General features: G+C 35.7%; 1 long non-coding RNA gene across 1 annotated transcript; it reads right to left on the bottom strand.

Moving 5' to 3' along the window:
- Nucleotides 1–26,052: 26,052 nt before the first annotated feature.
- LOC121063492 lies at nucleotides 26,053–54,016 on the bottom strand. The gene is made up of 3 exons (XR_005816029.1): nucleotides 53,936–54,016; nucleotides 42,926–42,932; nucleotides 26,053–26,109 (listed from the first exon to the last, which is right to left on the bottom strand). It is a non-coding gene; the product is annotated as an uncharacterized LOC121063492 (long non-coding RNA).
- Nucleotides 54,017–72,089: the final 18,073 nt, after the last annotated feature.

Genomic DNA, 72,089 nt, shown 5'->3' with positions numbered 1-72,089 from the left:
TTTTTAATTGACCTATTACCCTCTCAAATAACCTGTTTACAAATACTATGGAGACAGTTCCATGAAATCAGCTTCTATAGGATAAAATTAACTTCTGTGAATCCATCCTTTATCTCTGCTCTGCTGACTTCACCCGTAGTTTTGAATTTTTTTTTTTTTTTTTTTTTTTCCTATGAGCTCCTTTAACCTAACCTTAGGTTAGCTTAAATTCCATCTGCCCTTTAAAAGACGTTTGAAACTTTTGGTATCCTCCCCAGCTGCTTGTAAAACTTAAAATGAAGGAAAGCAAAAGAGTATTTCAATGACCCTCTTCTTTCTGTCTGTACTTGTAGAGATGTGGGAGAACTGAAATTACTTCCTGCTGCTCTGCTTCTGCATCAATATAATCAAGTCTTTCATTAGGAAATCTAGAAGGTCACTGTCTGTCAGTCTTTTTACTGATATAATGAGAAATGTTGGATTTCTAATTTACTCAGACTAAATTATTTTCTTAGCAGGTAACTTTGTTTGAACCTCTTTCCTTTGGTCCTGGGTCTCCTAAATCATTAACCTTTGTCCTCTGGTATTCTCTACAAAGTTCTTGACCCTATTCATTGTTTCTTTTTCTTTTTTTTTTTTTTTTCCTTATTTGTCTAGTTTCAAAAAATATCACAGAAAATATTATATGTTTGAGTAGGGGGAGAAAACAGGAGCTGAAAATACAAGTATGTAGATGTTTTGGATATTTTTATTAACTTCCAGTTTACATTCACTGATCTCAAGGACAGTTGGTACAAAATGACTAAGCTTGTAATCAGATCAGTCACAGTTAGCTCCTTCTCAGATAGGTTAGATGTGTCCAAACCACTTGGCTCTGAGTATCTTTGAGTCTGTGTCTCAAAAAAAAAAAAAAAAAAAAAGTTTGTTTCTCTATTTCACAGTATCTGAAATAATAGGATTTTGTCACCAGTGTGGAGCAGTGTTTCTCTAACTTGAGAATAACACCATAAGATGTAATAACATATGGGAGAATTTGATGTTTCAAAGTCTGCTGTAAATATTTACTCTGAGTAGGTTGGAGAGGGCCAACTAAGGACCATCCATACAATGTGAGCAGACTAGGTAGACTATTTGCAGAACCAAGTATATAAATCAGAGAGAAAATGGCTGACCAACTTCAAAAGTCAGTCAACTAGCATTCAAACAGCATTTAAGAATAAAGCATAAGCATAAAGGATGAGTCTACCAAAACCAAAGAATAAACTAACTAGGGAGCTCTTAATTAACAGTGTGAAATACCTACTGAAAAGGAGAAAAAATATATCTTTTTACAATAAGTAGGATAAAAGGTACAAATAGAGCAATTGACACCTTGACCTCAGAAGAGTTTTGAAAGCAATGGAAAATTTAAAAGAAATTACACAAAAAATAAATAATAAGTAGTCAAGTGTATACCACATGCTTTTTTTTAATTCCATGTAATTAATCTCATAACAGACTGAAAACCTTCGATAATCATTCTTCACATATATTTTAGGAACATTTGGGAAAGAGAAACCTAGGAAGATATATTTATCTGTAACCTCATAAGAATTCTAAAGAAATTTCATTCTGTGAATTTCTGTAACTGTGTTCTTTATCCTATCCTTTTGGTTATTGTAAACATTTTTTTTTTTTTGTATATACTTTATAATTCATATTGATACTTTTATTTCCTGAAAATTCACGTGTAAAACAGTAGGGTTATTTATTTATTTATTTATTAAAAATTCAAAGACTTATTTTTACTACATAATTTGGACCCAATTTTGCCTGACTATAGTCAATAAAAGTCTTTTGTATTAATTGAAAAAGACCATAAGTAGTAACAGGAATTACTTTTATTAATTTAGTTCAAAAGACTTTTCAATAACTAAAACTTCCTTTTTACTGCAAAAGAATTGATGCATGTTTTGTAAATTCTGAAGTTCAGCTGTATTTATTAAAGGTTCTATCATAGAACAAAAACAAACAAACAAACAACACAAAGAGGCTATATCAAGTCAAATTTATTTTCTTAGGATAATGCTTCTTTTTCTTCCTTTCAGAATTGCTAATTCTTCTGAGATATGGAGAATTTCAGCCATCCAGTTTCACATCATTTTCCTGAAAATTATTTTATTTGACTTTTATCAATTTCCTTCGCTTTCTTGTCACAGAAATCACAGAAATCACAGAAATCACAGAATTGTCTAGGTTGGAAGAGACCTCCAAGATCATCTAGTTCAACCTCTGTCCTAACACTAACAAAACCTCCACTAAACCATATCACTAAGGACTACATCTAAACGTCTCTTAAAGACCTCCAGGGATGGTGACTCAACCACTTCCCTGGGCAGCCCATTCCAATGCCTAACAACCCTTTCAGTAAAGAAGTTCTTCCTAATATCCAACCTAAACCTCCCCTGGCGCAACTTTAGCCCATTCCCCCTCGTCCTGTCACCAGGCACATGGGAGAATAGACCAATCCCCACCTCTCTACAGCCTCCTTTAAGGTAACTGTAGAGAGCGATGAGGTCTCCCCTGAGCCTCCTCTTCTCCAGGCTAAACAATCCCAGCTCCCTCAGCCGCTCCTCATAAGACTTGTTCTCCAGACCACTCACCAGCTTTGTCGCCCTTCTCTGGACTCTCTCGAGCACCTTGATGTCCTTCTTGTAGCGAGGGGCCCAAAACTGAACACAGTACTCGAGGTGCGGCCTCACCAGAGCCGAGTACAGGGGGACAATCACTTCCCTAGACGGGCTGGCCACACTGCTTCTTATACAGGCCAGGATGCTGTTGGCCTTCTTGGCCACCTGAGCACACTGCTGGCTCATATTCAGCTGCCTATCAACCAGTACTCCCAGGTCCTTCTCGGCCAGGCAGCTTTCCAACCACTCATCTCCCAGCCTGTAGCGCTGCTTGGGGTTGTTGCGCCACAGGTGCAGGACCCGGCACTTGGCCTTGTTGAACTTCATACAGTTGACCTCAGTATGACACTTGTCACAGTATGACACTTGACACAGTATGACAGTATGACACTTCATACAGTTGACCTCAGCCCATCGGTCCAGCCTATCCAGATCGTGATATGTATATCATATATATGTATATGTATATGCATATCCAGATTGTGATATGTATCATCTTTCTGTCTTCACATGATGGACATTTAATGCAAGTGGAAAATCATTTATGTAAAATAAGAGAATGGAATTTCTGCTTCTAGTTTTTCATGCATAATCACACACAATGGTGACAACATAAACACACACTAACATGTTTAAATCACAATGGATATGTGTGTATATGCATGTATATAAAATTCCCACCACCAATGAAATCTAATACAGACCAAATGTTTACTGGATATAGTACTGCCCTCTTTGTTGTACACCAAGCTGCCACATATGGGTAATAACATTACTACATAAAACCTAACATCTTGTCCTAAAAACTTCGTTTTCTTCAAAATTTAAACAAATTAGAAAAAAATATATAGAGAGAGAGAACTTTAGGAATGGGGTGTTTGTTCAGTTCATTGGTAGCCTTTTCAGATTTCTAAAGTTCCAGTCTATCTGAATGTTGCTTCTACTATTTTCCATTAACTTTAGCCACTAAATACTGTTAGCGAAAGCCAATGTGTGAGGGTTGGATCTACATATGGGTTTTAGCTTCCCATAAAGCTGATTTAGTCAAAATATTTTTTTAAAAAGTGGTGACATCAGCTGATGTATACTCTTTACTGTCCCTCCATTTAAGCATCTAGACCCTGGGGGATGGTGTCTCTTGTGAATCACATTGAAACTATCTGGTTCTTCTGTAGATCCTTCAGAACACAAAAGAAAATGTACATCTTTCAAGCTCCTGTTTGATGGTCAGGTTTAGAACTAATTACAATATGGAAACAATTTAAAACTCCAGATGACATCTTGTGACCCATTATCCTCAAAGTTCTGCAGAAGAAAGCAAAAGATTAAGTGAAAACTATGGGTTTTAATGTTACTTGTACAGGTATTTGCAGTTGGTGCAATTCTAAAGGGAGTCCATGCGTATTGCCATACAAAATCTTAGACGTTAGTCAATGTACGTCTAAATGTGGGTGCCTGCATGTGAGCTGCATGTCTAGGCTCCTTCTACAGCTAGTACAAACCCTGCTGAGCTTAGTTCAGTTGTCCAAACAGTTACATTATTGAACAATAAAGTACAAAGATGTCTATGTGGAACTGGCATGTAAGACCCCAAATTTTGGAGACGCTCATGCTCTCTGTAACAGTAGATGACAGTGTCAAAGGTCACTGGGCACTTATGTTCAGACTCAAGTCCTTAGGCATTATAGTCAATGTAGATGCATAAATATAATTGTCCACATATGGACCAAATACCACTGCATATTTCCTCTTGATTTTAAAGTCTGTTCTTATCATTAATTTCTATACATATACATAGACTGAGTTGTCGGTGGGTGGGACAACGAAATCCACACTTTGTAAGGGGCACTAAGAATTACAATTAGCCTAGTTACAGTCTTAACAGTCTAATCAAAATACAACAAGGATTTGGTAAATCATTTACAATAACTTAAGTTTGGAAGGAGAAGCAGCTGGCAGAGGCAGTAATGCTCTTTAACAAACCTTAACAAACAGTACTAGGATAAACTGCCAAGGTTAATAAAAGGAGGTCTTACTAACACATTTAAAACCATTATAAAGAAAATCCTTTCAATTTCTACAAGTTTTCTTTGGTGTTACAGTCATTCAATGTCCCTCTGAATCCAAAGGTCAACAGGTACCAAGGTCAAGCAAAATTAGGTTGTGTCAGGTTACAGTGGAGTCACACTGGCACACTGAAGTCGTTACCAGGTGAACTGTAGTGCTCACAGAAGGTCCTGGCCTCTCATCCCAGAAGACTACTTGAGGCTCCCCATGTGTGTTCAAAAAAATATATATATATATTACAATTCTGTATCATCACAATATGACACTGAAAAAGAAGAACTAAAATGGCAAAAGCAACATATTAAGTAACACTTACTACTACTACGTCTTAGACTGGAAATCCATTATAGTCATTATGAGATGAGATGTGACAGATTAGACAGCTAAAAAACACAGCAAAGTAACTTGGAAATAAATCATGATTCAAGATAGTGTTTGTCTCTCTAGAGGAAGAAATGCACTATCTTCAATATAAAGCATGAAAAAACAATAAACAATTAAATATTAAGCATATAATTTAAATGTAAGGAACTGTTTCAGGTGAGAGTCCTGCAACAACACAGGCAGAATGTATATTTTAGTAAAACAGACTAATTCAGGCAGTCACTTTTTACAAGTGCATAGCTTTAATAACATTAATCACTTTTACAATAGTTTCATTTCGTTTCTCAAGTAGTATACCTATTGTTTTCTTCATATTCATTTTTCCATTATACTCAAGTTACTCTGTATATCTGTATAATAAAATCCCCCAGGATCATATAAAAAAGATTGGCTAGCAATTTTAATACAGTGTTTCTGCAAAATACATTTTTCTGGTTTATTTTTCCTTAAAAAAAAAAAAAAAAAAAAAAAAGCTGAAGAGAACACCATTTATAATTTGACCTTTATCATCTGAAGAAGTTAAAGTTATAATGAGGTTTCCATGCTATTTTTAGGAAATGTCATGAACTTGGTGAGGTATATGCATCAGAATTTCAGTGACATCATGTTATGTTGGATTCTGATATGGCATTGTAAGAGAAATCTTTCCTCATGAGTTGCTTAGTTACTAAAGACTTCATTCCATTTTGAATTCTATATGTATAATTTAAAGAGAACCAAGTGATACTTTGTGGGTAAGAATAATTTTGGCTCAAACTGTATTCTAGATTGGATGCTATAACCTAAAGAAAGTCTTTTGAATTGCTTTTATTGGTAGCATTGGCCTTTTCCACAGATTGAAACAGGTTGCTCTACTCCAGCATTCTGGTCAAGACAGGGAAACTGAAGTTTTGTATCAGGGTTATGGTCTTAACAACATTTAAAACAGCTTGCTTTGCTACTCCAGTAAGAGTGAAAGCCCTTAACACATTTTGGTCCCCCAGGGGATTGTCACATTTTGATCTGTTGTGCTGTCTCCCTGCCAACTGAAGAACCAGATCTCAAAGTCACGTCAGGTTCTCACAACTGACACTCACACAAAGTGTCCTTTGACTAGTGAAGATATTCTGCTATTTTTTATGACTGTATAATCTTTCCTGCTGTACTGCCTGTGCAATAAATGCATTTTCAAAAGATCTGTACCATTATACTTTTCTTACAGAAATATCAATCAGCTGTGAACAAATCAGTAAAGAAAAATACTAATGCACAGCAAAAAAAGATCACTGAAAAAAAAGCTTCCTATTTTAATTTATCATCTTATAAAATTCTCTGTATTCTATTTCAAGTCTGTGAATTCTCACTGACAGATATGCAGCTGTTACAGAGATTAATCGGAGTATTATGCTGAAAATGAATACTGTGTATTTGTTAGTTGTCAAATTTATTTTGAAAATACATTTTTAAAAATATCTGACCAAGACAGTGATGGAAAGAGGGGTCTTTTAAAATGTACTATTTAGGCATCCCAATAGTAAGTATATTTAACTTCTTGATATGGATGTAATTTTATGGCCCAATCAACAAATATCAGTAAAAGTCTTGGATGAAGACTTGTCACAGCAGGAAGAAGAACAGGTCACTGGTATTCCAGAACAATAAGCATCCTGCTTCAAGAAGGTAAACTTTTTGTGAATTTTGTTTAGAAAATTTTGCCTTGAAGATATTTCAAAGCTAGATTAATATAAAAGAACACCTCAGAGACTCAGGACTACACAACAGGGCAGCGTTAAGCATAACCCATAGATGAATACCTATGCACAGATAGTACACAATTGTCAAGTCATGCAACAATTTCATATAAGACGATGCACAGCAGTCACAAGTAAGCAGATGTTTTAATAAGAAATATATATATATATGATTTAAAAATTGTCTACCCAAATTGAGTAAAGTTGATGAGCCACCAGAAAATTCTGTTGCAGACTTTAAATAGAAAGATATGCTGTCTGTGAAACAATGATTATAAAATATTCTCTGCTTAAAATATCATTCAATTGTAAATTAATGTTACTTGTATTTTTGCTGACCAAACATTAACACATATTACTGGGAAATGTAATTCGCTACCATCTTTTTTACACATTGTGTTTTAATTTTAATCTTCTCTTACAAACATCAGGTGAGTAACTCTGACTTACGGAGAATCTGGTTTTGTATTGCTTTAACCTATCATTTTATTATGAAAGTAGTATTACTTAACCATATACATATATATGAAAAATATTAATGAGGGAACAGAATAATTCATCTTTCAGTCTTGTAGTTTTGGGACTACAGTACTCTAAAAGCATTCAAATGTACTGAGATTTACAGTCTGTCTGGAATTGGAATATGGATATTCTTCCAAATATCACTCTTCCACTAAAAGCCACCATACAATTCAGTATAACTGGTGTGTTTTGTTTAGGTAAGACCTGGAATACAGAAAGAAGCATTTTACTGTGCAAGAACAGAGTAATTTGATAGAATGTGACAGAAAGATTTCAGAATAGCTTCCCGAATATTTGCTTTTTACCTGAGGCCCAAGCTTGTGGGAAAATAAGGATATTAACAACATTACTCATAGAGGTTACTTACATAATCCTCTTTTTAGGATTGAATCTTCTTTTTTTTTTTTTTTTTTCTTTTCCCTGTGAATACTCATAAATAGTTGGATAAAAATAAGGGACAAAGTTATTAAAGGACTTGATAGGCAGAGCTATAAAAATATATTATTACTACAAGTCACTCTCTCTAACAACTGCCCTTCCACTCCTAATTACTAGCTTAAAGAAAAATCATCTTATCTACCTGTTATCCTTGCAGGTTCCTGGCTGTTTTATTCCTGCTCAGTGGCCCACTTTCTATTTATAGACTTGGCTGTTCTCCTTTCTCTTTCATTCTCTCCCAGTATAACCCATCCTTCCTCTCCATAGGAGTAGTTAGTCATGCATACACTCAGAAGACCATATGGACAATATGATATGGACTGATGCTTGAGATATTCATCACAATCATGGGAAACATGTGAGCTAAAGAAAGATGGAAACCTGAACTGAAGTCAGATATTTGTGGGTGAATGATGAAATGACTGATCTCTATGTAGAAAGAAGGATGTTTCTCCTTACTTTTTCTTTTCTTTTCTATTTTTTTTCCATTGTCTTTACTGTATATTATCTATCTCCACAAAAGATCTAAAAGAAAACACAGCTAACCTTCAATTTTATTTATTTATTTATTTTGCCAAGTTAAGGTGTAAGTCATATCTACTTCCTTAGGTCTGTGCAAATGCCTGAGAATGTGATTAGATGACCTATTGATATGATACTGAAGACAGTGGCCCTTATAACCCCTCACAACCATACATTGCTGTTCCCACCCTCACATCAGTATTGCTGATACCTTGACATCTCTGTATTCAGATGATACAGTATTCATGGAAGTAAAGACATAAAATTGCTTTTTCTTAGCTATTTTGTTGATTATCTGCCTGAACTGGCTTCTTGGATCAGCTGTATCACAGAGTCAATAGGAATGTGCACATGGGGTGCACATGGCTGAGCGGTTCGGAAAGGGAGACCAGGATAATCCCTGTGACTGGCAGCTAACCGTAGGACTATTTATGTTATACTGTCAAACCTGAGCCATATTTTAGGGAAAGGGAACATTGTGATCTCAGTTGCAGATGTCCCACTTTATATAAGATAAGAATCATTGGCCCATTCTATAATTACTGTGAATTTTTAGTTCTAAATGAGGAAAAGGATCTTGCTTGGATTCTGCTTCCAAATTTTTTACTATTAGCTTTCTATATCCACTTGATCTAGTAGTAGAGTGATCAGAGTGATTTCTTTTTTCCTCCACAACTTTGTTACAGTGATATTCATGTCCCAGTGAGGATATTGGAGTTTTTCTAGCATAGTTTAAAACATATTTTAGCCCAGTGCATTCATTAATAATTTATTTCTGTTTTCCCTGCATTGTTACTTTTAAAGCTCTAATCTTATCTTAAGTTTTAAAGAAATTGGAGATAATTATGGGAATAATACAAACTTTAGTTTGTTAGAACATTTAAAACAACAAACTAATGTAAAATAGACACAAAGCTCAACAGTTCAATAAAATCTAGATTACTGCTCTTAATTTTGGTATGAAACAGCTCAAGATATTAAATTCTTATGACTTAAATAGTATTTCCAAGGAGTAAGTTAGAAAAGACAAGGGTGTGTCTCTTCAGCTTCTCCTGGGATTGTCTCCAAGTTTTGCAACATTTAAAACAGACTTTCACATTTGACCTACCAGATGTTCATTCTTGATTGAGCCACAAAAGACTCTGTACAGGTAATACATGCTGGTGTCCTTGTATCCATTGTCTGGTTGCATGATCAGGATTAATCAACATAAATAAATAATTCAGAAGGAAATAGAAAATCCAGAGAAGCTACTAGGAATTATTTCTGGGTATTTTATAGGTTTATTATATTGCTAGTGCATTGGTCTTTAAATTTATATGTTATACAAATGAAATGTTGCTAGCAAAATTTTTGACCCTCCAAAAAGTAGAAATACTACTTTTTTTTTTTTTTTTTAATTGGAGCATATTTCAGAAAAAGTCTGAGACAATTCTGGATGGAATGTGAAAGCTGTGACAAACCCCTGGTTTTGCACAAATGCACAAAACTTAGAGAAAAAAAATGTACAGGCTTTATTGTAAACAACAGACTCAGTGGACAGCCATAAAAATCCCAGCAAGTCAGAATTAAAACTAAAACAAAAGCAAGAAAGCAAACAAACAAAACACCCAGGCTCATCTTAGTTATCCTCATTTATTCCATCCAAAGATACTTACTACTTAAAAGACAGTGTGCATGGACAAAATATTTACCTGGAAAAATATTTCATACACTTATGAAAGTGGATGACAATTCTTTAGTTCTTTGTGAACCTACTGACTATTTTCCCTACTTGTCATTTTTTCAGATGATCTCCAGAGGTTCCCTCTAGTTCCTCTAAAACAAGCAAATGAGAAACAGTCCTCCTCCAAATACTAGTGTGATTTTTTTTTTTTAAGGATTTATTTTTTTTAACAGGAAATTTTCAGCTTTTCCTTTTTTCATCTTTTGTCTCCAAGAAAATACCTACTTGAGGAAAGCTAGTTAAGCAAAAGTAAATAATGCAGTCAGAAAACTATCTTTCAAAAGCCAGAAGAGATTGAAGACATTTCTCCAAGCTGAGTAGACATTTTTGGTAATAGTGTGCACCCCTTTCACCCTTACTTAGATGCAGTCCTTCCTGGCCACTGAACTTTTAGAAAGGATGTAAAATATTATTGCCAAAAGCATATGATAAGCAAGAAATTGTCAGCCCACCTGATGGTCATCATGGTTTTACCTTCAAGAACTTGGAAGAAAAGAATTAAGTTCACCAGAGGAAACAGTTACACACTACTAAAATCTTTTTTGTTCTCTGGATATTTCAGGAGAACTGAGATGAGTTTTGCATTCACAAATGAAACATGACACAATCTTGTTTTGCATGGGCTTGGTTAATGCAATGAAAGTTTTACACTGCTTGACTTCACGAAGTAATATGTTGATTGAAAATATTTTTGACAGTTGTATGTAGTTAACAAAGTTGCTATTATGGTACTTGAATAAGATGTAGCTATTTTTTTTTTTTTAAAATACTAGGTACAAAGCTGGTTGCAGTATACAACAGCATTTGCTGAGATTATACAGTCTATGTGTGAGCTCATGTTCCATTAAATGAATTACTTTTCCTGACTTCTCCACTTGTTTGGTAGAAATGATGGACTTACTGGATGAAAAATAAAGCCAAAAGCAGACTTGTTTCCTTTTTCAAAGAACTATTTAACCTGTTAGAATCTGTGGAGTATGAAAAAGCCATTTAAAATTCATTAACTCTTGTGAAAATTAGTAATCAAGAAGAGTTACTTTCTAAATGTAGAAAAATATTGCTACAATATTTTCGTGAAAGTTATAGATATGACAATGATTTTTAAAACTGTAAATTATAACAGTTACTGGACATATATCACAGTAATATTTCCTGGTTGGGTGGTTGTTGTTTTTTGTTCATTTGTTTTCCCCTTGTCTTTACTTATATATATATATATATATATATATATTTATAATTGTTAGAGCTTCTTTCTTTCTCAGTATCTGTGGTTGTGGTAAGCCTGTGTTTACAACAGGACAAGTCAAATAAAAATTATATATATATATTTGAACACAATAAATCAACAAAGTCATCTATAAAATTATTTTCACAGGCTTTATTATAGATTTCTCCTGAAAAAAGTTTGCACTAAGAAAGTATCCCTAATTCAATCATACACATTGTGTGAGAGAAAAAAAAGTAAATTAGGAGAGCGATCTGTTACATAAACATATCTCCAATAGACAACTGGAATTCTATTGGAAAGGAAACTTTTTTCTTTTTATCATCGAGGCTCTTAAGGAAACCAAAGAATAAAAAACTACAGCTGGATAAAAAGGACAACATTAAAAATTCTGTCTGGGCTTCAGTTAAAAGCAGTTTTAATATTCTTGTATGTTAAATGTATATAACTGATGTGACAGCGTTACAGACTGCATTACCATAGACTATGTATATTAGATGTAGACTGGGAGATCATGATTTTGAATCTATGTCATGAAGTATATAGACATTCTAGGAAACTGTTCAGAAAATGCACACACACAAAATTATAAATTTTTTGTTACAAAATTTGAGTTAAAAAAAACAAAAACAACTATGAATCCAATTAGATTTTTTTTCTTCCACTCTCACAGTTACTTCAAAAATAAACATATATAATATATAAAATGAAATTAAAAGCTACTTGCCCTGAAATCAGAAGGTATTTACTATGTCATACAAATGCAAAATGAAGATTGAAGTTCCAGTTTATATTCATTTTGCAGACCTGATAAATACACTGGTTCAGAGACACTGGGACTCCAAGGTTCAGTGTCATATAAAAGTTCCTTTTCAAGTTAATGGAAGACATTTCAAACTAATGATTCATCCAGTTTTAAATTAGATATTATGAAGTCAATTGGCCCCAGAATATAGCTTTACTGATTATAGAAAATTACTAGAATGTAAGCTTTACCTATATACTTACTTATTAGATGCAATAGTTAGGTGAGGTGAATCCTACTTTTAGTTTTTTCTTTTCCACATTTCTCCTGTAACATAAAATTGGCTTTTATAAAGACAATTTAAGATTAATATTTCATTGAGAAATTTAGGTCTTAATATTTCATATTCATCTAGCAAATTTTAAACTTTAACTATGGAAAGATCCAAATATTTCTATACTATGAAAAGTCGAGTGGGTTTTTGCAAGCTGCTTCATATACTCTATTTTTATAGCATTTCTTTCTGGTTTACTTGCACCAAACAAAATATAAGCTGAACATACCTCACAAAAAAATCATAGGTAGAAGAAAAAGGAAAAAAAGAAAAATCTCACAGAAAAAGATTATGAACACAACACTTTAATACTGATAAAAGAATAATTTTCTTGTGACATGTCATGAAAACAAAACACATAGTATGTCTTTATTGTATTAAATATACTTCATGCATCAACATTATCACATTATCCATAGTTCTAATAAAGTTTGTTTTATATGCTTGGCATTAAAAGCCTTTAAATTAGGTATCAAAGATAACTGAAATTCGAAACATATTACATATTTCAATTGTTTGAAACAAATTTCATTAAATCAGTGTTCCATGTAGAAAAAAACATATAACAGACGAAGTATTGTAATTGTAAGACTGGACTACAGTGTTACAATGACTGAAGTATGTGCATAAAATCCTCTGTTTGTGAAATGGAATGCTTCATTTCAGCATTAAATAACCCTTTGCAATAGCTGTCTCAGTCAGGCAGGAAAAAAAAAAAAAAAAAGTGACATATCAAACAAAGATGAGATTTTAAGGTGACAAAACTGAACAACACTGTGATTTGCTGGTATAAACCATGTTTCTTCAGGGTGGGTAATTTGTCTCCTGACTCGTCTTCTCTATTTCTACTGGTGCTATACATCAGAAGTAGTGTATGAACTAGCATCCTCCAAAGTCCTCCTTTAATTATTGAGTATCTATTGACACTGTTTTTATGTAAACTTTTGTTTCATCTGAGATCACAGAATATCTTGGTCACCCAGAGTCACACTAGTAGGTAATATTGTGGGTTAACATTAAATAGACCCTGTTTATGCATATTGTTTGGATGGGGGACATGGTTTAGTGGCTAATATTGGCGGTAGGGGGGTGGTTGGACCTGATGGTCTTGGAAGTCTTTTCCAACCTTTATGACTCTATGATTCTACGATTTTATAATCAGGGAATTTCACTTGTCTATTCATGCCTTTTCAGTTTATGACTTAATTAAAGTGTTAGTATTCCATTAATATTAATATTAATTATAGTGTAAATAAACCTCTCCTTTAATCAGCAATATTTTGTGTTTTTCTATTTAGTTTTTGATTTCTTGCACAACAGCTACACTTTCATTAATTTTACTTTTTAATTATTTATAGTACACTTTCAATTAATTGTTAAATATTGTGCAAAGATAAGTAGATCAATATGACTAACATACACAGTTGCATGTGTATGCATATGGCTTTGTGGTTTCTATTTGATAACTCAGCTGAGATTTGACAGATAATATCTTGGTCACTGTATCACAGAATCATAAAATGGTTTGGGTTGGAAGATGAGGTTAAAGGTGTTTACGTTAAAGATATCCGATTCCAACCCCACTGCCATGGGCAGGGACACCTTCCACTAGACCAGGTTTCTCAAAGCCCCATCCAACCTGGCCTTCAACACTTCCAGGGATGGGGCATCCACACCTTTGGGCAACCTGTTCTAGTGCTTCACCACCCTCTGAGTAAAAAATTTCCCTCATATCTAATCTAAATCTACCATTTTTAGTTTAAAGCCATTACTCCTTGTCCTATCACTGCATTCCCTGATTAAAAGTCCCCCTCCTGCTTTCTTGTAGGCCCTCTTTAGGTATTGGAAGGCTGCTATAACGTCTCTCTGGAGCCTTCTCTTCTCCAGGCTGAACAACCCCAACTCCCTCAGCCTGTATTCACAGGAGAGGTGCTCCATCCCCTTCATCATCTTTGAGTCCCTCCTCTGGACTCGTTCTAATACTTCCACGTCCTTCTTGTGCTGGGGGCCCCAGAGCTGAATGCAGTACTCTGGGTATATAAAATTGTTAGATAGAGCTAGTCTATCTGTTTTTGATGCCTGAAACATAAGGCAGATTCAGTGTCTCTAACTTTTTCAGAATAACCTACCTACTCTTTGCTACTTATACCAGGAGTGTAGGCACCCTCTGTGCAAGTTAGGCTATAGCTATTTTAGCCAATCTGATACTGACTGGAAATGTTCTTGGTCACTGGATATCACTCTTCTGTAACATTAAGACATTAAAATGCTCCCTGGACACAGCTCTGGCCCATGCCAGATAGTATTTACCCAGTAAGTTTCTGGATATGATTTAGGAGTTGGTCAAGTGCCAATTCCAACATAACATTTGCAAGCAGTACCTTCTTTTGGTGAATAGAAGTGCTTAATACCATGAATGTAGTCTGTTGTCTGTTTCTTTATGCAAATAGGATAACAGTCCCAGGTATATTTATTTTACTAGTATAAATGTTACTTTCTGTACCTAAAGAAGCACATTGTACATAACTATTTATTTATTTATTTATTATTTATTATTTATTTATTTCATGTTGATGTCTGATGTCTAGATCTCTTCTCCCATTTCAGGTTCTTTTGAGAGAATGGCATGTTCACACATACATATACACATATTCTTTACCTTGTTGATAACATTAAAAAAATATTACAATTGTCATCAAGGCCTGAGATGTGTCTGCAGAGAAGAGAAATTACAGAAGCAAAAGGATAAGACCAATAATAGTTGTTACTACACTTTTAAATTAAATTGTTTTAGAAATTTAGGTATAGGGAGGTGATGTACCTGGTTCTGGATTAAATGTATAGGTCTCTCTTGTCCTGCTTGACCTCTTTATGTTGATTTTTTTCCTCCGTGACAATTAGCAATCAGAACTGACAGCACCGTCACCTGTTTGGTATGTTCTGTCTCTGCAAATGTATTTTACTCACATAGATCGAATACTTGAAAATGTGTTTTGTAGAAAAATTTATTTCTTATTGTTCTAACTATGCTGGCCAATAGACTGTATTTAATTATTCAAAGAAAAAATGTGCATGAGCAATCTTTGTTCTCTGGAGTAAATTAAAAGAAGGAAAAATTGTTTGTATCAGCACAATTTTGATGTTAATTTAATAGCTTCTAGTGCAAATGATTTTCCTACTAAAATGAGCTGGGAATGATTTCCTTTGTTATTGATTTTAGATTCTGTGGCTTAGTGCCCTACGCATGTCCTGCTTAATGCAGCAGATCCGCATTTTTCAAGACCAGTGAATGCATGTTTCGAATTTTGCATACCTTTTGGACTATATTTTTGAATAGGGCAATATAGCATTTTGTGGATTTAATGTGTTGTTTTGTTTGGAGTGGTATTTAGAGACAGTGACATGCAAATCATAAATTCTATCACAGTATGTTTTTGTTGTTGGTGGTGGTGCTGTTTGTTTGTTTGTTTGTTTGTTTTTCTCCAGAAGTAGTTAATTCTCTTAAAATAGTTATTTCTTACCTATATGATTGTGACCTATTATGAGAAAATTTTAAACAGATTAACTTTATCAACAATTTAAGAAAAGAGAAAAGAAAAAAATCACTTAAATGTCAATGACCAAGCAGTCAAGATTAAAAAAAGTGAGAATGTCAGTACATTGTGATGAAGATATATCCTGTAGGAAAAGATTCATTTAAAAGTTGCCATTTTGAAGGTGTTATAACTGGTAACATTCCCTGAAGGTTTCTTCAGCTATTGCAAGTATGTCTTGATGATATGTTGATTTCCTTTCAGCATTTCATAAATACCGTATTCATTAAACTCTGTGAAAAGGCAGTAGGAGCTTTTCAGTACTGCCTGTAGTACAGATGACTCCCTGTATTAGCTTTCAAATGTGCAAAGGCAGAAAGTTTTCATCAAGTACACAGCAATGACATTCAAACAACTTTGAATAACTCAGACACTGTATCCTACTCTGTATACCAGCAGTTAGAATGAGACTTAGAGACAGGCCAAAGTCCCAGGCATGTTTCTGGAATCCTGTTTTATGCTACAGCAATAGCACACCGATGCGATAGGATTACAACCATTTTCCTGTTGGAAGCCTCTGACATTCATAAGGTTAAAGACCGTCACTTTTGTTCATATTCAAGCTCTTGATTATAAAACTGCTTAGACATAATATGTTGCTTTCTGAATATATAGACTCAAATAGACAATTTCATTTTCTAATGGTACCAGGCATTTTAAAGTCCTTCAAGTATTTCTTTTGATGGAGTTACCACATTTTCACAAGCTGATAGATTCAATCACCAGCTGTAAAATGTTCTGAATTTTTTACTACTGTATGTGTCAGTATGATAAAAGAGAGATAATGTTGTGATATACAGAAGATATGGAAAAAAATAAAAAAAAAAAAAGAAAGAAAAATACAGAGAACTGTTTCTAATTTTGCAACAGCAGGTAATAAGTCAAAAGAATAGCAAGAGGCTTTGACATAATGCTACAAATATTGCTTCTGAAACATTCTTATAGCAGACTTAATTTCACCCCATTTCCAGAGTTTTAGAATTAGAGTAACTTCCAAGGGTCTGCTCCTATTATGCCCATTCTAATTTTGTAGTATAAATGCATGTAAAAAGCTTGCATGATTAGAAATGTCTTTCTTTGGTTCACTACTACATTCCAGATAGCGTTTGAAGGTTATGCAGAATTTAGGTTACTGCAGATCCGGCTTCCCTTTTTTTTTTGCTTTAATTATGTTTTAGGGCAGAAGTCTTGTGCTTTCATATACAGGGAAAAATAAAATAAATTAATTAAAAGAAATAATCTGATATAGTCAAGATCTATTTTAGTACAAGTGGGAAATGTAACGGTATATTTTTAGGTGCCCCACCAGAATTTACTTTAAAGCTACAGAGGAAATTTTATTTGCAACACTATGCCAAATGTTAATACTCAGTTCGCTTTAGCTAAATATGCTCTTTGATGTGTAAAATCATCCACATAAAGTGGCTCCTAGAAAGAACTGTAAGGAGTGCTCTCTCTTGCCCTTTCTGAAAGAAATGTCTAGCATTTATGGCATACCTACATAAACATAAACATGAATAGTCTTTCTCATCTTTATTTCATGGAATATTTTTATTCATTCCAACATGAGCTTCCTTGACGTTTGCTTTTCATTTTTTTCCTATAGATCTGTGGAAAATGTTTTATCTGTGCATCCAATACCTTTCCACATCAAATATCCAAATATGCTTTTCCCCATATTAAAAAAATTACAAGTGTGGCTCTATTTAAATGATTGTGTATAAATAGCAAATGCTGAAGTTAAAGTGACTTTTAATACATCTATGTAAACTACTGGAGTTAGTTTACTGCTTTATAGGAAATATTTAATACTGATGTTTGAGATGATTATCTGAATAATACCTACAAAAACTGCAGTATTCATTTGTACAGCAACCTAAATATATCAACAATTTCCATCTTTATAGAGCCATAAGTAGAAAACAGTCCTTATCAGTATTTAAAATAAAGATTATATGTTATAATTCAGAGAGATATTCTTAAGTTCCTGATACATATTTTGAGACAGACTTTTTTGAGATTTATATCAAGAGATTGAACTACTTACTATAGAATAACTTGCTTTTAAATGTTGGTTCATAATCTACTTTAATAGATCTCTCTATCATGTAGAAGCTACTGTTTAGCCATGAATCTATCAATATCAATTTTGCTAATTATGCTTTCCCACAATATTAATTTAATTATTGAATAAAATAAGACTTATTTTCAAACATTTTTAAATCCAGAGGTGTGAGAAAATTAAAATTGACACATCTGTGTATTTAACTGTTAAATATATATAATACTGAGATGATAGTAAAGATTATGTTTCTGAAAGTATTAGGTATCATACCTCTAAACTATCAGCTTGTTGCGAAAATTATGACTGCCTTGCTTAAATGTCTGTTGCTCACATAGATCATATACTTGAGAATGCATGCCTCTGTGTGTGTTGTACACAAATTCAGGAATTCCTTCAATAAAATCCTTTTATGCCTTTTGGAAGAATAATGAACGTCTTGATAGCAGAGCAAATAGATTAATACTGTAGTAAGGAGTACCCCACAAGGAGCGAATACTTTCAGTATACTAACCTTGCATGAATCTGTCATTTGGATTCAGAGAAGCAATTATTTTTACTCTCGATGAAATAATATGTTGCTCTTGGTATCATGTTTAAGATACTTCTGAAACTAGTATAAATGTGACCCTTTGGAATTTTCTTATAAATACTTTGGTTCTTTGAGTGGTGAGCGTTTCAAAGTGGGGTTGAAAAACTGCTTTTTCTGGAAAAAAAATAAGCTTTATTTCTGGACAAAGTCTGGACAACTGTATATTAGAGATATTCTGTTTTGACATATCACTTGTAAGGTTCATTTATTAACATTATAACGGATAAGTGATGATATATACTTAACATAAATGTAAAGGAGTCCCTTGAAGAATCATTAGAAGTTAAATATTCATATGTTCTAACTAAGTATAGATTTGGAAAATGTGTGTTAAAAAGATACTTTAAGCTCTGACGTGTAACAATAAGCAGGTTCACTAGGACTTTTCTGGGACACTATTAGTATACTTCATTATCCCTTGATTCTTGTTGTGGTTTAACCCTGGATAGGCAGTTAAACCCCACACAGCCTGATCGGTCACTCACCCCGGAGTTTGATGCAGGAGAAAATTAGAAAGGTAAAAGTGAGAAAACTAATGGCTCAAAAGTTAAAGACATTTTAATAGGCAGAGAAAAAGTTGTGCATGCAAGCAATTAGCAATTCTTTCAGTACTTTACTTTGGCTTGGAGATGTTCATCCATTTCCAGGAAAGCAGGTCTTCACCATGAATAACAGTTACTTGAGAAGACAAACATCATAACTCCAAATGATACCCCCTTCCTCCATCTTTCCCTGGGCTTTTATTGATGAGCACAACATCATATTGTATGGAATATCCCTTTGGTCAGATGGGGTCAGCTGTCCTGGCTGTGTCCTCTCACAGTTTCTTGTGCACTCTCTCTTGTGCCTCTTCACCAACAGAGGGCATAGTGGCTTTGACCAGAGGACGTAGTGGCTTTGACACTGGGCAAACAGTGCTCAGCAGTAGCATTGGTGTGTTCTCAACACTGTTGAGAAATCCAAAACATATCACCATATGAGATATTAATGAGATATTATAAAGGAAATTAGTTCTATCCCAGCCACAACCTGTACGCTGCTGTAACAGTTATTCCTTCCTGTTCTGTTCTGAATCTATGTAGAAATACATAGCTTTGATTTTATAGGCACATTAACTTATTCTTTGCCTTTTTAAAAATATTTTTTATTTTTTCTTTCTCTGAGGAGACATACAAAGCCTTATAAAAATTTTAGGAGCACTTTTCAGTGAGCTGAACTTAGAAAAGTACTCTGCATTTTACTGAATTGATCTAAACTAATCCCAAACTGTAATACAGAAAGTTATTTTTTATATCAGCCAAAATAGCTGTTGATTAGATTAGATCTTTAATCTGAATACAACCCAATCTTCATCTCAGTTTGTCCTGCCAGAAGGTTAATTTTGTCGTTTAACTGATGAAGGTTAAAGTTGAATTTCATAGGTTCCAGATGATTTAATGTTTCTCATCATTCTTCTTGCTAAATATCAGTTAGCACCATTGCCATCAGAACTGGAGCATCCAAATACTTCGGCCCAGAACTGCTCACACACATCTAGGAGCTCAGTTATTGAAAACACTTTCCTATTAAGAAAAAGATTCAAAAGCCAAGGGGGAAATAATGTTTATTCTCCATTTTACTTATTTTCTGCTAATGAAAAAAAATAAAAATAAAAAAATCTTCACTCTTAAAAGAAAAAAGTATTTGTACCAATTACAGTTTTTGTTATGAAACACCACAAAAATTTTACTGACAGATCTACATGAAGGATTTTAAAAATCACATCATATTTATATAATATTGTATTTTTTTTTCTTCAAATTTACAAGTAGTGTTACAGAGGGATTTTTACTTCCTAATCTGTCTGAATAAATATGAAATGTTGAATATTTCAATATCTGAATGCTTTCTCTTGAGATAAGTTTTTCCTTAGTGAAGGTACCATACACTCCTTGTAAGAGCGATGCCTTGAGATTTTGTCTTGTTGTGATACAGAAAAAAAAAAAAAAAAAAAAAAAGTCAAAGATTTCACAGACCTAATATCTGAGTCTATTTTTATCTTTCTTATCACTTATTTGGGGAAAAATTTCTTTTGATAAATGATCTCAGAGTTGAAAATCAATGTGGAAAATAAAAACTACATATTTTTTTCTTGATAAAAGTTACACTTCTTTCTAGTTTCCAGAAAAGACAAACTTCTCTGAAAATAAATGGGCAGTGATAAAGATGAAAAACAATTCTTCCAGTCCTTAAGAAATAACATATTTTTATGGTTCTGAGTGAATTCAGTGTTCTGTTGTTGTTGTTTATTTGTTTGTTTCATTAGTGTGTTTTCCAGGAGATACAATCAGAAGTTTTGAGGCTTATATACAACAGGAAAGGAAATGTGTTCAGAGGAAGAAAAGCAGTTTATTTACTGCTGGTTTCCATATATGTGAAAAGTCACAGTAGTTCATAAAGATTCAACAGACTGTAAACTTTGCCATGAGATGGCTTTCAAAATAACGTTCATATTGCTGTATATGGTACAATACTAGAATGAAATTAATACTACCTGGAGCATTGCAAACTTCTCATAGAAAACATGTGAAAACTTAAGTGAGATGTTAAGTTTTGGTAGAGCATACAACCCCAAGATTTCAGTTGTGGCTTTTCATATTCTTCTTTCTTTCATATTTCCCCCACTCCACCCTACACAGCACTGTAGAGCCAATAGAGCCAAACTCCTACTCTACACAGCATTGTAGAGCCAATATATGTGGATGAGAACATGGCTTCTTTTTTGGTTCATGTGTCATGAAGTCGTATTAGAGTTCCAAATGTGAAACCTTTATTTCCAGTGATAATGCATGAACCAGAAAGAACAGAGAACTTTCATATTCAAAACTAATCTGCATTTTAAAAGATCTATCCTATTTTAAAAGCTCTATCCTAAGATCTATCTATCACACCTGGATCCATACAAGTCCATGGATTCAGATAGGATTCATCCCAGGGTACTGCTGTCAGCTGGCTGACATCATCACGGACCTCTTTCAATTATTTTTCAACAGTCTTGGGAATCTGGAGAGGTCCCAGTTGATTGGAAGCTGGCAAATGTTGTACCAATTTTCAAGAATGGCAAGAAATAAGACCCTGGCAACTATAGGCCTGTCAGTCTCACCTCAGTGTCTGGTAAAATTGTGGAGAAGATTATCCTGGGAGTTACTGAAGCACACCTGGGGGACAAAGCAGTCTTTGGTCCCAGCCAACATGGGTTCACAAGGGGTAGGTCCTGTTTAACAAATTTGATTTCCTTTTATGGTAAGATCACCCATCTAGCCGATCAAGGAAAAACAGCTGATGTAATCTTTTTGGATTTCAGTAAAGCTTTTGACACAGTTTCCCATAGGATCCTATTGGACAAAATGTCCAGCATACAGTTAGACAAAAACATCACATGGTGGGTGAACAGCTGGCTGACAGGTAGGTCTCAAAGGGTCATGGTGAATGGGGCCATATCAGGCTGGTTGCCAGTAACCAGTGGGGTCCCCCAAGGCTCCATTTCAGGGCCAGTTCTCTTCAATGTTCTTATAAATGATTTGGATGTGGGAATAGAAGGTGTTTTGAGCAAATTTGCTGACAATACTGAACTGGGAGGAGTTGTTTCCTCTGTTGAGGATGGAAAGGCCTTGCAGAGAGATCTGGACAGATTGGAGAGATGGACAATCACCAACTACATGAAGTTTAACAAGAGCAAGTGCCGGATTTGGCACCTGGGACAGGGCAACCCTGGCTGTACGTACAGACTGGGCGATGAGACGTTGGACAGCAGCCCTGCAGAGAGGGATCTGGGGGTTTTGGTTGACAGCAAGTTGAATATGAGCCAGCAGTGTGCCCTGGCAGCCAGGAGGGCCAACCGTATTCTGGGGTGCATCAAGCATGGCATTGCTAGTCGGTCGAGGGAAGTGATTGTCCCACTCTGCTCTGAGCTGGTGCAGCCTCACCGTGAGTACTGTGTGCAGTTCTGGGCACCACAGTACAAAAAGGATGTGAAACTATTGGAGAGTCTCCAGAAAAGGGCTACTAGGGTGGTGAAGGGCCTAGAGGGGAAGACGTATGAGGAGCGGCTGAGGTCACTTGGCCTGTTCAGCCTGGAAAATAGGAAGCTAAGGGGAGACCTCATTGCTGTCTACAGCTTCCTCAAGAGGGGGAGTGGAGGGGCAGGCACCAATCTCTTCTCTTTAGTGACCAGCGATAGGACCTGCGGGAATGGTGTCAAGCTGCGACAGGGGAGGTTCAGGCTGCATATCAGGAAAAAGTTCTTCACTGAGAGGGTTGTTGCACATTGGAACAAGCTCCCCAGGGACTTGGTCATGGCACCAAGGCTGTTGGAATTTAAGAAGCGTTCAGACTGTGCTCTTATTCATATTGTCTGAATTTTTGGGTAGACCTGTGTGGTTCCAGGAATTGGACTCGATGATCCTTTTGGGTCCCTTTCAACTCAGGATATTCTATGATTCTATCATTCTATATTTCATGTTTTCAATTCTATGTCAGAATTACAGAAGAATGTGATATTGTGTTACTATAAAACAAGGAAATTCTATTAAATTATGTATTAATGGACAGCAGAAAAAACTCTAGCATTTAGGCAATTATATGAGACTTGGAAAACCAACATTCAAACTCGTTCAAAACCAACTCTCAAACTTTTGAATAGTTAGGGCAATAACTCTTTACCTTCAAATTCTTTTATATATATATGTGTGTGTGTGCATGTATTTCCAGTATTTTAAGTATGTAAGACAGTAAAAAACATGACTGAAACAAAGTATAAATTTGTCCCAAGAGACAATAAGAAAACTTTTAAACTCACACTATTATAGGGAAGTACTTTTCTCTAACTGCAAACATTTCTTTATAATGTTACATATCACCATTTTGAACTTTATATCTTGTCTTGGTATTTAAATACATGCTCCTTTATCTGACCAAATATTGGACTTCCTATTATATTAGGGGGCAGAAAAGTCCTGACAGGTAGAAATTTGCAGATATTTGCAATTAATGATAGAATTAATATCACAAGAAATTATGATCAAACAAGAGAAAAAACGATTAAGGATGTTCTGATGAAATCTCTTTGTTATCCTAGTATAGTTTCTCAGACGCTGCCAAAATAAAGACTAGGTATTCTATGCCTACCTCAACCAAGGACTGGGGGAATATAATTCTGCCCTATTAGCTGCAATTTGGTTTATGAATTAAGAAAAAAATATATATTTCAGAAGTAAATGAAATGTAACAGTATACACTGAATTTTTACTAAATCCTATATTATATGACATCCATTTCTTTAGCATTTTTTATAAATGAATGTCCTTATTAAAAATAATAATAATAATGGTTTTGTACTTTAGGATAAAAAACAAAACAAACAAAACAAACAAATGAACAAACAAAAAATCTTTAAACAACAAGTGCCCACTGTTATTACTCAGAAAAGTTTTGTCTAGCTGTCATATATCTTTGTCAGGTCCTGACTTCTCTATAAAAAGTTGTCTGTCTCTGTTTATTTTCCTATCATGCTTGATAAATAACCTCTGAATTTATGAATAATGGTCCAGTTTTCTGAAACTAAGAATTTTTGTCCTCTCCCCTGAAGAGATTTTCTATGCCTTATGTTGTATGTTCTTAGCTTCTCCTCAGTACTGAGAAAACTTGCCTTTTTTTTTTTTTTTTCTGTCACATTTTAAGGTATTCCTTTTTGACTGTTCCTTTTTTTTTTTTTTTTTTTTTTTTTTTTTAAATGGTTAAAAATACACCCTGCAAAATTGTTTGAATAAACACACTGTTGCTGATTGGAAGAAAAGTTGTGACTCTTGATGTGCTGCTTAACTAGAAATTTCCTTTGTGATCCACTGATGTGATCCACTCCATGCTGGAGGGGAAAAAATCAATCAATCAAACAAACAAACAAACAGTAAATAAAAATATTCAGAAAATCCTAATAGTGCAAGCTTTTACTTATATATATATAGTGTTTCATGCCCTGTAAGTTAAACCTAGGCTAAGAACCACACAACCACAGTGGGAATGGGAAAAGAATTGGAATGGCAAAAGTGAGAAAACTTATGGGTTTAGATAAATACATTTTAATGGGTAAAGTCAAAGTTATGAGTGCAAGTAAAGCAAAATAAGGAATTCATCCACTACTTCATATCCAGGAAAGCAGAAATTAATGGTTACTTCGGAAGACAAACACAATAACTGTCCCCCTTCCTCCTTCTTTTTCACAGCTTTTATTTCTGAGCAAGACATCATATCATATGGAACATCCCTTTGGTCAGCTGGGATCAGCTGTCCTAGCTGTGTCTCGTCCCAACCTCCTGTGTACCCCCAGCCTCCTCACTGGTGAAGCAGTATTAGCGTGAGAAACAGAAAAGGCCTTGATGCTGCACAAGCACTGCTCAGCAACAACAAAAACACCAGTGTGTTATCAACATTTCATAGCAATGTATTTTCATGTGGGCTGGTATGAAGAAAATTGATTCCATCCCAGCTAAAAACAGTACAATATACGCATAGGTGCACATGGAGTAGTCCCAGAGGTATCCACCACTAGATTGCCCTGTATCTGGTTTGTGACCTGTATGAATGTGTTTAATATGAATTTTAACACTGCTCCTTCCAGAGTCAGTGATTCAACTGATTTTGGGGTATACCGATCTTTCTTGTTTGCCTAGGGAGGAAGACTAAGACATTCATCCAACTCTCTATTGCTTCTGGACAGTATTTGCTCTATACAAGTTCTGAACAGATGTTGGTCATAATAAACTAAATATTTGATCCAAGACACTAGATTGTCATTCCAGAAAGCATATTATGAGATCAGTATTTCAACAAATAACCTGTTAAAAACAGCTAATCACTAGAGCAGGTTATAAACTGAAGAAGCTAGAAATGAAAATTCCTATAAAATATATAGTCTTTTTAATAGTGTCTCCAGTTGTCATTTTATGTTGGCAGAATAAGAGCCTATAGCAACAGCTGTCCTCATACAGGACCATTGTTAAATGAATGACTGCAAATTAAATTTAAACCCTATTTCTTGCAAGATATTGATAAACCATTCCTGTTTTCTAATATATATATATATATATGTATATGTATATATATACATATATTTAATCATTTAGAAGTATTCCTCAGAAATTCTAGTTAATGTGTTGGAAATTTATTTGAAGGAAGTGGAGTGTGTTATAAGTTATTGAATGGGGGAGGACATTAAAAATATTATTTGCTAAAATATGTGATTTCTTATTGCACACTTAAAGGACTTTCAAATCAATATTTTGAAATCATAGAATCATAAAATGGTTTGGGTTGGAAGGGACACATCTAATTCCAACCCCCCTGCCATGGGCAGGGACACCTTCCACTAGACCAGGTTTCTCAAAGCCCCATCCAACCTGGCCTTCAACACTTCCAGGGATGGGGCATCCACACCTTTGGGCAACCTGTTCTAGTGCTTCACCACCCTCTGAGTAAAGAATTTCCCTCTTATAACTAATCTAAACCTACCCTCTTTTAGCTTAAAGCCATTAATTCTTGTCTTATCACTAAACTCCTTGACAAAGAGTCCCTCCCCAGCTTTCCTGTAGGCCCGCTTTTAGTTACTGTAAGGCTGCTATAACGTCTCTCTGGAGCCTTCTCTTCTGCAGACTGAACAACCTCAACTCCCTCAGTCTGTTTTCATAGGAGAGGTGCTCCAGCCCCTTGATCATCTTTGTGTCCCTCCTCTGGACTTGTTCTAATATTTCCATGTCCTTCTTGTGCTGGGGACCCCAGAGCTGAACACAGTACTCCAGGTGGAGTCTCACAAGAGCAGAGTAGAGTGGGAGAATTACCTGCCTAAGTCTGCTGGCCACATTTCTTTTGATTCAGCCCAGGATACGGTTGGCTTTCTGGGCTGCAAGAGCACATTGCCAGCTCATGTCAAGCTTCTCATCAATTTACACCTCCCAGTCTTTCTCTACAGGGCTGCTCTCAAAGAGATCTTCTCCCAGTCTGTACTTATGTCTGAGATTGCCCCAGTGCTGGTGCAGAACCTTGCACTTGGCCTTGTTGAACCTCGTGAGGTTCACACAGGCCCACCTCTCAAGACTACCCAGGACCCTCTGGATGGTATCCCTTCCCTCTAGAGTGTTGACCATACCACACAGCTTGGTGTCATCAGCAATACAAATTCAAATACAGATATTTATATACATATATGTGCTTATGTGGGTATGTGTAGGTGTTTATATATAGTTCTTCAGGTTAGGAAGAAAGAAATAACAGCCGTGTCTCCTTTGAAAGCACGTAATCTTTTGACTGTATTTCTACATATTTATCTGACATAGCCTAAGTAAAATGGCTCTCCATTAAGTGTGTTGATTCAGGCTCTGTTAGAGCCAAGAACTGTGGTGAAAAAGGTGTGAGTTCTGTTTTACTGTTTTTACATTTTGTGTGGCTTTGCTTTCATTAGTTTGACATAGCTCTATATCAAATTTTAGCATGTTGGATAATTCAGAAAGATTCAACGTAAAAACAAACAACAAAACAACAACAAAAAACCTTCACTTCATAAAATACGGAAAATGCTGAGTTAATGGAAAATATGAAACTGAATGCAGAGCTGAGGGTCCTAAATTCCCACATACTTTTTTTTTTTTTTTTTTTTTTTTTTTTTTGTAACGAACTGTTTGGTTTTCTTATCTTCAGTAGTAATCAGTTTAATCTGCTACCCCATCTGAATTCTAAATATACCAAATCAAACTACAGATTTGGACTAGATAATCTTAGAATTCTTTTCCAACCTAAGTGATTCTATAAAACCTACTTATTTGAGATTTATGAACTGTACTTCAAAACAGAAGAAACAATTTTTAGAAAGTCATTTAATCCATATCTAATAGATATACAGGGAATTAAGACATCAAAACATAACATCAGTGACATTCTAATTTGGATTTAGAGATAAACAGCCCAAGACAAAAGTTCAACTTTTAAACTTGTGTTAATGATGGACAGAGAGTAAACACCCTCCCCCCCACCCCCCAAAGAAAAAAAAAAAAAAGCTACCTAGAAATTTGGGGATTTTTGTTCTGACTAAATTAAGAGGGGATAAAAAGACAGTGCACTGTCAGTTCTTTCTTGCCTTATCCTTTAACCTTCCAAAATCAGTGTATGGGATGTTTTGTGTTATATGGAGAAATTTGTGTTTCAGTACTCATATATTTTTAGTACTTCATGAGCATGAGGAAGATTTATGGAAAAATAAATCTTTTATATGTCAGGAATAATGAAAACTTTAAGTGCTAGGCTAAATGTAGTATCACTCAAAAATTATATACCTTCCTGTTTGCCCTTCTCATATCAGTACACACGTGTTGTTTTTTTTTTTTTCTTTATCTATACATAAAATGTCTTAATTAATTTTAAAAGAGTTCTCTAGTGGTGCTTTAACTTTTTTTTTTTTTTTTAATTGATTTTCTATTCCTATTTTTGGATTAAAAGCTGCAAAACCCTTGCGATTCTGTTCTGTTGGAAGTTACATGTCTTTCCAGATCCTGGCTACACTCTAACCCAACAGATTTAGAGCTGGCACTGTATGATTGGAAAATCGATGAAAATCTCTGCTCTACTAGTGCTGTTTTCATAACTACATATCTGTGTCTGGATAAATGAATTTCTTGAATATCAGGAAAATCATTCTACTCTCTTCCATCCTTTCTCACCTGAAGAAAAGCAAAGGTAGTAGCACTAAGTTTGCCCAGGAAAGTTGTGGATACCCTATCCTTGGATGTGTTGAAGGCCAGGTTGGATGAGGATTTGAGAAACTTGGTCTAGTTGAAGGTGTCCCTGCTGATGGCAGGGGGGTTGGAATTAGATGATCTTTAAGGTCCTTTCCAACCCAACCTATTCTGTGATTCTGTGATTCTGTAAATTCAAGAGGTATTAATAGTGTTGCACTCTTCCAATTAACAGAGGGTGGGAGGGGAGGGGGGGAAGGGGGGAGGGGAAGGAACAGCCCCAAGAAAAAAAAAAATCGCAAAACTCACAATTGGCAGGAAGATATCCAGCCACTTCCTAGAAAGCTAGGTCTAAACATGTCTAATGTTTGCTTGGGAAAACAAATACCACAACCACAAGCTTTTCCTGAGCTTTTATTGCTGAGTTGGAACATTTGTTTGGTCAGCTGGGGTCAGCTGTCCTGGTTGTTTCCCCTCCCAACTTCTTGTGCAGCCCCAGTTTACTTACTGGTGGGAGGCAAGCACTGTTAAAAAATAAATGATGTTCCTGCATTATCAACACTGTTTTAGTCACAAATCCAAAACATGAGGTCTGTACGCAGCCAATGGACAGCAGTGGGTACACTTGAAGACTTCTAGAAACTGAGCACTGAAGTTAAACTGGTCTGATTTCTTCCTGGAGATTCTTGAATATATATATATAGCAATACAATACAAGATCAGCAGTTATATACTTGAGCATACAATATAACTCTAAAGAACATCTTGTAAGCCTGATTTATTTTTATTCAATTTTGAAAGTTGGCCTAAAAAAAAAAAAAAAACTACTGACTCTCCTTTTTTTCTTTTTTCTTTTTTTAACTGAGAAAGGATTGACACAGGCATAGTCCGGTTCTTTAAAAATCCTCTTAATAACTTATGGTATTCAAGATAAGACAGTCAAGTCAGAATATACTAATGTATGAAATTTCTACTGAAAAAGTAAAAGATGATTATTTAACAATCAGCTTTGAATAAATTATCTTAGACAGTGGGAATGATTAATTTAATTAATTTAATTTATTTTATTTATTTAATGTATTGCTAGATAAAAATAGAACAGAAGAATAAGAAACAAACAAAAAACTAAAATATCTTCCTCCCAGCCCATATATTTCGTCCTAGACTGACCTTTAATCCTTCACTTCCAGCTGTTCTACATTCTATCCCTGCACTGCACAGGTGGATGGGGAATGGGGTTCGTGGTTAGTTCATAACACTTTGTCTCTGCAACTCCTTCCTCCTCTCATTCTTCCCATCTCCAGCATAATGTATCTCCCACATGTTACACGAACTTTTCCAATGTGGGTCCTTCCCATTAGCTGCAATTCTTCAAGAACTCCTACAGTATCAGTCTGCTTTATGTGGTACAATCACAAACAGACTACTCCAAGTCACCCATAAGCTGCAGGTCCTGCCAGAAAACCTGTTCCACTGTAGACCCTCCATAGGCTGCAGCTTCTATCAGGCCATATCCTCCTGCTCCAGCTTGGGGTCCTCCAAGGGCTGCAGTGTGGCTATCTACTCTGACATGGTACAGCATGGACTGCAGGGGGTAGCCTGCTCCACCATTGTCTTCTCCATAGGCTGCAGGGGAACTTCTGATCTGGCACCTGGAGCACTTCCTGCCCTTCTTTCTTCACTGACCTTGGTGAGTGGTAGTGAGCAGATTCATTTTGAAGCTGGCTGGGATTGGCTGTGTTTGACATGGGGGCAGCTCCCGGTCTCTTCTGACAGAGGACATTGCTGCAGCTCCCCTCTGCCAAAACCTTGCCACTTAAACCAAATACAATTTCCTTCCTAAAAATCTTTCTGATTAAACTTTGGAAAACTACATGAACTGCACATGAACTCCAATTTGGGAAAGCGTATACAGGAATGAGAACCTTGGACAAGTGAAATAGTATTCTTTTATAGATTTCTATTCATAAATTTAAACTTTTCTGAATTTCTCTTCACATAAATTTCAGTAGAATTTTGGTTAGGTTGTTTGTTAGATATTCAGAATACACCAGACAACAACTTCCCTAATGTCTACGGAAAGATAAAGCAAACAAGAAGTTGTTGTATTTTTGTTTTGTATTCTAGAACATAGGGTTTATATATGTATACTGAAGTATTTATATTTTACTATTCATTTCATCTCACTGTTGACCCCCCAAAATATAGTACTTTCCCAGCTCCAGTTAAAAACAGAGAGTAGACATAGGAGAAGACAAGGATGTTCTTTATATCATATGTCCAGTCTACTTGTACTGAATATTAAGAAATTCCACTTGGAGGAGGGAAAACTACAACAACGATGATAACAAAAACATCTGCACCAAATGGGAAAACATTTAACCTTCAAATTTACAAAAATGTCAGCTAAGTATTTTGAAAATGACAATAAGGCCAAAACAAATTTATCTTGATCTGCATTTAGGTACATTTATGTGTATCTTCAAGCGATTTGTTCCTGTGATGATAACATTGAAAAAAAAAATGATAAAGTGTGAGGAAGCATTTCCACCTGAAACAATACAACGTGCATTGATTCAACTTACAGTTATACGTATAAAGGAAATTTCAGAGCAATGCATAACACTTATGGGGTATACCTTATTTCTAAGTGTAGTAAAAACTTAGCCTTTGAAAATTAATAAGGATCAAAAGGTTTTTCAAGCAATATGAAATGTTTTATGATCTTTGCTAGCCAAACTATTTTCTTTGGCACCAGCCCAAATATCCATGTGATTGCAAAATGGCAGTCCAACAACTTATTCTTGAACTTGCCCTACAGACATTTCAATAACCACTAACAAAAGTGGAAGAGATATATGGTTGTGAAAGAGATCAGCCAGGCAATCATTAAGCCACATGACCTTGAAGGGAAATATTCCAGATTTGGTATCTGGTTTAATTGCTGGAGGAGGTAAGAAAAAATACCTTTTCACAAGCAAAAAGCACAAATCTGTAGGGTTGAAGTCACCGAGTAATGACACACATCAGTTTATTTAGTATGTCATTTATAAAATTAACTAATTTTACACATTAAAAACTTGATCCTGGATTTTTAGGAAAGTTGATGTCTTACAGGAAAATATGGATTGGCACTCAGAGTAGCAGAAGCATGCACTGCTTCATTGATGTGTTTGTTTTATTAATTAACAGTGCCAGTGTCCTATTCTTTATTATTAATGCTATTATCCCTACTGGTAGATTTTGGTTTATGTAAAACCAGATTAGGAAATATAAATGCATATGTTTCATACAGTTCATATATACATAAATACTTCTTATTTGATTTACATATTTGATTCATATATGTCTTGAAGAATGAATAACAAAAAAAAAAAAAAAAAAAAGTTTCAAAACCTTACCTGTATAAATTCTACATTAATTGCTAGAATTACTTCTTAAAGACAAACTTGGAAGTGGGTATTTCCCCTAGCCCCTCTTCTTCCTAGGCAAATGACACTACTGATTCTTTTACCTCCTCACCCACAACCAGCACAAGGGTATGGGGAATGGGGATTGTCATCAGTTCATAATACTTTATCTCTGCTGTTCTGTCTTCCTTACATTGTCCTCCTGCTCTAGTGTTGTATCCCGCCCACAGGCTATAAGCCCTTCACAAACTACTCCAATGCTGGTCACTCCCACAGGCTGCAGTTCTATAAGGAGTAGATTGCGCTGGCATGGGTCCCTCATAAACTGCAGTTCCTGCCAGCAGCCTGCTGCATCACAGTCTCTCCATGGGCTGCGGCCTCTATCAGGGCACATCCACCTGTTCCAGTGTGGGGTGCTCTATGGGCTGTGGTGTAGATATCTGCGCTGACATGGACACCGGGGGACAGCCAGCTCCACCATGGTCTTCTTCATGGACTATGGGGGAACTTCTGCTCCAGAAGAGCACCTCCTCCCCCACTTCCTTCACTGACTTCAGTGTCTGCAGAACTTTCCCACTAATCTCTCACAGCTGCTGCACAGCTTAACCTTTTTTAAATGGTTTACTACAGAGGCACCACCAGCAGTCCATGATGCTGCCAGCAGCAGGTCCTTTTTGGAACTGGCTGGTATCAGCTGTGTTTGACATGGGGGAAGCTCCTTGTCTACTCTCACAGAGGCAACCTCTTCTTTCACTTTGCTAGCAGAAGTGTGCCAAATAAAACCAATACAATACTAATGCTTGTATGTGTGTACATGTAAGTATGTATATGTACATCTACTTTTTTTTTTTTTTTTTTTTTTTTTTTGAGTTATATGAAATATCTAAGTTGTCTTTTTAACTAGGAATTTTGAAGCATATTTCAGGCTGGGTCACTAAAGCACTGTTAATACAGTATAACAACTGAATGCTAGAAAGCACTTAGGAGATTAACAGTGTTCAAGCAAATCTCATTTTAAGATTAGCCCTAGTTATTAAGGCTTATTTTTGTGGCAGTTTGAGAAACTGCACAAAATTAGCCTTCTGATGCATGTTTTAGTTCTGATTTCATTGTTGCTTCATACTTGTAGAACTTGTTCTTAAGTCCTGGAGGGCCAACAAGATGTCTGAGATATTCAAGCACCTTGGTATTCTGCTCACTTCAGTTTGTAGTGCCACCGAGACAACTTAATGATTACTGAATTTCAAAATCTAAAAAACACTCCACTACAAAAATTCAAATCTTTACAATATATGGCAAATAAAATATCCCAAAATACAGTCACTGCCTGATGTTTTTTCTTACTTCTGAAAATATTATTTTTGGGTTAATTTTAGCTTTTTTTTCATTCAGACACCTAAGCAGATTAAAAAGTATAAGAGCACAAGTCTGATAAAAAAGAAAGGACTGGTTGCAAGCTCCTAGCAAACTTCCCTTTGTTGTCACAACTGCTACTTCTAGCCAAAAGTGACAACACCTTGAGGGTGACCTCTAAATGTATAAATCTTAACAAAAGGCTCAATAAATAATATACAATTAAAATACACAAACTTGTATTTTAATTATTTGTAAATTAACTTTACTACAAGTTAATTACTTGTAGTAATTTACAAATTAAAAGATGACAAATTTTGTGAACCTGTAAAGGCATAGAAAACTTTGCATAGCAAAATATCCCTAGTCAAATCACATTCTAATTTCTTTTCAGTGATGCTACAGCAATGTTACAGTAATACTTGTCAATCAGAGTACACTGAATTGAACATTTCACGTGAAATGTAATAATGTCTCCTAACATTTAACAATAAGATTTTGATTCACATCTTTGTTCTCAACGTTTGTTACAAACAACAATAATAGATTCAAGAAATGACACTGAGGAGTGGCTAACAGGAAAGAACACAAGAAAAATGAAAGTTTTTTAATTCTAAATTATTTTTATTGTTGGTAGTGGTGGTCTTTTTTTTAGTGGTCATTTAGCAAAAAATATGTGTCAAGTAGAAGGGAATTAAATATTTAGCTATTTATATAAAATGGTAATATTTACACAGATATTATATTTGGGGGCAGATATGAAAGACCACACCCTTATTTTGTCAGTTTTTCATAATGATGCAGATTTACTAATTCATACTTGTCAAAAAAATGTTAAGGATGAATAAATGATACATTTTTCAAACATTCCCTGAATGATCAAGGAAGAGGGGAGAGGGCAATTAGAGGGCAATTAAATATATAGTTTTTTATTCATATTTATATTTATAAAAGTATGTTAATGAGTTATAATCTTTTATATTTTTAATGATATATAATGATATATATATAACTTTTAAAGATATATAGTGATTAGGGACCATGGAAAATATTTTTTTCCTAAATTCAGCCAACTAAGAGGTACCTAATCTTAGCTAGTGCTAGGTGTCTATAATGTCTAAAGTTAATTTGTAAATTCTAGATGCTTATTAATCCTGTATGATACTTTTATCAGTTTACAGTATCTGAGAAAAATAAAACATGCAGCTTAAATCTGAGATGTATGATTCTATGATTCTACGTGCTGTCAGAGTCAAGTTGTAATTACTAAACTACAGAATTTCTAAGTTGCAGAAAACATTTTCTACTTCTGAAAATCCTTTATGCAATATGGGAGAACAGATCATAATAATGACACTTCACAGTTAAAGTGTTTGATTAAAGAAAAAGGCCAGCTATTGAAAAAGTGAACATTATGAGTTTGAAAACTATAAAATTAATTATTTTTCAGAAAAAAAAAAAAAAAAAAGTGTGAGCAGAAATGTATGAATAATGATTGGGAAATACTTAAAATGTTTTCAAACTAATGAATACCTAGAATTATAATGCAAACGCTGGTGTAAAAATTAATACTGAAAATATGCAAGCAAAAAGATCCATACTTTCTATGAAGTAAATGGTAATAAGTTATGAAATATAAATAATACCTCTTTCTCCCCATACACAGCCTTTCAGCATATACAGGCAGAAAAACATGAAGGCTTTATCAATAAGTTATAAGGCAGAGGTTAGAAGGGAGAGAAGACAGTGAAAAGAGTAAGAGAATACAATAAGAATTTGCAAGAACGAAGTTGCATAATTTGATTGAATTTAATGATAATTGTGTAATTGCATATGTTGCAATATTTTTTAAATAATAAACTTATCTCTGAAAAACAGAAATATTAAATGAAAGATATTTTCATGATTATTATTTTATTACAGTATGGTGAGTTGGCCTTGGTTGGCTGCCAGACCCCCACCCAGCCACTCTCTCACTGTCCCTCCACAACAGGACAAAAGGAGAAAAGGAATTGATAAAGCTCATAGGTCGAGATAAAGACAGAGAGATCGTTTACCAATTCCCATCACAGGCAAAACAGACTTGACTTGGGAAAAATTATTTTAATGGTGATTGGGGGTTGGATGGTGAGAAACAAAGACCAAAACTAAAACTACAGAAGACGTATGAGGAGCAGCTGAGGTCACTTGGCCTGTTCAGTCTGGAAAAGAGGAGGTTGAGGGGAGACCTCATCGCAGTCTACAGCTTCCTCACGAGGGGGAGTGGAGGGGCAGGCACTGATCTATTCTCTTTAGTCACCAGTGATAGGACCCACGGGAATGGTGTCAAGCTGAGGAAGGGGAGGTTTAGGCTAGACATCAGGAAAAGGTTCTTCACTGAAAGGGTGGTCGCACACTGGAACATGCTCCCCAGGGACGTTATCACTGCACGAAGCCTGTCGGAGTTTAAGAAGCATTTGGATTGTGCACTTAGTCACATGGTCTGAATTTTTGGGTAGACCTGTGTGGTGCCATGAATTGGACTTGATGATCCTTATGGGTCCCTTCCAACTCAGGATATTCTATGATTCTATGAGTCTATGATTCTATGAACACCTTCCCCACTGTCTTTTCCTGCTTGGCAAGGAAGGAGATAGGTTTCTTTGAATCTCTGGTTCAGAGGGCAAGACGAGTCTTCCAGAGTTTCAACAAGGTTAAACTTTTACTAATAATTTGCTGAGGAATTATGAAATTAGGCAAAAGCACATACATACCAAATAAGCAAAAACAAATATCAGGATAGAGACAGAGAAAAATATATCACCACCCATGAATCTTGTGATGACTTGTCCTCTTCAGGTTCTTGGGAGGTGGGTGTACACACAGATGCTCTAGTGTCGGGGTTTTTAAAGCTCAGTACCTGCCTCTTTGGGTAGGTTCAGGAGTCCTATGCAACCATTTCCTGGTCATGCACGTTTTATAGCGGGAAATGTTCAAGAAATGAGTCTGGGATAGTTCTCAGGGTCCCTGTCATTCATTCCCCCTCATACTTGTGGGTACATTGCAGAGCTGCTTGGAACCAGCTATGGCTCTTCCAGCAGCCCATGCTCTCTTCTCACAGAGGCCAACCCTGCCTTCACCCACCCATACAAAATTTTGCTATGGAAGCCCAATACACAGTCAAAGATGATAGTATGATAACAGGAATGGCTGTGAAAAAGTTTAGGGCATCCTCAAGTTTACTGACTGACATGAACAGTTCTGTCTGTGTGCAGTAACATCAGTTTAGCACATGCTAAAATCTTTTTTTTTTTTTTTTTTTGCTGCTTTTGTTCGTATCTTTCTTTGTTTTTGTTTGGTTGGTTTATTGGTTTGGTTAGTTGGTTGCTTTTGTTCATTTGTTTGTTTGTTTGTTTAACCACCACCCATATATTTAGCTATATAATTGGCACTTTGGACATATGTATGATGCGTGTAACATAAAATTTAACATGCATTTCAGTGAGTGAACCAGCTTACTGCTACTATTGCATTTTCAGTACTGTCATATACATCTACTGTATACACACTTTTGTTGTGTATACAAAGCAATGCATTTTTTTATTAAAGAAAGGGCTGGACTGGAAAATCCATCACTTCCACAGACTTCCTTAATTACTAAGCAATAGTTTCTTCTTGCACTTTGTAAGATGACATCACTAAGGAATGTGGTATATATTTGCACATGACTAAATGGATGTGAAACCCCTGTACTGGCTGAAACATCCATATGGTCTGGCAAATTTGCTGTTAATCTATTAGAGGTTCTCATTCCTCTGAAAAAGCAGCCAGGGGTCTGATAGAGTATACCCTGTGGTATCTAAATGTCAATGGATGTATTGTTTATGTCCGTAAATCACTATGAACACCAGGCTGTTCATAGCACTGGCATGCAAACACTCAGAAAGTTCCAAATTTGAAACAAACAAACAAACATGTAAAACGTCTTTATTAAGAAAAATCTTAGTGAATAGAGGTGAGTGAATTAAATTGTAAAATTCAGCTAACAAATCCAAAAATATCTATACCTATACATTGCAATGCCTTATACAGGGATGCAAATACAATGTGGAAGAGTCTGAATGTATGGTTTCAAGACACTATCAGATCATGTGAAAAGTAAGAATTGCTTTCAATGTGTGGACAGTGATTTCATTTGGGTTTACAAAATCCCAGTTCAATTTCCTGTCTAAGGAAAAGAAAAAAAAAATCATTACAGATACATTTTTCAGTATTTAATTTCTTTTCATTATTTCACTATATAGAAATTAATATAAATAAGAACATAAAATTATGTAAATAAGTACCCAGAATTTTCATTTCTTCTTTAAATGTCCAGTTGACCACATTTCCAGGAGCACTTTGACATAATTTTCATACATTTATTTGTACTTCTGAAAAGCATCCATCACATCTCAGAGAGAGATTCTTGCCTGATTCAGTGACAGACTCCCTTGCATAGATGCAACACAGAACGGGGATCCCACAATGTGACAAAAGAGTCCTTGTATAGATATTTTATTCCACCTAACTTTCTGCAGGTCCTTTAACACTACTATATCTGAACACCTCTTCAGTTTACACAAGAATCTGAAAAGTTCCTGTTCATTTACAACAAAGGACAATATTTCTTGTAGATATGGCATATGTAATTTCATGGTGGTGATTATGGAGATAAATATTGATTCTGATCATAGTTGGTTTCTTTTCATTACAGTGTATAATTTACAAGAAGCAATCCCTATGATATACGTGTTTTTAACTTACTTTTATGTTTGTATATATATTACCTGTTAAGAGAACATGGGAGCTGACAGGGTCAATCATGACTTAATGTTGTTGTTTAACCCCGACAGGCAGCTAAGCACCACACAGCCACTCGCTCACTCTCCCCGGGTGGGATGGGGAGAGAATCAAAAGGTAAAACTGTGAGAACTCATGGGCTGAGATAAAGACAGATAACTAGGTAAAACAAAAGCTGCATGCATAAGCCAAGCATAACAAGGAATTAATTCACTACTTCCCATTGGCAGGCATGTGTTCAGCCACTTCCAGGAAAGCAGGGCTCATCACACATAATGATTTATTGGTAAGACAAACACCATCACCCTGAACATCCCTCCTTCCCTGTTCTTTATCCCAGCTTTTATTGCTGAGCATGACATCATATGGTATGGAATATCCCTTTGGTCAGTTTGGATCAACTGTCCTGGCTGTGTTTGTTCCCAGCTTCTTCCCAGCCTCCTCATTGCCAAGGCAGCAGGAGAAGCAGAAGAGTCCTTGGCTGTATGTAAACACTGATCTGCAACAACTGAAGAAATCAGTGTGTTATCACCACTATTTTCATCAAAAATCCAGAACAGCATCATAAAAGACTCTGTAAAGGAAACCAACTCAGTCTCAGCCAAAACCATCACACATAACTTGTTAGAAAAGTAAGTAAAGGTTGCTAATATCCTCTCACCACTCCATTGCCATGATTCATTGTGTTTCCTTCACTTGGAAATAAGGCGGTCAGACAGAAAAACACAAAAATGACGTATCAGCCCTTTTATGTATCTTTCAGCATACAACAAACTATCAGGATCTCAGATCCATTTTCTGTTTTATCTAACACATATTCCTGCTTGCAGATACCTATCATAATGGTTTTAAGAAATATATAATAATTCTTGCTAATATAGAGTTGCAGAATGCAACTGATGTTATACCATATCATCTTCATATGGTAGATAAAATATATACATATAAATGCAATTAAAGCAATCAAAGTTGACAAAACTGTATTTAAAATACTTTAAATAAATAAATAAATAAAAGACAGCTTCATAATTTAATTTACCTCAGTGCTTGAGCCAGAGTAGAATAAAAATGCTTGTCTTTATAAAGCTTCAGACATAATGTCTTGATCCATGTTACTTCTCTAGTGCTATTACATTATTCATTTAAGACTCTCATAGGAATTGATGTAACTGTGTTCAGCTATGTATAGCCTATGTTAAGTGACGAAAAACAGTCACTCCGTGAGTAATGTTACACTATTCCTCTCACACAAATCTGAGACAGCTCATTGACTTCTGCACTTCTGTATACTGTCAAGCAATATGTACATTTTGGTTGAAGTGCAACATTTATAAACCAAAATAAAAGTTTATGAAGCAATGAAGAACTCTGACAGAGTCAGTAGTATATTGCTAAACACTAACCTTAACTTGCATCTTCTTTATTTATTCACTCTGATTTGTGATTTATTTATTTTGGCTATAAAGATTGGTAATAGCAGAAAGAACTAAAGTTACAGAAAAAAAAAATTATGGAAGTGAATAATTAGGGAGAAAAGGAAAAACAAAAAAGGAGCTCATATAAAGAGAGCAGGTGTTGAAAGCTCAAAAGATTAGTTAAGAATAGCCTCCAGGTTTTCAGGGAAAAAAAAAAATATATATATATATACACACATATATATGACAAGTGAGAAATGAAGTTATTGGTGATTCCCACTAGCCTAGCTTCATTTATAAATTTTTTGTACTTCAGAGACTTTATGTAATTCATCCTTCCCAACACCAGTTACAGGAAATAATAACACCATTAAATACCCCTTTAAATTTTTTAAAACTTTTTACTTCGCCTTTTAAATGGATTTTGTATCTGTTCTGGTAGTTACTCTCTATGGTTAAAATACACAGAAAAGTAGATAAATAATATCTGTATATTAATATACAGTTGCATATTGAAGTTTTTCAGACAAATTTAATAGATAAAATATATTACAAAGCTAGATAAAATAAAAGATAAATGTTATTCTTGTTTCAATAGAGCTTTAAAACCTTTTAGCAGATAGCTATTCCACACTAGATAAAAACCTACAGTGTACCTAAAGTGTTCAGTAAGAACACTTTTGACAAACATCAAACATACTCATTAAAAAGACTGATGAGCAGAGTACCATCTGTATTGTGTGTTAGTTTGAGGATTCTACGATTGTGGCAGACTTGTAGTAGCACCTCTGCTTTCTGTCAAGATGTATTGAACTGAGTAACCAGATAATAGCAGGAAAAGGATTTGGAAAAAAAAAAAAAAAAAAAAAAAAAAAAACACGCTTTTAGATCTTTGCTCAAATGCCTTTTTGTGTTTGTGTGCGTGTATCTTATATTTCTGTTACATTATAAAATAACTGGTCTGAAAAGAGGACAGATCTTGGAATACTATGAATAAGGCATTTTACATAAAGCATGCGCATTTTCATTAGCTGTAAACCCTTTTCTGCTTTCTTATTTTCTTTGTTTGTTCTTTACAGGTAAAGGTTGCCAGTGCCACACTATTGAAATAACTGACATGTACTCACAGGTAGTAAACATATAAACATATTTTTGAACCATGGGGTAGCTAAGCAGAGGACAGCCATGTAAAATAGATAAGTCATCAACCATATCAGTAGCATAAGTTATTAGAAGTGACTGTTTTGTTATTTCTAGTGAATCCTTAGCAATCCGTTCTGAATCCGTGATGTTCTTCTGCATGCCTTTTATATATTCTTTTCTGGGTGTTCTGGAATTATCACCTAGAGCTTATTTGCTGTAGATATTGCACAGCTTTACTGCAATTACTGCTTTACTCAATGTGCCATCATTCAGGAAACAAAGTAAACTACAATGGGTTTTCTGCCCACCTCTTCTGGAGAAGAAAAATACCACACTGGTAGCTAGGCTAAATTTATGCTTCATCAGTGTATTGGCTCTAGCTGGGATGGAGTTAATTTTCTTTAATTTTCTTTATAACAGCTTGTAAGGTTCTATATTCTGGATTAGAGATCAAAACAGTGTTGATAACACACCAATGTTTTAACAATTGCTGAACAGCATTTACACAGCATCAAAGTCTTTTCTGTTTCTCATGCAGCACCTCTCAACGAGTAGGCTGGGGATGTACAAGAAGTTCAGAGGGGACAGCTGACCCCAACTCAACAAGAGATTCCATACTATGTATGGAATGCTCAGTAATAATGCTGGGGTGGGTGGAAGTGGGGTGGTTCTTCAAAGTATCTATTTCTTAGGGACTGTCTGGGCATTGGCCTACTGGTGATATGTGATTTTTTTTTGCATTACTTTTTTTCTTTTTTGTTGTTGTTGTTTTCTTTTTTTATTTCTTTCTTGTTTTTGTCTTTCTTTGCTTATTTAGCTGTCTTTATCCTGACACTTCTTTTTTTTTTTTTTTTTTTTTTTTTTTTATTTCTTTCTTAAATCTTCCCTTCCATATCTCTACGCTATTCTACTGGGGGTGAGTGAGTGAGTAGCTGGGTGAGAGTTTATGCGTCAACTGGGGTCAGACTATCACATTTATATAAATAACTTCTTGATATCTAGGTTCAGGAATGCTTGAAGATGTAATTTAAATATTAAAACCAGGAAATAAAGCTATAATATAATGTCATAAATGTAATAATGCCACAAATATAGTACAACTGACTAATATAATATTTTGATTCCCTGCATTGATATTACTATGGCATACAAAAGGTTATGTTGAATTGCAAGTGTATCAGTAATTCTGCATTAGAAAGATACAGCTCATTGCTGAGATAAGAAAACACTTCAGGAGAAATCTGTGGCTGAACAGATTTGGTAGCCTTGCTCCTCCTATTCGCCATTCTTACTAAATAAATAGCAGTGGCAATGTTATCAAACACTCAGTGTAAGCATATATTTGTCCTACTTTATGGAGCTTGATTGGGTTGCATGTCCAAACCAATTTGCTGATGATCTTTGTTTGCAGAAAGAAGGAAGCAAATGATAATGGTGCTTGGACCAATTACTTCATTATTAACCTATCAGCTTGCTACCTCTTCTTCATAACTTGGGATCACACATTTACTTTTTTCATTATCATTATAGACTTCATGCAAGACTAGTTCAGCATTGGTAGTTGCTCCTGGAGTTTTCTTCAATCTCAGTGATATGTGAATTCCTTCAACTTACAACTCTTGCAACATTGCCTTAGGCTAAGTGTCTGAGAAGTGGTAAAGTGACAATGGGAAAGTGAGGGTTGTGTAGAATCAGTTGGAAACACAAATGACAAAAGTGTAGGGAGCCCTTGCACTTCTAAAATAATAGTTTCTAAAAGATACTTCCTTTTTAACAAGATTTAAGTAAGATCTTCAGTGCTGTCAGTAATTACAATTGTATTATTCTGACATAAACTTTCCTTTCCTTAAGTATTAACTTTGCAATGTCAGGTATTCCAAAGTGCTTTTTCTATTTCAGCACAAGATTAAATTCATAATTTCTAGGTATTTTATGCATTTAAGACAACATTTTACACTGAGGATGCATACACTATCCAAGTCGTTGATTAAACAGCTAAAAATAAGTGATTACTTTTTTTGTAGTCTTACTGTGTAGTCACTTGTTGTGGTTTAGCCCGGCTGGCAGTCAAACACCACACAGCCGTTCGCTCACCCTCCCCCCTCCCTCTCCGGGATGGGGGAGAGAAACGGGAAAGTGAAGTCTGTGAGTTGAGATAAAGACAGTTTATTAAGACAGGGAAAAGAATAACAACAATAATAATAATAATAATAATAGCATTAATAGTAATAATGTGTACGAAATAAGTGATGCACAATGCAATTGCTCACCACCCGTTGACCGATGCCCAGCCTATCCCCGAGCAGCCGGCCCCACCCTCCACCCCGGCTAGCCACCCCTATATCTTGTTCAGCATGACGTCAGATGGTATGGAATACCCCTTTGGCCAGTTTGGGTCAGCTGTCCTGGGTCTGTCCCCTCCCAGCTCCTGCTGCACACCCAACCTGCTCGCTAGCAGGACAGAGCGAGAAGCTGAAAAGTCCTTGGCTTGGTGTAAGCACTGCTCTACAACAATTAAAACATCAGCATGTTATCAGCGCTCTTCTCATTCTAATCCAAAACATAGCACCCTGCCAGCTACTAGGAGGAAAATTAACTCTGTCCTAACTGAAACCAGGACATCACTGAAAACACTAAATGCAAACATAAACTGTTTTGGCTCTTTCATACATCATTGTAAGCTGTGCAAGGCAAGTTTAAGCATGAGGTATGAAAATATGCCCCGATTCTTATCAGTTAGTAGTGGTTAACGGAGATAGCTGATAAAATTTAGGGAAAAAAAAAAATCTTATTTGTGGTAGTTGTAGCAAAGGTTATTTTCCTTCTATAATGTTCTCAAGGAAGATGTATTAAAAATCACATTTTCAAAAAAAAAAAAAAAAAAGAGTAAAAGCTGAGCTAGTGGGATCACACATTTAGGCTATTATTACGTTAATGTTTACTGTTGCTGTAGCAGGTAACTGCTCCTATAAAAGTTATGTATTATTACTATTGTTAATTTACCAAACTAAGGTCAAGTTCAATTGCTGTTGAATTTAAATGTTCACAATTATTACACTCCTGGAAATGCTGATGTGATTTGCTTATTTACTAGTGAGATATAATAGCTTAAGTAACAGAAAATTATTATTCAATAACCATTTTTTAGATTGTCCAATGAGTGGGGACTAATTTTTACAGAGTCTCATGAAATTAAATCCTAAAAGTGTTTCAGCTTCATTAACTACATAAAGCTTTTGCTTGCTTGTTTGTTTTTATTTCATTTCTTGTTGTCATGACCAGCTGAAATTGCTGGGTAGGAAAAAGAAAATCAGGTTTTCTTTCTTATTTTTTACATCATCTTACAAGCCATTGACATATTTACCCCTTACTTTTTTGATCTCTGGCATTTCACATATAAATTCTAACTCATTTGGTCTTCAAAGTAATTAAACTGCCAGCATACATAAACTTGAACTCAGCTTCTAATTTAAAATCTCTAATCTGTTTCTGAAATCTGGTTTTGGATGATCAGGGTGGAAGGGTGGTATTTAATGAAACACACACAAAAAGCTATAGTTTAAAAGAAACATCCTGTCTTTATTTTAAAATGGAAAACCCCTAAAAGCAACTGCCAGGAAAACCTTAGCAGAAAAGAAGAAATAACAGGCAGAAAAGTTGATATAGAATTCTGTAGTTTTATCCATGTTCCATATGGGCTTTCAGTGAGCTGGTGTAATACTTGATTACTATGACCTTATTCTCTAATGCCATCATTCATAAAAGATAGATAGATAGATAGATAGATAGATAGATAGATAGATAAAGAATAACAAACTGACCCATTTCCCACAGTTTTAAATGCCATGTATTTAAGAATATATATCTAATAACTGGATGGTCATAAAACTGTTTTCTGGAAATCATGATTAAAATCAGAAAGCTTGCTTAGATTATTATAACCTATCACTAAACTGAGAGACTAAATTCTAAGTTTTGAACAAGAATATCTGTGTGATTTATATTTACAACATTATAAATAAGCTGCAGTTTCATAAACTCTCAGAGATGTTTAGGTAAAATGATTTATAAGAGCTAATGTGGGTGTGAATAGCAGTTATCAGTTGCCAAAATGAAACACAGTTGTCTTTCAACGGCTTGAGAAATTACTCAGCAGCACAGTTATACGAGGGTCTAGGCCTGAATTCATCCATCTCAAATCGTAGATATATGATCAATGAAGAAAAAGAAATCTGAGGAATTAGGAAAGGAGGGACTGCTCTGCAAGTAAAGACAAGCCAGGAGCCAAGGGTGATAACAATATATGCAGAGATCATCACCTCACCAAGAACACAGTCCCATAGTATCCAAACCAGTCAAGCAGAGCAGATCCTGTGGCAACAACAGGTTCAGTCAACAGCCTACTAATCATGAGACAAGTGTCAAGTGATGAGGCAAGTCCAAGGTAAATCCAGAAGCTCAGTTAGAAACTTAGACTTGTCAAGGAATAGACACATGCTTGCCTGCAAAATGTCTTAGGCAAGGACCAGGATCCTGGGCCTGAGCTTAAATGGAGCTCCTGAGTAATGCCAGAGGGAGTGTAGTGGATGTCCTAGATGAGGCTAGCACAGGCAGTTCAGGTCTACTGGTACACTCAAGGTTCTGACAGTGAAGACCTCCAGAAGGTGATTCAGCTCATCTAAAGTCTAAATCCACAGCTGGAAGTACATGATTCTTTTTTTACAGAAAGCAGAAGAGATAAAGATTGAGTAGATTCCTTACTCACCATAGCTCATGAAGTAAACCTGAACACATGAATATGCTGAACATTATGTAAAAAATGTCAAGAAACGAAGTGAAGGGAAAACACAGGCCTGAAGGAATCAGTGTAATGACTGAAATAAGGTGTTAAAATGACCATATAAAAACTGCCACCAGGAGAAGGATTCTCTTCACAAAGATATTCCCTTTTTGATTATGATCAAAGGGAAATTTATAGATTTTAGTGTTTGGAATTCAAGCTTTGGGGCAAACCTCAGGATGTGTTCATGGAAGCTTGAAAAACAAAAAATCATCTGCAGATGAAACGACAATTGTGATCACTATTTCTATTAGCTATATTATTTTTCTTCTAGTTTATGTAGCAACCTTACTTCTTGGGCTATTTGCCATAGTACAACTACTGCTATTAATAGTCTGAAAATCAAGTAAATTATAACCTGTGAACCAACATTCTGAACTCTCAAACACAGAAGTTACAGGGGGCAAAGCTGAGATAGCATTCCTAGTAAGTTATTGTTGGGGCAGGCCTAAAACAAGAAACAAAAACATAGGATTCAAAGGCTCTAGGGTTAACAGTCCAAGGAGGCTGAGCTCTGCCTGATAGCCATTTTTATTAGCTCCCCTGATAACATAGCAGACAAAGACATAATATTTATAACACATTGTCTCCTTTGAATGGATACCTACGTAACCCTGAAAGTTAAAAGTGGTAGTGTTAGTAAGGTCCATCATGTACCCCATCAGTATCTATCTGAGCAATACAATGTAGTTAAACTTATGTTTACTTCTGTTAGTAAACCAGAATACACTTCTCTAAGTGCATTCAACATACAAGTTGTTGTACGCTGTCTTGGTTTCAGCTAGGATAGAGTTAATTTTCCTCCTAGTAGCTGGTATGGTGCTGTGGTTTGGATTTGGGATGAGAATAATGTTGATAACACACTGATGTTTTAGTTGTTGCAGAGCAGTGCTTACACTAAGCCAAGGACTTTTCAGCTTCTCACACTGTACTGCCAGTGGGCAGGTTGGGTGTGCAGCAGGAGCTGGGAGGGGACAGACTCAGGACAACTGACCCAAACTGACCAAAGGGATATTCCATACCATATGGCATCATGCAGAGCAACTAATATGGGGGGGCTGGCTGGCATGGGGAGGGCCGTGGCTCAGGGATGGGATGGGCATTGGTCAGTGGGTACTGAGCAATTGCACTGTGCATCACCTGTTTTGTACGTATTATTATTATTATTATTATTATTATCGTCATCATTATTATCATTAATATCATTATTATCATTATTTATTATTATTATTTTATTTCTTTTCTGTCCTAATAGACTGCCTGCCAGGCTAAACCACAACATACACTTAAATACATACACATAGGTATGTGTAAGAATATCTGTAGAAAAGAAAAAAAATGTGTCTATATAAGCATCTACAAATGGGAAAATGCTTTACTTACAGATGATGCTGGAACAGAACAGATGAGAGAACTATGGAAAACATATGCCTTCTTGGACTTGGTGTTTAGGGACATGGCTTAGTAGGTGACATTGGTAGTAGGGTGGTGCTTGGACCACATGATCTTGGAGGTCTTTTCCAATCCTTATAATTCTATGATTCTATGATTCTTGCATTGCAAGAAGTCATTTGGATACCATGGGGCAAGGACTGTGTATGAATATAGATAGAATAGATCAATCACATAGCAGATATTCAAAGGGAAACATTCATGATGTAGAACACATTTACCCAAAATAGTATGTCTACTATAGATTCTATATTATCCATAAGAATATACTCCACCATAACTTCTTTCTCACTCCCCCTCCTCAAAAGAAATAGAGGAGAAAATATGATGAAATAGCTCATGGGTGGAGGTAAGGACATGGAGATCATTCACCAATTACTACCACAGGCAAAACAGAGTCAGTGTAGAGAGACTCATATTATTTTGTAGTGATTTAACCCTGCCTGATGGACAGCTAACCTTCACCAAAACTGCTCTCTCACTCTCCTTCCTCAAAGGAAGAGGAGGAGAAAATACAATGGAAAAGGACTCAAGCATTGAGATAAGGACAGGGAAGTTGCTCACCAATTACCATCACAAGCAAAACAGACTCAGCATAAGGGAAATTAATATAATTTATTACCTATTACTAACAGACTAGAGCAGAAAGAACCTTCAAGAAAATAAAAAACAACTCCTCCCTCCTCTTCCTCTCCATCCACCCACTTCTACCTCCTCTCCTTGAGTGGTGCAGGGGAATGGGGAATGGGGGTTGTGATCAGTCCATAACATTTTGTTATCTGCCACTCTTTCATCTTCATTCTCTTCCTCTGCTCCAGCATGGGGTCAGTTCTTCCCAAACTAATCCTACATGAGCTTCCCACAGACAACAGTTCTTCAAAAACTGCTCCAATATGGGTCCGTACCAAGGGGTCCATCCTTCAGGAATGGACTGCTCCAGCATGGGAACTAGCTCCTACCATGTCACATGCTCCTGTGTGGAATCCCATCCATGGGCTGCAGGTTCAGGCTGGAGTCTGCTCCTGTGAGGATTCCTTAAGGGCTGCAATGCAGGTATCTGCTCCACTGTGGTACACCATGGGATGCAGTGGTTCAGCCTGTTCCACCACAGTCCTCTCCATGGGCTGCAGGGGAACTTCTGCTCCAATGCCTGGAACACTTCTTCCAACTCCTTCTTCACTGACCAAGGTGTCTGCAGAGTTGTTTCTCTCACACTCTGCTATCATGTAACAAGTAACACAAATAATTGAGTTGTACAATCTGAGCCCCATAACACCATGATAGAATGCTATAATCCATTTTCAAATTTCTATTTACGTCAAAGGAATATAAAATTAATCCTTTGATCAGAGAAGTGTTTTTTTTTTGTTGTTGTTTGTTTGTTTCTTTTCAGTTTTTGCTAACTAACGTATTAATTTATTAATTTCTTCACTCAGGGTGATGAGGCACTGGAACAGGTTGCCCAGAGAGGTTGTGGATGTCCTATCCCTGGAGGTGTTCCAGGCCAGGTTAGATGAGGCCCTGAGCAACCTGATCTAGTAGGTGGCATCCCTGCCTATGGAACGGGGGTTGGAACTGGATGAACTTTGAGGTCCCTTCTAACCCAAACCACTCTATGATGATGATCTACGATGACAATTCTGTGGATGCTGTTTCAGTACATGAAGTCTGAAATGACCTTTTTCAGTCCTAGTTTGAGTTAGTATATTAACAGCAGTAATACTGCAGTCCCAAGACTGATGATGTAGTAATTTTCCAGCTTAATCATACTGAACTTCAAACATATTCATAGAAGTTCTACTGAAGTTACTGTCTCAGGAGTATTTCTGAATTGTGTGTGAATAACATATGAACTGTTAAATGTATGTTTGTAGTGTTCATTGGAAATGAAATAGAGGAAGGTACTTTTTAAGGTAAAGGCTCATGTGAACTTTGTCTATCCTATTTATTAGAGTATAAACTGAAATTAACAAACAAACAATAACAAAACAGAAAATCTAAACAAAATCTAACACTAACTGAGGGTCAGCTCAGTTTTCAATCCCCCTTATTGTCTGTCCACTTACTGAATCTGTACTTCATCAAATGGTCTAGTAGGAGGTTATAGCAAACTGCCAAAAACCTTACCAAAATAAAGACAAATATCATTCACTGCTCTCCCCTCATGCACACAGCAACTTTGTTTTACACGGTTTTATTGTGACAAAGACTTTTTTAATTGGCCAGGTATCTTAAGGCCAATAGGTTTTGCTTCTTTTCATCTTTGCATGATGCAACCACTATTTTACATAGAAGGCAGAAAGAAATAGTAATTCTGTTCAGGATGAGATATTTACAGCCCTAGCACAATGATGGAAAAAGATAGGCCTTATATAGCAGCACAGGGTGTTGTGTAGAGGAGCACAGGCAAGTGGTGATAAGAGATGAGGTACAGACTGTGCACTGGAGATTCCACAGCAATAAACAATTCATCCATAGTCAATTAAAGACATACTGACTGGGAGATGGACAGAAGTGTTTTTAGGGCTAACAAAGAGAACAAATAAACAGTATCTAACAAATGTAAAAGGAACCATATACAGTAAATTTGGATGTAAAATAGAGTCGAGGACAAAAGAGGTATAAAGCATGTTAGCAGGTGTCAAAATAATCCCAACTTATTCCTATAGTAAGAAACCACCAATGTGAACAAAATCTTCCTCCTGGTAAAGGACTCCAGATGCTGATAACATACTGTACACCAACGACTATCACCACCACATATTCCATAAAGAAGGTCTCAACCTGAGGACCCAGATGATAGGAATAAATGTTGAAACTAAGTATGTATTAAAAAAATAATAATAATATTTTTTTTCTTCTTTTTGTCTCTGGAACAATTAGATCTGATTAGTAATATTTAGACTCCTAAGATTTCAGTTATATTAATAATAAATTATTGGCTTTACTTACATATAAGGTGACTTTCTCTGCTTCTTCTCACAGCAGGTTACTCAGGGCTGAGTTCTTAGCTTGCCATGCTTGTCTTTCTGCTTGGTGGTGGTGGTTGGCTGTTTTTTTCTTGTGTTTTGTTTTGTTTTTTAAGAAAGATTCACTCAATGAAAGAGGTTTGCAAGTTAGACCCATTAGCCTGCAGGTCCCAGGGAGGCCTCTGGAGCACAGCCTCTCCGTGTATGGAAAAAACAGTGACTGTCTACCACTACCCTGGCACAGGGCCTTCATGGACTGACAGCATACACTTGCTGGGTGTACAGAGCTACTGCAGCTGTTCATCAATTTTGTACAAGATTTTTTCAGTGATCTCAGTTTTCTGGTCAATTTACTAACAGCATACAGATCCACACCCCCACACCCCTCCACCCTCTCACCGCCATCCTGCTGTGGCCTCAGTATGGCCCCAGCAGGGGCAAAGCAGATCTCTTTCAGGGGTCTTGGGTGACCATGATGGGTTGGAGGTGGCTGGATCTTTTTCCCTTGTCCCTGTACTCAGTCAGGATCCGCCACTGTCTCAGGGAGCACCAATGGGCCTACCAGAGACAGCCTGACAGACCACATGGTGGGGGAAGCAGCAGGTCTTTTTGTCATGGGGTTGCCCTCCCCTGTGGAGACCCCTGTGGAGACCCCAGAAGGCTAGCAAGAGGGAGGGGAGAGGCATGCCCCCCTTACTCTGGAACAAGGGGGCCGCACCTGACAAAGCCACTCCACTAGTCCCTGTGGGGACTGTGGGGAGCTGACCTTTGACTGTCGCTGTGACACCCACTACCCCACACTTAAGGGGCCCAATGCTGCTGGACAAAGGACCCTAGGGACTTTGTAACATCAGAGAAGGATAGAAAACTGGATTTTTTTTTCTTTATTTTATTTTATTTTATTTTATTTTATTTTATTTTATTTTATTTATTTACCTGTAACAGCTTTAAGAGTAATATTAATGAGTCTTCAGTGTTATTTAAAAAATCTGAAGTATTGGACAGTTAAAACATTAACTGGACTAATAGAGCTTTTTATCATTATCATTATTATTATTATTATTTCCCCCATATATATGGTTCCTTTCTGCCTATAACAAGATTATAACTGTATCAAAACCAAGCATTCTTCCATACCTGTTGGTGTTCCCTCTGCTTTTACTGAAAACACTTTTACTGAAACTCTTCCTTCCTGTAAAATTTCTTAAGGTCTTGTGTATGCAACTGGCAGTGTTACATGAGCTGTTGCCAGGAGATCTGGACTCCCTGCTGGGCAGAACCATAGCAACCTGATATTCATCCCTAAAATGTTCTTCCTGTAATTCCCTATATTTCCTATATTTTATTGTTGCCAGCATGGATTGGGACAATTAGTTCTGCTCTTCCACCTCAAATGCCATTATGTGATCATCTTTGGTACCACAAACTCAGGAATCACTTTGAATAATTATCAAATCTGCTACTACAAGCTCCTACTTCTTTCACCCTCAAAGACTTCCAGTGCTCCTACCTTACACTACCTCTTCATAAATTCACAATACAGTGAGGTCTGGTTTAGATAATTAGTTATACCTCAGATTCAGACATAACTGAAAGTAGGAAGAATGCAGGGAGAAGTGACTTTTGTACTCTTTTAGATTACCACTCCCAGTACACATTAACCATTTAGTAAATTTCTTTGCTCAGCAGCTGTCTTTTTATCTTTCCAGGCTAAAGGAAGCTCTTCTTCATCATAGGGATCTCTTTGATATACCAATCCATTGACTATCTAAATTTGAAATTCACCAAGCTTTCTTGCTTTTAAGAGTTATCCTTCGACTTTCTTCCATCGACTTTTCCATCTTCGACTTTTCCATCCCATGCAAAACTGCCATGAAAATTTTACTGTGTTCTGTCTGTAATTCATTACTTTCTTCAAAGTGCTTCAGGAAAATTAAATGGAGCATCTGTAAATTTAAATGTGTATAGGACTAGGAAAAAAGTGAACATAGATTTTTAACATTTTACTCCCATAGCTAAGGCAATAAAATCTACCTAAGTCCCATTTTTTCTGTTATCATCTCCTACCTAAAGGATATTTGGAGAATAAATTAATGGTAAGTGACATAACTAAATTAGATTTTCCAGTAAAGAACAGTATTGCAGTTGGATTCTAGCTGTAAAGGGTTTTAAACAAGTATGGGTGCAATACCAATTTTTTTGGTAAGAATTCTAAATTCAGGCTAGTGCTTTGTTTCATTTTTTTTCCTTTTTTCTTTTTTCTTTTCACAGTTTAGCCAGTTACACTCCTCATTAGACATCTTGTCTACAGCTTATCTCAGACACAATATTCACAATATTTTTCCTTCCATCTTCCCACTCAAGCCCTTCTGTTACTGAATTTGAAGGCCGTGTTATCTATTAGTGTCTGCTCAATAACATTAACATAGCATTATTCAATCAAAAGTTCAAGTCATCAGCTATGCAGAAGAGAATAGAAGTGTATAAGGCCTCATAAGTTTATCAGGAAATAAATAAATACCAATACAGACACACCAATGGAGACATTAAATTTCTAATTAAAACTTTAAGAATAATGAGAACAACAAAATATCTGAAAACAGCAAACTGAGTGCTAGAACAGAACAAGCTGGGAGAAAAGGAAGGAAGAAATTGATTAATGGGAAGGTGGGAAGATGGCCAAAAGTCTGAAACATCGCACCAGAACTAATTTCAAGAGAATTAGAATGGTGAAGGAAAACAGTTTGTAATCTGCATTCGTAATGTGTGTGCTGTCCATGACAGCTAACTAAAAAAAAAAAAAAAAAAACTAAAAAAAAAAACCCTACAATAGGAAGTAGATTCACATTTTATATGCATGTTCACTGAAAAAAAAAATATAGGTAGGGCTACAAGTAAAATAAAACTGAAAATCATAAAGTTGATCAGCCTCTGCTCTGTAATTCAAGTGCCAAACCTCAGAGTTCAATGTCAAACTTAATTTTATCATAAAATCATTAATTAAAAAGTATATTAATATAAATAATGCAAGAAAATGCACTTTATTCTGATATTCTGAGTTAAACTAGTGCTAACAATCCTATTTTATCATTTGGTGTTTTAAATACATCCAAATGTCAGCTGTGGGATATTCAGCATCTCTTAAGTGTTCTCATCTATGATTATTTCCTTTCTAATGTATTTCCTTATAGCAATATTGCTTAATCTAGTATGTTCTTATGCTAATTTATGCTAATGTATGCTAACTAATACTGTTTAAGACCTATGCAGAAGTCAAAATGTTTGAGAATAAGAATATCAAACATGTACCATAATCTTGGCTAAAACAAACAAACAAAAAAAACATAATTCTGTTGATTTGCATTTGGATACTTCTTATCTGATAAGTTGTTTTAGTTATTCTGTGAAAAATATAACCTGAAATGTAATGCAAATCCAAATACTATGGCTAAAAACTCGTCGTATATTTAAGCATATGCTTTATTTTGAAGCATAGTTCCTAAAATAAAAGTAAGCTGGTGTAGTTATGAGTGGGAAGCTCACACTGTGGGAAAGGGTATGCTTAACTCTGTGTATGTACAGATCATGATCTGCAGGATGATGACTGCATGACTCGTGTATTTTGACAACTCCTACATCAAAAAGTTACTCATGGTCAAAGCATTTTTTTTTTTTCCTTTCTTTCTGTTTTGAAGTTGTGTGTGCATACTCAGTGAAACTCACTGAAACTCACTGCCATGCATAGCCTAGTAAAATAACAGATGTCTTCAACTTTGTCCTCAAAGGACCTTTCTGAAGACTGAAGAGCAAACATCAATTGACATATTTAAAGTCATGTTCAATGCCACTTAAAGTAAGATTCAATCAAAATTCAGTTGCTAGCAAAAGAAAGTAAATTGTAGTGTTCTAATAAGCTATTAACAGCTATATTGTAGACATCCTGGTGTCTGAATCTGAGGATGAATCACATCCCATAATATAGAATTGCCTGGGTTGAAAGGGATCTTAAAGATCATTTATATCCAACCTCCCTGCTGAGGCCAGGGGTGCCACCCAATAGATCTTGTTGCTCAGGGCCCCACCCAATGTGTCCTTGAACACTTCCAGGATCAGGGGCATCCTCAACTTTTCTGGGCAACCTATTCCACTCTATCACTACCCTCTGAGTAAAGGATTTCCTCATAACTTATAATCTAATCTCCCCTTTCTTAGCTTAAAAGCATTCCCCCTTCTCCTAATTATCTACCTGAGTAAAAAGTCACACTCCATCTTTTAATGAACCTTTCAAGTATTGAAACACAGCAAAGAGTTCTCACCTGAGCCTTCTCTTAAGGATGAACATCCCCAGCTTTCAGGTACATGTGCACACACATCTCAAGGCTGTCCAGGACCCTTTGCATGGTTTCCCTTTCTTCAGATGTAGCAACTGTACCACACAGCTTAGTGTCATCTGCCAACTCGCTGAGGACACATCCAAACCCACTGTCTATGTCACTGATAAAAAATTTAAACAGGACTGGGCCCAAGACAGACCCCTGAGGGACACCATTCATCACCAGCCTCTGTCTGGACATAGATCCATTGACCAACACTCTAAGGCAGGCAATCCCTTATCCACTGAATAGTTCACCCTTCAAATTCATCTCTCTCCAATTTAGAGACAAGGATGTCATGTGGGACCATCCCAAAGGCCTTACAGAGGTACAGGTAGATAACATTGGTAGGAGTTCCCTTGTCAAGTGATGCAGTCACTCCACCAGCTTGGTCAGACACAATTTGCCCTTGGGGAAGTTGTGCTGGCTGTCTTGGATCAAATCCTTGTCTTTCATTTGTCTTAATGTGCCTTGCTTCCAGTAGGATCTGTTCCATAATCTTCCCAGGCACGGAGGTGAGGCTCGCCGGACTGCAGGTCCCCAGGTTCTCCTTTCTATCCTTTTTATAAATGGAAGTGATATTTCCCTTTTTCCAGTTAACAGGGACTTCCAGGACCTTTCAAATATGATGGAGAAAGTCTTGGCAACTCCATCATCCATCGTCCTCAGGACCCTGGCATGCATGTCATCAGGCCCCATAGACTTGTACCTGTTCAGTTTCATCAGGTGGGCTTGAACCTGCTCTTTGGTTACAGTGGGAGGGACTTTGCTCCCCTAGCCCTCATCTACATATTCAGGGACTTGAGAACATGGGAAGAGTGACTGGCAGTGAAGACTGATGCAAAGGACTTGTTGAGTACCTCAGCCTTCTCCATGTCTGCTGTCTCCTTGGCCTTTCTTTTCCAACTAATGCACCTATAGAATTTCTTTCTTGTTATTCTTTGCATCCCTTGCCAATCAGTTCCATCTGTGCCTTGGCTTTCTCGATCCCATCCCTAAACATCTGGATGTCATCCCTATACTCTTCCCAGACCACATGTCCCTGCTTCCACTGCCTATTTCCTTCTTACTCCTCAGTTTGACCAGCAGGTCCATGCTCAGTTGTGTCAGATTCCTGCCCTTCCTGCTAGATTTCTTACACAGAGGGATGGAGAGCTCTTGTGCTCTAAGAAAGTGTCTTTAAAGTGTTGCCATCTCTGACCAGTTCCTCTGTCCCAAAGGACAGCATCTCAGGGGATCTCATCCACTACATCTTTAAATAGCTAGAAGTTTTCTCTTCTAAAATTCAGGGTCCTGACTTTGCTCTTGTCATTCAAGAACTACTCTTTATCTCAACCTATAAACCTTTTATTTTTATTTTTTATTTTTTTTTCTTCTTCATGTTCTTCTGAGAAGGGGGAGGGGGAGAGCAGCATAGTGGAGCTTGACAGTCTATCATTGTGAAACCACCGCAATACTATTGTAAAAAAATAAAATGAATCTGTACAAAGATGAGGAAATAATTTTAACTGTGACATATAGTTATGTTAGCTCAAACTAAATTTCACATCATATAAGCTGTTAAGAAACAAGTCCAACACATGATTTACACAGAAGTTATTGGCGTGTTGACCTAATCTGATGCCATTTCACAAAGTTATAGTCAAATGCAGTGTCCTGTGGAAACTCCACCCTCGAAGATACTCAAAATGAGCAAAGTCATCTAGCTCTGAAGTTAGACATCATTTAAACAGGATATTAAAATGGATGAACTTCAGAGGTTCTTTGAAACTACTTTTTTTTTTTTTTTTTTTTTTTTTCTTCTGTGATTCTATAGGTCTTCAGAATACATCTATTCTGAAACAGTGGATGTGGGGACCCAAGGATAAGAAAGCATTCAATAAGATTAAGGGAGATGCCTAATTTCATCTGTTTTCTTTTCAAATTAATTTATTTTATGGGATGGGAACTTTTATTTATGTAAGAAACAGAAAAAGATGGTGAGGTCTTATATATATGCAATTTGTGATACGTAGAGCAGTTGGAGGAGAAATATATATGAAGAAAAGGAAATAAAAATAGGCATAAAAAGTAAAAAAACAGCTTTAACAATCAGTGAGCATGTTAATTCTTTTGTAGATTTATTGCAAGCCTAAGTGTATGCACTGGGAACAAACTATTAGTACCTATCTTGTACAAACATCTTGACTTCTTATTGCTGTTCTGTAGTATGTCAAGATTTACATTGCGAAGTACTCATTTACAATCCTTTCTACCCACACTAAGTAACTTAAAAATTGCATCATTCGAGACAAATGATCAAGAGCTCATTGAAAAATTGCTTCCAATTGACAACAGACTATGTCTTTATTATGAGTCACATACAATACATTACTTAAAATCTTTTATTTACTACAACATGCCAAGGAAAACAGTGTTTATATCCTACTGCACTTTTATTTATTTATTTATTTGGCTAAAAGGTAGATTACCAGTCAAGATGATCTGAGTGTCTTCTTAGCTACAATTTTCCAGAGGCTCCTTTATGAACTATAGTGTCAGAAAAACATGACTTTGCATACTGTACAGTGCTGGAGCAGAACTTTTTACAGTGACTCACAGAGCTTGCTGGGTTTTACTTTTTACATAAGTGCTCTCTGTATATCCGTGGCAACATGTAAAAGCTGTTCATTTCACCTTTGCTGTATGTATCTCAATACTATTCATACTGGGCTGGATTGAATCTCTCTTCCTCAACAATGTTATCCATAATACGAAGTCCATCTTCAGAAAATATTGTCTAAACCTAATGTAAAGAATCCAGGGCATTTTCCACTTCAAAATCTGGCCTTATCCCAGCTCTACATCATGGTGAGAACTGATCCTTATAAACCCTGTGTCCTTGTTCTGATAGGGACCATCCAGACCAGATGTAATGACAGTCTCCAGCAGGAAACAATCAAGTCTTTTATGGACAAGATCCCTGAGCTGTTCTGCAACATGTTTGCAGATAAGAAGTCTAAGTGCATCAAAAAAAAAACACAGATCTTGGAGGAATTAGTTTTGACTTTTCCCATGAGTTAATTCACGTATTAACAAAAGGCTATGTCTGTACTTATACCAATTCAAGAGCTTGTTATCAAAAGAGCAATAGCTGTGTAAAGAACTTGTAAAGCGGATTGAATACTTGCAGTCCACTCCCCATGATAATTGCATTGTTCTAGAAATAGAAGATGACTTTCTGGAATGTCAATAGAGAAATCTTGACAGACATCCAAGGGTATGATTTTTTTTTTAACTTTTTTTTTTTTTGTTAATCTCTAATTATAATCACTGAAATGTACACACATGGACTAGTCACAGTAAGTTTTGTCCTGATCACACATTATAAATTCACCATATGAACTGTACTGTAGAAATCTTTTATTTCCACATCTTCCAACTCTCAGAGGTAAGAAGATATCAAATATCATTGAACAAGACTCCAGCAGTGCTTTTATATAGGTTCTCTGCTTGGCTTTATTTTTTTGTGGCATTATCATCAAAAAGAACAGGCCATTCTTGTTCTATCATGAGATAAACCTGGATGTTTAGATGTTTAGAAAATTTTCTAAGACCTACGTTTTCCAAATTCACAATTATTTCTAAGTTCATAATGGAATTTGTATGCACTCTAGCCATAGGGCACTCTTGTTCACTGAGAGGTTGCTGCTTTGTTCTTCCCTTGGGCTGTCTCACAAAGCTCTTGACTCCATGCAGCTGGCTTGCTGAGAGCTGAATAAACCAACACTGCAGAACACAGAATTTTGCTGGTAGTTTTTATTTAAACAAAAGAATCATTATAGTGTCCTTAACACTAATTGTTACTCCCTGAGGATGATTCCATGTGTGTCTTCGTACTGTGTTCACTGCTAGGGGTAGATTGTGTTCAGTTACATATGGACTGAAGTAATTTATATTATTCCAGTTTTAGATCAATATCATTGAAATCAGAATACAGCATATTATCTGTAGAAAAGCCTATTATTATTAAATAATAATAATAATAATAATAATAATAATAATAATATAATAATAAAGATTATTGGATATAGAATTGCAATGTGAAATCAGATCCTCAGTTATCACAAAACAGCACAGCTCCATAGAATTAAATTAAGTTATACAAATTAACCAGACCTGAGGGCTGTCAAATCTGCTGTTATAATTAAGATTGTAATCTCAAACCACAAGCAAGATATTGTTCAAACAATACAGAGCAGTAAGAAAGAAATGGTGCATGTACGTGTTTTAGGAAACCATATGCAGAAACAGAAACAGTCAAATATCTTGGAATAAAGTATTGAACTGTAACTATAACAGAATTTGAATAAATATGAGTATAATTATTTAATTAGCCTGCACATTCAATTATTGTTAGAGAGTATTCACACAGATGATATAACAAAGTTAATCCTTTCACCTTTGCACTGAAATATTCTACTGTACAGGCATTGGCAGGAAAATTGTCTTTTAAAGACATAAAGTCATACTAAGATACATACTGAACACAATGAAATAAGAAATATGCAATTTTACATAAAGTTATATGAATACATTTTATGAAAAAGTTTACAGACATAATATTATTAGATGCTGTAAGGAGAAGTGATTTTCTCTAGTTAGTTATAGAAATATAGACACAGACACAGACACAGATTTCTAGGTTGGAAGAGACCTCAAGATCATCGAGTCCAACCTCCGACCTAACACTAAGCCCTCCACTAAACCATATCGCTAAGCTCTACATCTAAACGTCTTTTAAAGACCTCCAGGGATGGTGACTCCACCACCTCCCTGGGCAGCCCGTTCCAATGCTTAATAACACTTTCGGTAAAGAAGTACTTCCTAACATCCAACCTAAAACTCCCCTGTCGCAACTTTCGCCCATTCCCCCTCGTCCTGTCACCAGGCACGTGGGAGAACAGACCAATCCCCACCTCACTACAGCCTCCTTTAAGGTAACTGTAGAGAGCGATAAGGTCGCCCCTGAGCCTCCTCTCTCCAGGCTGAACAAGCCCAGCTCCCTCAGCCGCTCCTCATAAGACTTGTTCTCCAGACCCCTCACCAGCTTGGTCGCCCTTCTCTGGACTCGCTCGAGCACCTCCATGTCCTTCCTGTAGCGAGGGGCCCAAAACTGAACACAGTACTCGAGGTGCGGCCTCACCAGAGCCGAGTACAGGGGGACAATCACTTCCCTAGACGGGCTGGCCACACTGCTTCTTATACAGGCCAGGATGCTGTTGGCCTTCTTGGCCACCTGAGCACACTGCTGGCTCATATTCAGCCGACTATCAACCAGTACTCCCAGGTCCTTCTCGGCCAGGCAGCTTTCCAACCACTCATCTCCCAGCCTGTAACTCTGCTTGGGGTTGTTGCGCCCCAGGTGCAGGACCCGGCACTTGGCCTTGTTGAACTTCATACAGTTGACCTCAGTCCATCGCTCCAGCCTATCCAGATCCTCCTGCAGAGCCTTCCTGCCCTCGAGCAGATCGACACACGCACTTAGCTTGGTGTCATCTGCAAACTTAGTGAGGGTGCACTGGACGCCCTCATCCAGATCATCGATAAAGATATTAAAGAGGACCGGCCCCAGTACCGAGCCCTGGGGGACACCACTTGTGACCAGCCTCCAACCAGATTTGACTCCATCACCACAACTCTCTGGGCCCAGCTATCCAGCCAGTTTCTAAACCAGCGAAGCGTACGCCAGTCCAAATATAGTCTGGTTTATTTACTTGCCAGGTTATAATAAAAATAAACTTCACTTAGGACTGAAATTTCCCTGTGGATGTTTTCCATAATCTTTTACTGATGGATCATGAAGCTAAAAAAACAGAAGCGGGGGCGGGGGGGGGAGGGAGGGAGAGAGAGGAGAAGAGATATTTCAATGCAAGTTAAGAATCTGAATTAAACTTGTAAAGCAAAAAAGAAAAAGAAAAGAAAAGAAAAAAAAGAAAAAAGAAAAAGAAAGAAAGAAAGAAGAAAGAAAGAAGAAAGAAAGAAAAAAAAAGAAAAAAAAAAAGAAAAAAAAAAAAAAAAAAAAAAAAAAAAAAAAGAAGAAGGAAAAAAGAAGAAAGAAAAAAAGAAAAGAAAAAAAAAGAAAGAAAGAAAGAAAAGAAAGAAGAAAAGAAAGAAGAAAGAAAGAAGAAAGAAAGAAAATATCTCTATATCTATTTTTGAGCAAGCTGGTGGCAGTCCTTTGCCCTGTTATGATAAACCAAAAGTGTAAAGGCAAATGAAAGTAGAGATAAATGCTACTCCACAATTTTTCCTTAAAGATCAGAAGTTCTTTTCAGCCTTTTTGTAATAAACCTGGGTTTAACTGTGAGATCAAGTAAAAGAGAGGCACTTTTACTTATAAAACTAAGTGGCAATATGCGAGAAGGCAATAGGAGTGATCGTGTTAACTTATTACCAATGACAGTAAGATCAATAAAAAACATTGCTCTCAGCAGTAGACTTGTGGAAAGTTTCTTCAGTCTATGAAGTTTCTTTAGTCTATGACTAAACACACCACATGAACACTGATCTTAAGGATGGGTGGAAATCAAATTTTGCTTCACTGAAAGTTATCTTTCCTGCTCCTGTTTGTATTTAACAGTGAAGCTTTCAAACAATCCTTCATTAACTATTCCTTCTCATTCTCTTGTAGTAAGTGATTTAGGTACTTTCTATTACAGAAGATAATTAATAGCCATGTGAGTTCTTAACTTGGCCAGCACCTCTTAAAGTTTATTACATTCTTTACCTCCACAATATCCTTTTGTGGGAAAATAAAGAAATAAATAAATAAAATCCGTAAATGAATTATACCTTTCATAATTCTGTATAAGGCAGGTATCTCTCAAAGAGGTGAGCACTATGCAGATATTACATTTCTCATTTAAAACATTATTCCTTTCAGCAAGTTGTCACAAACCTTGCAATTATTATTTCCTTCTCTATCAATGACAAATTCCTCACAGAAGGCATCTGACTGAAAAAGGATATCATCTATTCTTCTTTTGCTGTTGCTGTTCTAAATCTGCAGAAGACTCATAAAAGCCGGGAGAGAACACACCCACCAAGAACTACTCATAAAGGCTACTCCTGTGGTTTGCTACAAAAAGACTCTCACATACATTTTTGAAAATCTGAAAAGAGTGATATGAGAACAAAGAAAGTACAGTGTTGGCACGCAGCCTGCAGACAACTATATAGTTGCAGAAACTCCCGCTCAGAAGTGATCATGCAGCGCAGTAAGACCTCAGGTTCATATCATCCTCCAAAACTCTCCACAGTAGTTTGAAGTACTGTTTTTATCCATATACTAGCTCCATTTTTAGGGCTTATATTATGCATATTGATACCTATGTGATAGCCATGTATACATGGCTTTTGGGTAAGGGACAGCTGAAGTTTATATTTAGTCTCAAAGATCCAAAAACATTTTTCTGAGATACATCTGAAATGTTGCCTAAGAAAGACAACATTACTCTCTGTGGAACTCAAAGTATGCAATCAACATCAATTTTGAGTGAGATCCTACTACATTTGAGCATTCTACATCAGAAAATAGTGATTAACGAAGAAAGTTAAATTTTAATGCCCCCTCCTCCTCCCCAGAGTCTTTCAGGGACTTTGTTACTTCTTTCAAAAACATACAGTTCAGTTACACATGAGTTAAGGACAATAATAAAGACAAATCTGAAAAATGAAAGTGCTGCACTGCACTACAAATCTAAATACAGATTTAAATGCAAACATGTAATTTTACTCCCCTAAAAGAAAATCATGCAGCCCTTACAGACTGGATTTGGAAACACAGAGGCAGAAAAAAAAAAATAAATAAAAATGCTGTGATATTTTGAAAGCTTAGAGTTTGGTGTCAGCTTCATCCTCTCTCTTTGCCTTTCCTATGTCTTGGTCTGACTTTTTTTTTTTTTTTTTCTTTTTCCTTCCGTTGGACTGTTGGACAATTACAAAATTCTTTCTCTTTCTACTATGCCCATTAGAGAAGAGTCTGTCTTTTCCATGCTCTCCCACTTGGTAGTTGTAGACAACAAGATAAGTTGTTTCATAAGTCTGTTAAAAATGTATGGATGAAAAAAAGGAATTCCACAATATTTTATTTATACACTAAAGCATATAACAGGCATTTAAGCTCCAGAGGATGTAATGGTAGATTTTTATTTTTATTTTTTTTAGCCAAGAACCGTTTGCCTTATGTGAAAGGAGAGAATGTCTCTGTAATTCTAAATTCAGCTGACTGTTTTCCTGTTTTCTGACCTTAAAAGCCATAGTGTAATCTCCTGCTCAAGAGGAAACACTCTTATATCTGCTACCACAGTTACAATGTATGTGAAAAATAGCAGACACTGCTTTGTTTGGCAGTATGAGCAGATCTATTCAGATACTTAAATCTTTTTTTTTTTTTTTTTTTTTTAATAATCTAAATTAGATTATTATGAAGATGCAGGACAGGATGAAAAATATAACTTTAAACATTGAATCTAACCGTATGTTTCCTCTTGTGGTTCATCTCATTCTAGAAAAAATAAAATAAAATAAAATAAAATAAAATACAATACAATACAATACAATACAATAAAATAGTAAAATTAAATTTAATTAAATTAAAAAACAACAACTACAAAAACTTCCTCTATGACAGCCTTAGTTCTTCTGTGAAGAAAAAAGAATCAGCCGACAACTTTCTTCACTTTCAAGCTTCCTGAGCTTAGCTTTGAACTAATCCATCTCTCTCTCTGAGATGTTCAGGAGGTAGTTGCTTCCTACCTTTCCTAGAAATCTCTCTGAGTTAAAAAAAAGAGACCTGTTACTCATTTCTGTGTTGTTAGCTCTCAGGCCTGGTTCACAATGTTATTATTCTGAACCTGAGGCATAACATATTTCATTCATGAACATGGTTAGTAGTGCCACAGCTCCAAATCACCTAGAGGGCACAAGTGGAAACAAGAAGATATTATAATGCAAAAATTAGCATCTTGTGATTGGATTCCAGTAATTTACTGAAAAGATTACAGGAAAAATAATTAAAAAAAAAAAATAGAAAAGGGAATCTGCATTTTCTGTACTTTTTTTTTTTTTTTTTTTTTTTTTTTTTTTAGAAATGTATGTATTGCTTTGGTTCTTTCTTGTGTTGTAGAGCTGCTGGCTTACATGAGGAAAAAAAAAATCCTTTATGACTTGAGCATACCACTTTTTAGTTATAAAATTAGTAGAGTCATTCATAATTCTCAAAAACATTAAACAATCCCTACAAGTCTACGATGTATACAATGTATATGATAAACTGAATTTTCTTATCTATTTCTTACATGGATTTTAATTTTAATACCACATGAGGATTTGTTAAAAAAATAAACTAAAAAAAAAAAAAATCACTCAATAGATTGACATTTTGTGAAGGCTGACATAATTTTACCTAAGCTCTGACAAATGCTTAATTTGATTTCATTTTCCTTATGCAAAATAAAGATATAAGTCTTTAAGATCAAAGAACTGTCTCATCTTCTCTACTTACTATAGTACTTAGTAATCCCAAACAGTTTGACACTTTTTATACACAAATACTATTTTAGTATTTTTAAAATACTACATAGTTTAAGAATATTAAAACAGTAGTCATTTATATCCTCTTAGAGATACTTAAAGAACAATTTAAACAAACACCTTCTCGATAGCAAAGATTTTCTAAAATTCTGTTTTAATTAAAGCATCAGAAAGAATCATATGTTTAAAGAAAATGGCCAGTAAGAACCTTTCTATAAATTTCTTTAATAAATAATAATAATAATAAAGATTTGATACCTCTTTATTTTATATTAACTTGTGGACAATGAATGTAACTTTTTTGTCTCTTTACGCAAAATTAAATATTCAATATAACAGATTAATAATGTTTATATTTCTGGGCCCAGAGATCCTGGTTCAGGTCTGTGGTACAGGTTCATATTGACTTCATGTTAGAAAAGAGACCAAGACATATGTAATCATTTTTTTCCCTTGCAGACAGCAGAAACATGGATTCTGAGGCCAGTTAGGAAACCTGGTATAACCCAAGTTTGCTAACACATTTTTTGAGAACGGGTTCTAGGACATGCATCATTCTCAACGGTCAGTCTAAATATACCCTCAAGAAGAATCTGGACTTCCAAGGAAAGTTTGGGTCATTTCTTCTAAGATCACCTGATCTGTAGTATAACAAACAGAAAACATGGGCTAAGTTGTACTGAAGAGCAGAAAATTTGCTTATTATTATGTTTAATTAAAATGTTTAATAAAAAACTTAATTATTATTAAGTTGCTTATTATGTTCAGAAAGAGTCCTACAAGTTGTAGATATCTGAGACACTTGAGCATTCTACCTTATTTCATGCTGCCATTCCAGTAGAGACACAACAAAAGTCCTGTGATACCTTCCAGCCACAGGTAGATATGCTTGGGTATCTCAAACGACACTAGACACCTACACTTAAGCAACAAAATTTGATACTCTGAGATCCAACATTATATCTGTTTTCTTGCAGGTTAGCAAGTTAAAAAAACTGTATTTCTTCCCTAAAGTTAAAAGTCATTGTGGTTTAACCCAGCAGGCAGCGCCACAAAGTCATTTGCTCACTCTCACGCACTGGGGTGGGAAAGAGAATTAGAAAAACATAAAACTCATAGGTTGAAATAAAGAAAGCTTAATAAGACAGAAAAGGAAGGGAAAACAATAATAATAATAATAATAATAATAATAATAATAATAATAATAATAATAATAATAATAATAATAAAGAATATACAAAGCAAGTGATGCACAACTCAATTGCTCACCACCCATCAACCAATGCCAAGCCAGCCCCTCAGCAACAGCAGCTCCCTCAGCCAACTCCCCCCAGTTGGGGGGGAACATGACACCATATCCCTTTGGAAAGTTTGGATCAGCTGTCCTGGTTCTGTCCTCTCCCAGCTTCTTGTGTACCCCCAGCCTCCTTGCTGGCAGGGCAGTATGAGAAGCTGAGAAGTCCTTGACTTAGTATATGCACTGCTCAGCAACAACTAAAACATTGGTGTGTTATCAACATTATTTTTCTCCTAAATCCAAAACGCAGGATCATACTACTGTGAAGAAAATTAACTTTATCTTAGCCAAAACCAGGACAACAGAATCAGTTAGCATGAGGCCTGATGAGATGTACGGATATAAAATTTCATAGTTTCAACATTCAAAAGGGATACAGGATATTTCATTCCAGTGCTGCAGTACTGTATTTATTTTAAGCATCATGAGAGAAGAAGAGCAACAGAAATCATTAAAATACTTTTAATTTAGTGCTAAGAAAAAAGTTTGTTTTGAATTGGGCAGATTACAGATCGATACAAAAGACTTGCATGATCGTCTGCCAGCTGTAAAAACAGAAAGGTAGAGGAGTAGTAAAGAGATTGGGTTGGAAGAGGATAGGCAGGAAGGAGGGAAGATAACAATGCTATGTTGTTCATGCACCCTTTGATTTCTATTTTCCGGGTTTTTACTTGAAGGGAGTCTGAACTGTTATTATTAAAACCTATAAGCTATAAGAATAGATATATATCTTTTTTCTCTATTTCTCATTAGCCGCTACTAGACTTAAGAAGCACTCTAGGAAATAATAATAACAATTACAACAACTATTTCCTTAATGTATTTTTCCAGTGTCTAATCATCAGGAATTCAATGAACTGAATGCTGTAACAATTATATATTTACATATTTCCATATACATATATATTATTCAGGGAGGTTTATACTGGAAATTAGGAGTCATGTCTTCTCAGAAAGAGCTGTCAAGAATTGGAACCAGGTTGCCGAGGGAAGTGGTTGGAGTCCCCATCCCTGGGGGTGTGTAACAAAAGGTTGGACTTGGTGCTTAGGGACATGGTTAGTGGGTAGTATTGGTGGTAGGGGGATGGTTGGACCAGATGATCTTGGAGATCTTTTCCAACCTTAATGATTCCATGATTCTGTTATATATATATATATATATAGAGAGAGAGAGAGAGAGAGATAACATAACAATTCATAGCTGTTGGAAACAATAGTTTCCAACAGGAACATTCTCTATGGATCTGGCAATTACATCTGAAATTATTTTGATTTTATAAAACTATATGAAATCTTACAAGATGATCTCAAAATAATTATACTTCATATTTAAATCTGTAATTTACACAGTTGTAACCATGAGGTGCTTAAAACAATCTTGCCCGTGGCATAAGATCTGAACCCATATCTTCTATATAACATTGTAGACATCAGGCAGTCATAACCCACAGGATTGCCTGACAACATCTTGTCAGTTTATGTTAACCTCTTCAAAACAACGAATTCATCTCTCATGAGACAAAAGATGAAGAAGGGAGTAACTAATGTACAATAACGATGAAGAAGATTCTTCTGCAAATTCGCTAAGCACTTTTTTTTTTTTTTGCAATAGTTTTGTGAGTAAATTTTGCATTAATGTTTTTAAAACAAAATATTTGCTTTTTTTTTTTTTTTTCTTGTAACTATTTACATTGTACATTTAAATGCTTGTTCAATAATTTCTTTTGAGAATTTTGGCGGGCTGATACACGGAAAGTGTGTGGTTTGAGCACATTTCCTATCAAGAGCTTCATACCTTTATTTTAGCATTGATTCCATCACATTTATTAATATTTCAATTGTTTTCAAATTCCTTAAATTTCTTTTTCTTCTGGTAGCAAAACCTCTATGCTACAGGATGGAATAATTATTTTTTGTCTTTATAGTGGATTAGAGAATGGCTTACTTCCCTTTAAGATTACGAGACAAATGGAGAAAGCCCTGAAAGACACATTTTACTTGCACAAGCAAGATATGAGTTCATACGTAGTTTTACAGAATTTAGTCTCTACAAGAACCTCTGCAAACCACCTGTGGAAGTAGGATTAATCTGTGCTAGCTAAAGTGTTGGTGTCAGTCAATAAATATTTTGAAGCATGGGCTAATTCAAATACAGTTTAGTTTCTGCTTTAATATTTTGATGGTCCACTCCAAAACTCATAACTCTATATTCTAAGATGAAGTTGGTGTGTTTGATCAGGGTAGTACTTTTACAGTGAGATTTCATGAACATGAACCCTAATGATTCTTCATAATTCAACAGTTAAACTTACACATGGGTTAGATATATGTAAATTAATTATGAGTACATTTTATAAAAGAGTTTCATTTCTAGTAAGAGCATCCTCACTTTTCATCTTTTTCTGCCACTATCTCTAATTTTGCAAGAATCATCTGTGGGTACTGGTTATATAAGAACCTATTTTCAAATATTTATTCTTTTAAAATAGTGTATTTATCAAATAGTGAATTATACACATGAAAGTATGTTAATTATAGCCTAATTGCTAATTACTTTTCCATTGTCTTCCCCCACCCCCCCCACCCCCCACCCCTTTTTCTGTCATGTTTTGCAAAGCTCTTTCTCTCTCAGAAATGGTATAAGCACTATTGCTAAAGAACAGCTTAAGTAAAATATATATATATATATATTTTTATTTTAGACCTATATTAGAATTACTATTTCGATTGAATGTGATCAAAAATGAGTTCATAATAGAATTCATCGTATTAAGAATATTCATCAAATATGTATGGCAAATATTCTGGATTTCATTCATAACATTTCATTAATAAGTTCTGAAATTCTGCTTTGTTTATTAAAGGTTTTAGGAAAACACATTATTCTTTTTGAGACACTGACCACCAAAAAAGTATGACACATGAGCATATTATGAAACTACACAGACTTCCAGCATTGAGAAGTCATTGATTAGGGACTTAATATATATACTTAGGGAAAATATATATATATAAATAAAAATAAAATATAAAGGATATATTATTATTATTGTTGTTTTTATTATTATTGTTATTTTATTATTGTTGTTATTATTTTGATTATTTCCTCTATTCTCTCTCTCCTGTAAAGGAGAGAACCATTTGGTTCAGTAGTACAAAAGTCAGTGATATAAACAAATTGAGTATAGACAATGAATAGTGTAAAATGTAAATGGTGATTTAAAATAAACTTGATGAAAATGAGAGTCCTTCACGCTTTTTGTAAGTGTATTTTATTACCAGATTTATGTTGAGTTCTACAACAAAGGTCTTTTAACAGTGTAGTTACCACACTCCTCTGAGTTACCACCTACCTTGGCCCTCAGATAATATTTTTGTACATTTTATTCAGGGTCCATATGGGATAAATCATTTAAACCTCAGGAAACACAACTTAGCAGATATTTTGATGGTGAAATTTAGTGGGACAATAGCAATGGATCTTGTTAAAAGATGTGAAAAGATGTTAAAAATGTGAAGTGACCCCACTGATCTTTAATTGGAAGTTCTAGATTAAAAACAACATTCAAAAAAGGAGTCACTTGCTTAAACACAGGTTTCTTGTGTCATTTCAGATATCTGATGTATCCGAGGCATCTGCAAGGAATTAACTTTCTTTTTTATGGGGATCAGAGAATTGGTAGGGATATATTATATACCCAGGCCGCATCCTAACATGAACTCAGAACTGTCAAAGGGAAAAACAAACAAGAACTCTACTTTCACATAGTTTAAGGTAAAATCAGAATCTGCATGGTTTATTAATTTATTAACAGCACATAGCAAACAATCGGTAACAACTCAGGCTCAATATCAATAATATAAGATAAAGCATGATACTAGAGACTTTAAAAATATTAATCAATATCTAAAAAATCCCTATACATCCTTCTCTAACTAATTCTACCTGCGTACATGCACACACAGATATGTGCATAAACCGTTCCACAGGAAGTTTGGATTACAAGCACACATTCCCTCTTCTGGGAGTGCATTCCCCTGCTTGCATGCAACTCTTGTAGGAGATGTGGTTATTCCAGTTTTGTGTGCATCCTACAACTTGTTGACTCACAGCTGACAAAATGCCCCACAGGATCCCACATGCACACCCACAGTGCAGGTCCATACTTGTTGCACCTCATAATAACAACCCCCTAGCTGCATGCAGGCTGCTCATGACATCCCACAGGGAGGCTGCTATATCAGGTCTAGGCTGAGATTGTGATGCTGTTGGATTGACTTCTGGTAATGTTGGAACAGGTTTTGACTTCTGCTCTTTCCTATCTAATGTTTCTCCTGACATTTCAGTGCTTCTTCTATAATTTTTAGGCTGACTTCTTTTTTGTTTTAAAAATCCCTTTCTAATCTCCTGTTTAACTCTACTGAAAGATGTCTTCCCCTTTAAATGTGAGAAAAGACAAACATTGAACTAACTGTTCTAACAGACAAAACCTTTCAAAGCTTTTTTTTTTTTTTTTTTTCTCTCTTGCAGTGAGTGAAATTTTGTAACTCTTTTCAGGCACTGTATAGGGAAGTTAATGAGGCGTGTGTGTTGGCTCAAAGGCCAAGCAGCAAATCTCCTTTGCATTATTAAATCTAGCCTGTAGAAATCACCACATTATCAAATTCAAGTATAACACTCATTTTCTCTGGTATTCTCACTGTGGCAGTATAGATCTAGCTGTTATATGGTGACAGAAGATGACAGAGTACTCTAGATGACGATAAAAGGAAAGTCTAAAACATGCAGTTTCAACTCAGACCTGTAAAAATTACAGAGAAATTTAAGGTTTTAGAGTAATATTCCTGCCTTAGAATATTTTTCTAGCTAATTACAATAAAATAACTATGACTTTTTTTTTTTTTTCTTGAAATTTAAACTTTAACTGTTAGAGACTTCTATGATAAAGCATTCCCAGGTAAACTATTCGGTAGTAATTCCTGATTGGTATTAAAATTCTCAGTCCTCAGTTTTAGTTAATGTGTCATTGTTTACATGCTAGGAGATAAGATGCTTATGATCTGTTTTATTGGAAACACTGATTATTTTATAGGATAATCATATCTTCTCTGATTTATTTATTTACTTATTAATTTTGGTAACAAAACAGGTTTCTTCAGTTTTTCTTAAGATAGTTTTTATGTGCCTTTTATTGGTCTTATTACTCATACATAAGCCCCCTCAACTCCTGCAGTATTTTTTTTTTTTTTTTTTCAGGGGGGTGACTAATAACACTCAGATGAGACTTCCCCTTTCTCACGTGTATAATAAATAACAATATGATATTTTTATATTTATGTTTATAAATATACACCTTCTAAGTAATATCTACCTATAAAACAGTATAACACAATATAAATATGTATTAAATTTCATTTAAGAATTATAATTGCAATATGCTCAATGCATACTACAAAATAATATGCGTGCATTATTTTCCATCAGAGATCTTTTGCATGATAACATCTTACTTAGAATTTAAGAGGGAGCAGGTTTTTCTTTATTATTTGTCGGTGGTTTTTGTTGTTGTTGTTGGTGGTGGTGGTGGTGGTATTTTTTGTTCCTGTTTTTGTTTCTGTTTTTGTTTGATGTTTTCCATTCACAGTAAGATTTTAATGTATATTTTGGAGAAATGGAAGGGAATGAAACAAAAGTATAAGACTAAGGAGCATATGGATGACTTTGGAACTGGAGTCCAGACCAAGTAAACAGTAAAAAAGTAGATGATTTAAAGAAATTGTAGAAAATTGGCACTGTCACATCTAGGAGACAAAGACAGGGAGCTAGTACTGTGTAAAGAACTGAGTAATCCAGAGGGACTGATGGAGATGAAGTAAAGTCAGGGGATAACAAGAACTGGATGGACAAGATCCAGCTCCTTTATGATAACTCATAAAATTTTCTTCTCAGATGCTGGATTAGAACCTAAGACAATGATGTCTCATCATGTTTATGTAGTCAGTGAATATATGTGAAGCTAATAAGACAAAGAATCTTACTGTCCATGAGTGTAGATTGCATGTATAAGATAAACTTTCAGGTATATCAGTTGTTGTGACTGATAAAAATTTTTAATAGCTTCAAAGAAATATAGTAAAAATCATGGAAGACAATCCCTCTATTGACTTAGATACTAAGATAACACTGTGTCTCTGAACAAGAATTTTTTTTTAAGTGTGACAGTCTATCAGGGAAAATGTTGACATGCTCTTACTCCCCTATGCAACAGATATGATGCTCTGGGGCTCAAAAAAAGTATAGTGTGGAAACAACAACAACAATAGTAATGGTCTACACCCAGGAAAGGGCAACTGTAAAAAGGTTGACCAGCATGCCACTTATTTAAGAACCAGTTCCACAAAAAAAGCACAGAGAGTGTTGGTAATTGGAGACTCCTCTCTGAGAGGCACTTGCTGCCCAGACAATCTCTCAAGAGAGGTTTGCTGCCTGCCTGGAGCCCATATTCGTGGCATCACAAAGAGGCTACTGAGCTTGGTCAAGCCAGAGGACTACCACGCATTCCTGTTCTTTCATGTAGGCATAACTGAGACTGTGACGAGGAGATTCAGAAACATCAAAAGGGACTTTATGTCTCTTGGAAAGATGCTAAAGGGAGCACAAGTAGTCTTCTCCTCAATCTTCCCGGTCAGAGACTGGGACCCGCAGAGGAAGCAGTGGATCAGGTGAATGACTGGCTGCTTAGCTGGTGCCATGATCAAGGTTTTGGGTTCTATGATCTTGGGTGTGTTTTTGAGAGACCAGGTATGCTGGCACAGTATGGGGCACACCTGAACAAGTGTCAAAGCTTTTCTTGTTTCTCACTCTACCTCACACTGTCAATACGCTAGGTATAGGCAAGCAGCTGGGACAGTACGCAACCAGAACAGCTAACCCAAATTGACCAAGGGAATATTCCTTTCTACATAATATCATGCTGAGCAATTAATTAATTAATTATTTAAATAAGTGGATTGGCCTATCCAAGCTAATTGTTGCTTGGATACTGTCTGGGCATAAGTCTGCTTGTGAGAAGTGGTGAGTGATTGCTTTTCCA

The sequence above is a fragment of the Cygnus olor genome, chromosome 1 (genome assembly GCF_009769625.2).
Source record: "Cygnus olor isolate bCygOlo1 chromosome 1, bCygOlo1.pri.v2, whole genome shotgun sequence".
Classification (NCBI taxonomy): Eukaryota; Metazoa; Chordata; class Aves; order Anseriformes; family Anatidae; genus Cygnus; species Cygnus olor.
The sequence above is the reverse complement of the archived record's forward strand: the minus strand, read 5'-3'. Positions and strand labels throughout refer to the sequence as shown.